General features: G+C 51.1%; 1 protein-coding gene across 2 annotated transcripts; it reads right to left on the bottom strand.

The window, feature by feature from the left end:
• Positions 1-29,076: 29,076 nt before the first annotated feature.
• On the bottom strand, positions 29,077-57,788 carry C15H10orf143 (chromosome 15 C10orf143 homolog). 2 transcript variants are annotated; one of them, XM_061162937.1, is made up of 4 exons: positions 57,629-57,788; positions 40,886-41,059; positions 40,726-40,788; positions 29,077-29,585 (listed from the first exon to the last, which is right to left on the bottom strand). In XM_061162937.1, exons 1-4 carry the CDS (start codon positions 57,695-57,697, stop codon positions 29,556-29,558), a joined length of 336 nt encoding a protein of 111 aa, XP_061018920.1. In that variant the 5' UTR covers positions 57,698-57,788; the 3' UTR covers positions 29,077-29,555. The 2 variants fall into 2 exon arrangements, with proteins under 2 accessions (XP_061018920.1, XP_061018919.1); XM_061162936.1 differs by lacking the exon at positions 57,629-57,788 and adding an exon at positions 57,031-57,233.
• Positions 57,789-72,089: the final 14,301 nt, after the last annotated feature.

The raw sequence follows: 72,089 nt of genomic DNA on the forward strand, positions 1-72,089 counted from the left end.
GCCTTCCCCAGGGCACTCTGGATGCCTTTAAGGAAGAGAGTGGGCTACCATCAGTTTGCCATCCCCAGAGCGCCAATGAGAATGATTCATTCAGAGATGGGGCAAGATGTACCAGCCTTGATGGTACAGAGCTTGGGATGAGACATTGGCTGGCCTGGGAAAGCAGTCCACGGTCAGCAGGAGACAGCCTGGGAGCTCCAGTCTCTCTACAACTTAGCCGGTCAGCGTGCCCAGGATGGCCTCCTGTCCTCTGCCTCTCTCCCTCTTCATGGGGTGAGGGTGAGAGTGGACACACGGATGAAGGCATGAGCAGTCTGAGCCTGGGTGCCTCCTTTTTTAGGGAATGCTGGGAAACTCAGCTGCCAGCAGCATAGAAGGCCCAGGTCCCTGCACCATCAGCCCCTAGTCCCTTTTGAGCTAAAGGCCCCCCTACCAGCCAGCCTGGGCCAGGCAGTCCACAAGGAGCTATCATGACTGTGTGCTAACATCTGCTGGTCTCTGCAGTGCAAGGCACATGTGAACCCTGGGGTTTCTCCAAGGTGAAGGTCGTGACAAGGCTGCTTTTGCAAAACATCTCAGGCAGTGGGTCATTTGGTTCATGTTCAAATTCTGTACCGGCATCAAATTCTCCTTACTAGAAATGACAGCAATGGAGTTCTGCGCTGATTCTTCCTTGGCCTGGCCCATGCTGCCTGCATCCCATGGTAATGGGCCTTCTTCAAAAGAACAGGAGAAAAGACCATGGGAATGAGCTAGAGGCCCACGGAGAGGATCCCTGAGGGCTGTGCGGGACTGGGGGTCACAGCATGGCCTCCTGGTCCAGAGCACCATTCCTGGGCACGCGCCGACATGCAAAGGGATACTTGGGTCTTGGTCAGACCTCCGTGAGGCCTCCTGGGGTGGGTGGGGGGGTGCTGTGCCCGCCTACGTGCTCTCATCCCTTCCTGCCACCAAAGGGCAGAGTTGGGGAAATCTCTTCCACTTGGAAGGAGACAGGCTTCCAGGCTGACGTCTTGCCAGGATGATGCTGTGTTTGAGACAGAGACAGGACATCTCAAGTGCAGGAGGCTTCACAAACTGAAACCTCCAGGGGCCTTGACAGGTGTCATTGTCCCCACATAGGATGTTTGACCCCAGAAAGGGAAGAAGATAGTGGTCCCTTCCAAAGGCTCAGAATGCAGCTTTGGGCGTAAACCTGTGCACAGAATCAATTTTTTAGAAGGGTGAAGAATTGAGTCAAGAGTAGGAGCATTTTACATATTAAAAGATTTTGCCAAATTGTCTTCCAAAATGACTGTAACACTTTTCTTTGCTATCAAAAGGATTGAATGCCTATTTTCCAACATCTTCACCAGCACTGAGTGTTTTGCTTTTTAAAACTTCTTCTAAGTTGATAGTAAAATATATAATAGATCTGACTTTTATTTTTAAACTTACAAGATATAGCTATAGCAAAAACCCAAGCGTTTATCAACAGGATGTCAGCAGCAAGAATTATTGCTCATATAATCGATGTAATAATATGTGGGTCTTAAAACAACGAGCCAGATCTGTGCTGATGCGCTAGGCCCACAGAAAGGACATCCAGGACACAGCATTAGTGCACTCACTCATGTGTGCACACATGCACACTCATACACACGCCCTAGGTGGAGGCATCCATGGGCATCAGGTAGGGGGGTAAACATGAGACAGAGCTGGCCCAGCATGAGGGAGGCCATCGCCTCAGAAGTCAAGGCTGGACCAGTGTAGGGGTTAAGTCAGAAAAAGTGCTGGGAGTCGCCAGGTAGATTGCAAAGGTCACCCTGCAAGTGTTAACCAGGTAGGGTGGTTTGGAAGGAAGCAAGGAAACTGTCTGAGGAAATGCACAAGAAAATGCAAAATCCACCAGTTGGATTGAACGTACATTCTTACAAGAGTCTGTAAATGGATAAGTATAAGTGCATTCCTCCTGTCAGTGGCCGAGGCTCAGCTGGACATGCCGTGTCCCAGCGCCCGCCCCACAGAGAGCTGGTCATGCCAGCTGGCCAGGCCCCCAAAGTAGCATCCTCTGCCCCCTCTTCTCCATGGGCTCCAGGGGTAATTAGGGCGTGGGCAGGGTAGGGGGCCTGCCCAGGTGAACAAAACCCACCCCCTGGAGAGAGTCTCGGACCCCGTTCGGAAGGTTTGGCTTTCCTGGAAGGCGGGGGCCAGCTCCATCAGCCCAGGCCTGTCCCCTGGGGGCTCTGATGGCCTTCCCTCCAGGGCAGGCCGTGAGGGAGGCACCTCGCCTTGAACTTGCACTAACGGCGTCCCCCTTCCTGCTTGCAAGGCTCACCCCGTGTTCCTCAGGAGAGGGCCTTCCCAAACCACGACAGCCGTGACTGCTTCCCGCGGGCCAGGCCGTGCCGCCAGCTCGTTTGAGAACAGAAGGGGGACTCTGTGTGTGTCGGTGTCCGGCAGTAGTCGGTAATTAAAACAGCACGGGCCCCACCCGAGTGCGCGGACCACAGGGGCAGCCACAGCCCTCCTGCGCTCCAACACTGGACTCGGCATTTCTGCAGCACCCCGCCCACTCTGAGCCGGAATCGTTTGTTTAGAACCCACGGCACAGAAATGATGGGAGCTGTGTGAAGACCTTTATTCCAGAAACGTTTTTCTTCTGGGGAATTTTCATTCGAAGCAGAGGCTTCAAAACAAATGAATGCAAACAAGGAAGTGTGATGAGGCAGCCCCAGCATGCCCAGTCACACCCACACGATGGAGGTGAAGTCACGACTCAGAAAGCTATGTCCAAGAGTGGCGGGGATCACGGATGCAAACGCTGGTGTGTCTTGTTTGCGAGGTGACCATCCCTAAACCTATCAGATGTGCTCCCGTATTCCCAGGCAGACTGATAAAGTAGTTTGATACAAATCAGTTGTAGATTAGATTCTGCAAAGCACATTTTCCTAGGAAATCCAATTGCACCTGCTTTGGTTTCTGGGGCGGCATCCGTTATTCGGTGATGGTACAGGAATTGTGCTGCGGCTCTTTGAGTGGGAAGGGCGCGATCCCTCATCCGACGGGGGTGGGATCCTCGAGCATCGAGACTGCTCGAGGGGGTTCAGCAGGGAAGGGGCTGCACTGGGCACCCTTGGGTCCTGGGCTGGCTGGGCAACCCTGCTGGGCCCCTTGGCTGGTGCCTCCCCCACCAAGACGCGCCCGAGGGGCCCAGCCTGCAGGCCATACATCCGAAGGCAGGCGTTCGGTGGAGCTCACCGCAATTTATTTTAATTACGTGTGACATAAAAAGACCACCTACAGATGAGACAATGCTGCCGTAAGAGTCTCAAGGTTACTGTAGGGAATACTTCATAACTGAAGTGTGTTTTCCCCAAGGACTTATACTACCATTTGATTTAATTTTTAATTTTTACATTTTAATCAAAAATAGATCAAATGGTGGTGGTCTCTCCGGGGAAACATACTTCAGATAGGAAGCCGGCCACGCTCCTTTTAAATATGTAAAGCTGCCATCCTCCTATAAGTCACGGACGGCGCCGTCTGCCAGCCACCCCTGCCACGCACTGGGCGTGTTTCCCAAGCATCGAGGCCGCTGGCAGCTCCACCTGCACCAACCCGGCGTGAGCGTTAGACAAAGACGAGAAGGTCGTGCAGTCAGTGCCCTCCGCACCGCCTGGGGCCTCGGGTCTCCTGGGAGAGGCCAGTTAGTCTCCCACGGGGAGTCCCCTTACCTTTCCAGGGCAGAGCAATGGACAGTGTGAATCACATCTCGGGGCGGTGTGTGTGTGCGTGCATGCACACTTGTGCACACTTGCCCTGTGTTCTAAATGACAGGCAGTAAAACTCTGCAACTGCAAGGAAAGGCACACACACTCTTATCCAGGGGGCTCTTCCACCCACGAGGGTCACCCTGCTCGTCACATCGCCACCTTGCGGGTGGCCCGCACACCTGCTGATACCCAGGTGGGCTCCAGGAGCAGCCACCCGACCCACTGCGTGACCTCAGATGACCCACAGGTGCACTCCGCTGCCTCTCTGGACTTGACGTTCTCACCTGTCAGGTGGGGACAAAGCTGGCACGTGCATTGTCGCGCAGCTCAAGTGTCCATCAGGGACCATGATCTTACCGCCACCCGGGGAATAAGGGTAGTCTGCTCTTTCTCTCTCCTCCTGAGTGTCCCCACAGGACCCTGGAGGCTCTTCTCAAGGCTGTGTGCCTGGTGGGGACACAGCCAGGAAAACGGGGGAGACCAGGGCCTCCAGCAGCCGTACGCTTCCCAGGGGCTGCCTCAAGCCTGGGCAGTGCCCACAGCTCTGTACCTGCCTGGACCTCCCGTTTATAAGTAACCCAGACACCAGCCCTCCTTCCAGGCTTCCAGGCTCTAGCTGCCATTACAAAGCAGACCCCAGAAAGCTGGGGGGATTTGGGGAGGGGAGCGGCCCCACCCACTTCCTCTAACCCCTGTCACTGGGACTGGCGACGCCCTGGCCACTCTTCCCTGTGTGTATATTTAACTCAGCCCTCTGGTGCCCCAGGTGATGCAATGGTAAAGAATCTGCCTGCCAATGCAGGAGACACAGGAGACGTGGGTTCAATCCCTGCATTGGGAAGACGCCCTGGAGGAGGGCATGGCAACGCCCTCCAGTATTCTTGCCTGGGAAATCCCATAGACAGAGAAGCCTGCTGGGCTACAGTCCACGGGGTCACAGAAGAGTCGGACACGACTGAATGCCTGAGCACACACGCGCTGGTGCCCCAGGTGGGGATGTTCCCCACCTCCTGCCCACGTCACTTACACAAGCACCCACTTGAAGCGTTTCTTCAGAATTAGCTCCAGGGGAAGGACGCAGTTCTTCTGAAGAACAGGTGTGCCTCCCCTCTTTGGACCCGTGGGGCACACAGCAGACCACCTCTGTGCCCTAGAAGCCCAGAGAAAAAGTTTCTGCTCACGTCAGGCGCCCGGGCGCCCCGGCCCATCTCCTCCACTCTGGTGCCCGGGTTGTTCTCTGCCTTCACCTCGGGGCTCATCACAGACGAGCTCTGTGGTGGGCTGCCGGCTCCCTGCGGTGGCTGCCGGGCAGGGAGGGGAGAGAAGGCTGGTCTGGCCGTGGCCCCTCTCTGGGCCCTGCCCACCAAGGCTGAGGGGGCAGCCTGCCTCTGTGGGCACCCCGCCCGCCGGCCAGGCGGGCAGGTTGATTGGGGGCAGGCAGCCTCTTCGCCCCCGCCCTGCCCTGCCCCGCCCGAGACCAGTACGCCTGCACGCCCACCCCGTTCCCGCCCTGGCTGGGTGGGCTGAGTCCCCGGTGCCGCTGCTGGGGCCACCACAGCCGCTTGCATCTGCTCGGGCTGCCACCCCGGGACAGCTCTGCGGGCCCCGAACAGGGGTGCAGGGTGGGAGGGTTTGGCTGTGGCTCCAGACGCGGGGGCCTGGGGAGGCTGAGGCTTGCAGGGAGCTCAGTCAGCTTCAGGCTCTGACGGCCACTGGGACCCGCCCAGTCACACAGGTCCCCGGAGTCCACGGGATTTTCTCACGGGCGTACACAGCCCGTGCATCGTGGAGAAAGCTCACGCGTGCCACAGGGAGCCGGGGACACGTGCTGTCACTGGACTGTGTCACCCATGCAGAGGCCCCCGGCTCTACGCCCTGGAACTGGGCCTCCACCCTCAGCGCGGTCCCAGCCGAGTCCCTGGGGGCAGCCGGGGTGGGGAGGAGGCCCAGCCTGGCCTCACGCTCTCCTAGCGTGTTCGATCCCAGCCCTCGGGGCAGTGATGAGCAGGAGTCCAGGCGCCTGGCGCGGCCTGGACTCCCGCCTCCAACCACCTGGCCCTGGTCCCCGTGTGTTGTTTCTGGCCTCCGCAGTGCGCACGTGCGGCTTTTCTCAGCAGGACAGGATCACCCTGGACAGAGGTGGGGAGGGTCTGGGGATGGGAAGCAGGTGGTGGGCTCGGCCAGGAGGTCGGAGCTGTGGTATCAGGACCAGGAGCTGGACCGGCCTTGGTGGGCCCCTCCCAGCAAGCCCCCAGCCCCGCTAGCCGAACACATGGCCGGCCTGGGCTCCTGACGTTCAGAAGCTCATTAGAAATCAGTTCCCCAGGCTCCGCTGCTGGCTCAGGGGTAAAGAACCACCTGCCAATGCAGGACAATCAGGGATCGACCCCTGATCCGTGAAGATCCCTCGGAGCAGCTCGGCCCATGAGCCACACTGCCGTCTGTGCTCTGGGGTCTGGGAGCCGCAAGCCTGCAGCCTGCGCGCCAAGCTCCGCAGTGAGAAGGCCGCACACCACGGGGATGAGGAGCCCCCGCTCGCTGCGACTAGAGACACGCCTGCCTGGCAACCAAGACCCAGCACAGCCAAGAATATATCAGTGATGTTTTTAAAGAAATTGGTTTCTGTTGACTTTGCGGATACTCACTGAAGCGGCCTGGGTGCCGGGAGCCCCGCCCAGCTCTGGGGCACCGATGAGCGAAGCCCCATCCTTGCCTCCACTCAGCCAGAGCGATCCCCACCCTCGCCCTCCAAGGCCAGCCTCCCCCAGGGCTCTGCGAGGGGACCGGTAGCCAGAGGTGGCCGGGCGCCCTGGGAATGGACGGGGCGGCGGGCAAAGGCTCCGTGGCCTCATCCATAACTTATAAACATCACCAAGCCACAAAGGCAGCAGGAGAAGGGGGCGGCAGGGGATGAGACGGTCAGATGGCATCACCCACTCAACGGGCACGACTTTGAGCAAACTCTGGGAGACAGTGGAGGACAGGGAAACCTGGCGTCCGTGGGGTCAACAACAAGAAACCACAGAATACAGGCAAGATGGAAGAGAAAATTAGGTGTCACCACAGTAAGACTTCAACATATAAGGTTTGTAAAAGGAATGAGAGAATCCACGTGGCGTTTTCTACCTCAAAGAAGACAGAGCCATTGAACTCACTTCACATAAACAGACCAAGAAACACCGAGTCTGAACAACACGTGGACGGCACCCTGGACCATGTTACACATTTATACGAATTGTGTCAGTACATCTTTTCTGTTAAGACCCACATTTCTTAAGAGAGGCAGAGCTTGAGAGGGTGTAAATGAGGCTCAGCGGCCTCAGGACCTCTGGAACCTGCTGGGCCCGTCGATGTTGTTCACATGGTCTTGGGGACACAGTCAGATCTTCCAGGGGGAGCCTCTGGCCTTTTCCAGAACAGGGCCCAGACCGTGATAGCCCTCACTAGGGTATGTGCATCTGTGTCAGGTTCTGCTGTTGGATGTGAGGATGGAGGCTCAGCTCGCTGGCCGTGGGATGCTCTGTGATCCCTCTGGTGTTTCCCAGAACAGGGCCCAGACTGTGATGGCCCTCACTGGGGTCTGTGCATCTGTGTTAGGTTCTGCTCTTGGACGTGAGGTCAGAGGCCCAGCTCGCTGGCCGTGGGATGCTCTGTGGTCCCTCCGGCCTTTCCCAGAACAGGGCCCAGACCGTGATGGCCCTCACTGGGGTCTGTGCATCTGCTGGGTTCTGCTGTTGGACATGAGGTCACAGGCCCAGCTCGCTGGCTGTGGGATGCTCTGTGAACCAGGCGGGCACAAGGGCCAGCCAGGCAGCTCCAGAGCCTGGGCTTATGGACCAGGGGTCGTGAGCGCCTCTGTCAATTACCTCGGATGCCAGGGAAACCACGGCCTAAGTGGAACCATCTAGGGGACAAAGAGGCTTTGTGGAAAGTCCCCTCCTGCTCCGGTCGAGGAGAAGCCACTGACCATGTGGAGAGGGTGGAGGGGGCCTTCAGCGGCCACCACGGAATGCGGGACGCAGTGGGGCGGGGCAGCACCGGCACTCAGAGCAAAGACCGCCGGCGAGGGCAGCCCTCCCCCCAGGGCCCTGAGCTCTTTCTAACTTTATTGTGGGGAGAACACGTAACACGGGATCCGGCCTCGCCAGGGCTTGTCTCGTGCAACACACAGCGTGGTGGACACAGGCACTCCGTCGTGCAGCAGAGCCCTGGGGCTCAGCAGCTCCGCGCATCCAAAAATCTACCCGCCCGGCAACCACCCCCCCACCGTGTCCCTCCCGCAGCCTGCAACCACCGTTCTGTTCCTGGCTTCTGTGAGCTTGACTCTTTAGTTTCCTCGTATTGGTTGAAATCAGGCAATATTTATTCTTCTGTGACTGGCATATTTCCCTTAGCATAATATCCTCCAGGGTCATCCGTGTGGTCACATAATGCAGGGTTTCCTTCTTTCTTAGGGCTGAGTAATAGTCCACTGTGTGCATGTACCACATTCTCTATCCATTCATCAGTTGATGGCCATTTAACTGGGCTTCCCCCGTGGCTCAAGTGGTAAAGAGGCTGCCTGCAATGCAGGAGCCACAGGAGACGTGGGTTTGACTCCTGGGTCTGGAACATCTCCTGGAGGAGGAAATGGCAAGCCACTCCAGTATTCTTGCCAGGAGAATCTCACGGACAGAGGAGCCTGGAGGGCTACGGTCCATGGGGCATCACAGAGTCAGACATGACTTGAGCGACCGAGCACCCACGCAAGGCCATTTAGCTGGCCTCCATGCCTTGCTGTTGTGAACAGTGCTGCAGTGATCACGGGGCTGCTATCATTTTGAGATCCTGACCTCCATTCCTTTGGCTGTATACCCAGGACTGGCATTGCTGGATCATCTGATGGTCCTATTTTTAATTATTTTAATTTTTTTGGTTCATCATGGATTTTTTTTTGCATCAATTACATTTATTTTTAAATTTATTTTTTGGCCACACTGTGTGGCATGCATGATCCTAGTTCCCCAGCCAGGAATCAAACTCTCACCCCCAACAGTGGAAGTGTAGAGTCCCAGTCACTGGACTGCCAGAGAAGTCCCTCTATTTTTAACTTTTGGATGAACCTCCATACTATTTTCCATAGTAGCTGCACCATTTTGCACTCTTATCAACAGTGTGCAAGTTTCAAATTTCTCCACATCTTTGTGAACCCTTAGTATCTATTGCTCCATCCCAGCAGGAGCTTAATGCTATCTCACTGAGGTTCTGCTTCACATCTCTGTGATGATCAGTGATGCTGAGCATCTCTTCATATGCTAGTTGAAGGCATCACACTTTCTGATTTCAAAATACATTACAAAGCTATGTAATAAAAAAAATTACATACTGGTATTAGGGCAGACATATGTAACAGAATAGAGCTCAGAAGTAAATCCATGCATGTAAGATCAAGTGATTTTTGACACAGGTGCCAAAAGTACACAATGGGGAAAGGACCGTCTCTTTAACAGATGATGCTGGAAAACTGGATATCCCCACACAAAATAATAAAGCTGGACTCTTATACCACACACACCAATCAACTCAAAATGGATTAAAGATCCAAAACTCTAAAACTTCTAGAAGCAAACATAGGGGAAAAGCTTCTTGATATTGATCTTGGCAATGACATGGCATGTCATGTAGCGAAGTGAAAGTTGCTCAGTCGTGTCCGACCCTTTGTGACCCCAAGGACTGTACAGTCCATGGAATTCTCCAGGCCAGAATACTGGAGTGGGTAGCCTTTCCCTTCTCCAGGGGATCTTCCCAACCCAGGGATCAAACCCAGGTCTCCCGCATTGCAAGTGGATTCTTTACCAGTTGAGCCACAAGGGAAGCCCAAGAATACTGGAGTGGTTAGCCGATCCCTTCTCCAGGGGATCTTCCCAACCCAGGAATCAAACTGGGGTCGTCTGCATTGCAGGCCGATTCTTTACCAACTGAGCTATCAGGGAAGCCCCATATGGCACATAATATGAAACCAAAAGCATAGGCAACAGAAGCAAAACTAGACAAGCTGGACTATGTCAGAGTCAATTTTAAAAAAAGAAAGAAATAATACCATTTACAGCAACACAGGTGGGCCTAGAGATGATCATACGAAGTGAAGTAAGTCAGACGCCATATGATGTCACCTATTGTGCGGGATCTAAAAAAGTGATAACAAATGAACTTATCTGGAAGAAAGACTTAACAGATACAGAAAACAAGTCTATGTCTACAACAAAACAAAGAGGAAAGGTGGTGGGGGGTAGGATAAATTAAGAGTTTGGGGTTAACGTATACACACTACTATACATAAAATAAACAGACAACAAGGACCTACTATACAGCACAGGAACTATACTCAATTCTATAACAACCTAAATGGGAAAGGAATCTAAAAGAGGATGGATACATATATACGTATAACAGAATCACTTTGTGTGCATCTGAAACTGATACAATGTTGTAAATTAACTATACTCCAATATAAAATAAAAATTTTAAAAAATAATAAGAGAAAACATTACTTTCAGCACCATTGTTTTGCTACATACATAAAGAAAATCCATTCTTGGTTTTTGCTACATATATAAAGAAAATTCATTTATATAGGTTATGCTTCAATTACACATTTCACAACCTCCCCTCCAAAAAAGAATAATTGGTTAATATTTGGAGAAAAACAAAGTTAGATGTATCGCCCTTTATGCCCTAAAACTCTGTAGCTAAAGCACAAAGTTTTATGTGTTAAAAGTGAAGTCAGGGGCTGCCCTGGGGGTCCAGTGGTTAAGAATCTGCCTTGCAACGCAGGGTACACCAGTTTGTCCCGGTCCAAAAGATCCTACATGCCAGGAGCAACGAAGCCCGAGTGCCACGACGACTGAGCCTGTGCCCGAGCCCGTGATCCACAGGAACCACCACAATGAGAAGGCCACACCCCGCAAGAGAAGCCCCCGATGCCACAACCAGGAAGAGCCTGCACAGGGCAGTGAAGACCCCATGCAGCCAAACATAAAATTAAAAAAGTGAATCAGAATCATGCAAAAATGTAGGCCATAATTTACATATCAGTTCATGTAACATACATGATCTGGGGGAAAGGAAGGTCTTTCTTGAATGGCTCCAAGGCTAGAAACACGCTAAAAGGAGGCCAAGAGTTACGACAGCTAAAATCATCCAGTAAATGATGCCGTAGACATCACGGAAAAGAATGTGAAAAATTACAAATGGGGAAAAAATATGGGCAACAAATAAGAGGAAAACAGACATAACAGCCTTAATATTTAAAGAACTCCTAAAAATAAATAACAAAGAGAAGCACCCCAACAGAAAAACATCCAAAGACGGATCATTCACGAAGGACAAACATGGCCGATAATACACATTAGAAACACAATATGGGACCCACACATTAAAACCACAAAGTCAGTGCAAAGGTCAGACTGGCAGGGATTAAGAAAGAACTTTTGCCAAAAAATTAAAATTGAATCTCATCAAGCTTCTGGATCAACAGCAATTATAGTAAATACCAAGATCTCAGTTCCCCGACCGGGACCTGAGGCAAGCTGCTGTTGCTGCTCAGTTGCTAAGTCGAGTTGACTCTTTGCCACCCCATGAACTGCAGCTCACCAGCACCCTTGTCCTTCACCATTGCCAGGCCCACTGAATCAGTGATGCCATCCAGCCATCTCATCCTCTGTCCCCCCTTCTCCTCCTGCCTTCAATCTTCCCCAGCATCAGGGTCTTTTCCAATGAGTCGGCTCCTCACATCAGGTGGCCAAAGGATTGGAGCTTCAGCTTCAGCATCAGACCTTCCAATGAATATTCAAGGTTGATTTCCTTTAGGACTGACTGGTTTGATCTCCTTGGTGTCCAAAGGAGTCTGAAGAGTCTTTTCCAGCACCACAGCTCGAAAGCATCCGTTCTTTGGTGCTCAGCTTTCTCATGGTCCAATTAGCACATCTACACATGACTTCTGGAAAAACCATAGCTTTGACTATACAGACCTTTGTTGGCAAAGTGATGTCTCTGCTTTTTAATACGCTGTCTAGCGGTGACAGGTTTTCTTTTGTGTCCAAAATCACTGTGGATGGCGACTGCAGCCATGAAATTAGAAGACGCTCTTTGGAAGGAAAGGAGCAAGGACAAACCTAGACAACCTAGACAGAGGTGAGAGCAGTAGGTAAAACTTGGGAGATGCAAAGAGGAACATTTTGACACAGACTGGATGAACAAACTAGCTTCTTGAAAATTCACTGCATAGGAGTAAAGGGGGAGGAAGGAGACCCCTAGATCAGAGACGCAGGACGGATCAGCCAGTCTGGCACATGGACCCTGCCTGCATCCAACTCAAACACGTCGTGAAAAACCAAACAAAATGAAAACAACCATCTATGAAATTGAAGAGACAGAGGGATCTGATCAAAGACTAGAGATTTCATAAATAAGGAATTATTGTAAATTTTGTTTGAGGGCTGACTATTGTATTGTGGTTATGCTTTTTATGCTGCTTCTTTGGGAGGACAGATGGAAATAATTATAGCGGAACTAGTATTATGGCTAGAATCTGCTCCCAGGGCACAGGTTGGTGGAGGAGGCGGGCAGGACTGGCCACGGTGACCTTTGTTGGAGAAGGTCAAAGGCTACAGGGTCTTTGTACTATTGGTTCTGCCTACTTTCCTGTGTGTTCAAGATGTTCCAAGTTAGTAATAATAATAAAAAGTGTGGGTTTTATTCAGTGTTGAATGGGAAGGGACATGGGACCACCTTTCCAGATGGCAGAAAATCTGAGTACACCTGCAGACCCAGCAGCACAACTTCTAGAATCTTCTCTTACAAATATAATTGAAAGACCTTATAAAACTGTATATGTAAGACTATTTATCCAGCAATTTTTGTAACAGGTAGATGAAAAAAAGAATGAATGAATGAAAAGAACATAAATTCACACTAGGGAGTGAGTGGGCAAACACACTGTGTTTCCAGTCAGTGGAGTTAATACCGCGCAGCATCCGAACCCAACCTTTTTTTTCCTTTTTTGCCTCGATGCATGGCCTACAGGATCTCAGTTCCCCGACCAGGGACAGGCCATGGCAGTCAGAGCACCAAATCCTAACTACGGAACTCCCTAGGCTGACCTTTAGAACGACAGCTTAAACACGCGCTGACGTGAGAAGACGTCCATGACGGTAACATCCAGAGGACAGGCTGGTAGATGTGTATGCTCACCCAGAAGAAGTTTTGTTAAGATACACATTGAAATGTGAGCATCAGTTATCTCTGTGTAATATTTTTATACTTTTATATTCATATTTCATTTCCACTTATCTATGGGAATTTGAGGTATCTTTGTGCCTTTTTTTTGTTTTTTTTGGCTGAGCTGCATGGCATGTGGGATCTTAGTTCCTTGACCAGGAATCAAACCCACACCCCCCGCACTGGAAGCGTGGAATGTTAACAACTGGGCTGCCAGGTAAGTCCCATGGTAACATTTGTGGAGTATGTATAAAAAACAAAATTGAAGATTAAACTACATTTTAAAAGGAGGCAAAACATTTCAAGTGATGCTAATATGTCTGTGATAACCATTTAACATGCATCTGAATTTTCTGAGAATTTTGTAAGTTGTTTCAAGGTTTAGAATCCATTATAAACTTATTTTGTGAAAAGATAAAAGGTATGTATTGATATTTTCGTCTTTACACAAAAAGCAATGACAGATCATGTTTAAAGAATGCATGGAAAATTTAATGGGTATCAACTTACGTGTAAGTGTATTTAATACACACACACACAAATGCCTGGTCTGTTTCCTCGGGGTGTTCCTCTTTTTTGGCAAGAACACAGAGATGGAGCACTTTAAAGGTATAATCACATTTCACACTTGTCCCGGGTGTGTCAAAACCCAGTTTCATGGAATCTGTGCAGGTTTTGCGTGTTGCCTGATCTGTTTCTGTACCTGTGGGGCTGACAGATTGAGGTGCCGAGAGAGGGGGTCCCTGTGTTAGGTCTCTGGGCCGTGGGTCCGCTCCTGCCTCTCGCAGCCCCTCACGTCCACGCAGGACAGAGTGGCTCTCTGATGCTTACCTACACCCTTAGAGCCAGCCCTTCCCGACCGACGGCAGTTAGAGCCATGAAGATAACGCACTTTTTTGAAATAACATGTTTTACAAGTTTTACTTATTTTTTGTTGGCTGCACCCTTCAGCACGTGGAAATCTTGTTCCCCGACCAGGGACCAAATCCACACCCACTGCACTGGAAGGGGGAGACTTAACCACTGGGCCACCAGGGAGGGCCCCCTGCCACCTTTGAAAATGACGGCTTCCCACAGTGACGCGGGAGCCTGTTCGCTCGGTAACACTGGCGGAAATAAAGAAGTCCGTATCCGGAGGAGGTGCCCCCAGCAAGCCCAGGGTGGACACGCGGGGTGGGATGGGCTGTTTCCCTCCCTTCTCTTCTACACGAACAAGTATAATTTTTATAATCATAAAAATGCCAATTAAGAAAGTTTTACCAAAACATCCTCTCCCCCCATCTGTTTCAGGCTGCAGGGCCCAGAAGGAAGTGGGCCGGCGGGAGAGATGGGGATGATTAGGGGGCGAATCTGGAGCCGGGCGAAGGCCAGGCCAGGAGGGCAGAATGCCCACAGGTCACCCCGCCGGGCTTTCTGTGCCCGGGATCTCTGTGGGCGGGAAGGCCAGATGGCAGGCTCCGAGGGGCACAGAGAAGGTTCCGGAAGCTTAGACCCTTGGCGCGCTCCACTGCGGGCCTGTTCTGAGTTGACAGAGAATGGAGGCCATGTCCCATAGGCCCCACCAGCTCTGCCATGCTCTCCTTCCCGTCTGAGAACTGCAGGAGTTCAGGATAAAGCTGCTGGCTCCCACATGCCGGCTGGCTTTAACGCACCCCTCTCGTCGGATTCACACTGTTAGGTCTCCTCGTGCGCGGCTTTTCCATAGAAGACCAACCACTCTGGCCTCAGAAGGGCTGTGGGGCAGGGGCCGGATTCCCAGCAGTGGCCAGGCCTCGTGTACTCAGGTCTCACACTAGTGACACACGGGCGGGTAGCAGACGCCCAGCAGTGACTAGGCCTCATGTACTCAGGTCTCACACTAGTGACACACGGGTGGGTAGCAGATGCCCAGCAGTGGCCAGGCCTCGTGAACTCAGGTCTCACTAGTGACACACGGGCAGGTAGAAGATGCCCAGCGGTGACCAGGCCTCATGTACTCAGGTCTCACACTAGTGACACATGGGAAGGGAGCAGACGCCCAGCGGTGACCAGGCCTCGTGTACTCAGGTCTCACACTAGTGACACACGGGCGGGTAGCAGATGCCCAGCAGTGGCCAGGCCTCGTGAACTCAGGTCTCACTAGTGACACACGGGCAGGTAGATGATGCCCAGCGGTGACCAGGCCTCATGTACTCAGGTCTCACACTAGTGACACATGGGAAGGGAGGAGATGCCCAGCGGTGACCAGGCCTCATGTACTCAGGTTACACACTAGTGACACATGGGAACGGAGCAGATGCCCAGCGGTGACCAGGCCTCGTGTACTCAGGTCTCACACTAGTGACACATGGGAAGGGAGCAGACGCCCAGCGGTGACCAGGCCTCATGTACTCAGGTCTCACACTAGTGACACATGGGAAGGGAGCAGATGCCCAGTGGTGACCAGGCCTCTTGTACTCAGGTCTCACTAGTGACACATGGGAAGGGAGCAGACGCCCAGAGGTGACCAGGCCTTGTGTACTCAGGTCTCACACTAGTGACACATGGGAAGGGAGCAGATGCCCAGCGGTGACCAGGCCTCGTGTACTCAGGTCTCACACTAGTGACACATGGGAAGGGAGCAGACGCCCAGCGGTGGCCAGGTCTCATGTACTCAGGTCTCACTAGTGACACATGGGAAGGGAGCAGACGCCCAGCGGTGACCAGGCCTCGTGTACTCAGGTCTCACTAGTGACACATGGGAAGGGACCAGACGCCCAGCGGTGACCAGGCCTCATGTACTCAGGTCTCACTAGTGACACATGGGAAGGGAGCAGATGCCCAGCGGTGACCAGGCCTCGTGTACTCAGGTCTCACTAGTGACACATGGGAAGGGAGCAGACGCCCAGCGGTGACCAGGCCTCGTGTACTCAGGTCTCACACTAGTGACACATGGGCGGGTAGCAGATGCCCAGCGGTGACCAGGCCTCATGTACTCAGGTCTCACATAGTGACACATGGGAAGGGAGCAGATGCCCATCGGTGACCAGGCCTCGTGTACTCAGGTCTCACTAGCGACACATGGGAAGGGAGCAGACGCCCAGCGGTGACCAGGCCTCATGTACTCAGGTCTCACTAGTGACACATGGGAAGGGAGCAGACGCCCAGTGGTGACCAGGCCTCGTGTACTCAGGTCTCACACTAGTGACACATGGGAAGGGAGCAGATGCCCAGTAGTGACCAGGCCTCGTGTACTCCGGTCTCACTAGTGACACATGGGAAGGGAGCAGATGCCCAGCGGTGACCAGGCCTCATGTACTCAGGTCTCACTAGTGACACATGGGAAGGGAGCAGACACCCAGTGGTGACCAGGCCTCGTGTACTCAGGTCTCACTAGTGACACATGGGAAGGGAGCAGATGCCCAGCGGTGACCAGGCCTCGTGTACTCAGGTCTCACACTAGTGACACATGGGAAGGGAGCAGACGCCCAGCGGTGACCAGGTCTCGTGTACTCAGGTTTCACTAGTGACACATGGGAAGGGAGCAGATGCCCAGTGGTGACCAGGCCTCGTGTACTCAGGTCTCACTAGTGACATGGGAAGGGAGCAGACGCCCAGCGGTGACCAGTCCTCGTGTACTCAGGTCTCACACTAGTGACACATGGGAAGGGAGCAGACGCCCAGCGGTGACCAGACCTCGTGTACTCAGGTCTCACTAGTGACACATGGGAAGGGAGCAGATGCCCAGTGGTGACCAGGCCTCGTGTACTCAGGTCTCACTAGTGACATGGGAAGGGAGCAGACGCCCAGCGGTGGCCAGGCCTCGTGTACTCAGGTCTCACTAGTGACACATGGGAAGGGAGCAGACGCCTAGCGGTGGCCAGGCCTCGCGTACTCAGGTCTCACACTAGTACACATTGAAAGGGAGCAGATGCCCAATGGTGACCAGGCCTCGTGTACTCAGGTCTCACTAGTGACACATGGGAAGGGAGAAGATGCCCAGCGGTGACCAGGCCTCAGGTACTCAGGTCTCACACTAGTGACACATGGGAAGGGAGCAGACGCCCAGCGTGACCAGGCCTCGTGTACTCAGGTCTCACACTAGTGACACATGGGAAGGGAGCAGACGCCCAGCGGTGACCAGGCCTGATGTACTCAGGTCTCACACTAGTGACACATGGGAAGGGAGCACATGCCCAGCGGTGACCAGGCCTGATGTACTCAGGTCTCACACTAGTGACACACGGGCGGGTAGCAGATGCCCAGCGGTGACCAGGCCTCGTGTACTCAGGTCTCACTAGTGACACATGGGAAGGGAGCAGACGCCCAGTGGTGACCAGGTCTCGTGTACTCAGGTCTCACACTAGTGACACATGGGAAGGGAGCAGACGCCCAGCGGTGGCCAGGCCTCGTGTACTCAGGTCTCACACTAGTGACACATGGGAAGGGAGCAGATGCCCAGCGGTGACCAGGCCTCGTGTACTCAGGTCTCACACTAGTGACACATGGGAAGGGAGCAGATGCCCAGCGGTGACCAGGCCTCGTGTACTCAGGTCTCACTAGTGACACATGGGAAGGGAGCAGGTGCCCAGCGGTGACCAGGCCTCGTGTACTCAGGTCTCACACTAGTGACACATGGGAAGGGAGCAGACGCCCAGCGGTGACCAGGCCTCATGTACTCAGGTCTCACTAGTGACACATGGGAAGGGAGCAGACGCCCAGCGGTGACCAGGCCCCGTGTACTCAGGTCTCACTAGTGACACATGGGAAGGGAGCAGATGCCCAGTGGTGACCAGGCCTCAAGTACTCAGGTCTCACTAGTGACACATGGGAAGGGAACACACGCCCAGCGGTGGCCAGGCCTCGTGTACTCAGGTCTCACTAGTGACACATGGGAAGGGAGCAGACGCCCAGCGGTGACCAGGCCTCATATACTCAGGTCTCACACTATTGACACATGGGAAGGGAGCAGACGCCCAGCGGTGACCAGGCCTCGTGTACTCAGGTCTCACTAGTGACACATGGGAAGGGAGCAGACGCCCAGCGGTGACCAGGCCTCGTGTACTCAGGTCTCACTAGTGACACATGGGAAGGGAGCAGACGCCCAGCGGTGACCAGGCCTCGTGTACTCAGGTCTCACACTACTGACACATGGGAAGGGAGCAGATGCCCAGCGGTGACCAGGCCTCATGTACTCAGGTCTCACACTAGATACACATGGGAAGGGAGCAGACGCCCAGCGGTGACCAGGCCTCGTGTACTCAGGTCTCACACTAGTGACACATGGGAAGGGAGCAGATGCCCAGCGGTGACCAGGCCTCGTGTACTCAGGTCTCACACTAGTGACACATGGGAAGGGAGCAGACGCCCAGTGGTGACCAGGCCTCGTGTACTCAGGTCTCACACTAGTGACACGTGGGAAGGGAGCAGATGCCCAGCGGTGACCAGGCCTCGGGTACTCAGGTATCACACTAGATACACATGGGAAGGGAGCAGACGCCCAGCGGTGACCAGGCCTCGTATACTCAGGTTTCACTAGTGACACATGGGAAGGGAGCAGACGCCCAGCGGTGGCCAGGCCTCGTGTACTCAGGTCTCACTAGTAACACATGGGAAGAGAACAGATGCCCAGCGGTGACCAGGACTCTTGTATTCAGGTCTCACACTAGTGACACATGGGAAGGGAACAGATGCCCAGAGGTGACCAGCCCTCGTGTACTCAGGTCTCATTAGTGACACATGGGAAGGGAGCAGACGCCCAGCGGTGACCAGGCCTCTTGTACTCAGGTCTCACACTAGTGACACATGGGAAGGGAGCAGATGCCCAGCGGTGACCAGGCCTCGTGTACTCAGGTCTCACACTAGTGACACATGGGAAGGGAGCAGACGCCCAGCGGTGACCAGGCCTCGTGTACTCAGGTCTCACACTAGTGACACATGGGAAGGGAGCAGATGCCCAGCGGTGACCAGGCCTCGTGTACTCAGGTCTCACACTAGTGACACATGGGAAGGGAGCAGACGCCCAGCGGTGACCAGGCCTCGTGTACTCAGGTCTCACTAGTGACACATGGGAAGGGAGCAGACGCCCAGCGGTGACCAGGCCTGATGTACTCAGGTCTCACTAGTGACACATGGGAAGGGAGCAGACGCCCAGCGGTGACCAGGCCTCGTGTACTCATGTCTCACACTAGTGACACATGGGAAGGGAGCAGACGCCCAGCGGTGACCAGGCCTCATGTACTCAGGTCTCACTAGTGACACATGGGAAGGGAGCAGACGCCCAGCGGTGACCAGGCCTCGTGTACTCAGGTCTCACACTAGTGACACATGGGAAGGGAGCAGATGCCCAGCGGTGACCAGGCCTCGTGTACTCAGGTCTCACATTAGTGACACATGGGAAGGGAGCAGACGCCCAGCGTGACCAGGCCTCGTGTACTCAGGTCTCACACTAGTGACACATGGGAAGGGAGCAGACGCCCAGCGGTGACCAGGCCTCGTGTACTCAGGTCTCACACTAGTGACACATGGGAAGGGAGCAGATGCCCAACGGTGACCAGGCCTCGTGTACTCATGTCTCACACTAGTGACACATGGGAAGGGAGCAGACGCCCAGCGGTGACCAGGCCTCGTGTACTCAGGTCTCACACTAGTGACACATGGGAAGGGAGCAAATGCCCAGCGGTGACCAGGCCTCGTGTACTCATGTCTCACACTAGTGACACATGGGAAGGGAGCAGATGCCAAGCGGTGACCAGGCCTCGTGTACTCAGGTCTCACACTAGTGACACATGGGAAGGGAGCAGGTGCCCAGCGGTGACCAGGCCTCATGTACTCAGGTCTCACACTAGTGACACATGGGAATGGAGCAGATGCCCAGCGGTGACCAGGCCTCGTGTACTCATGTCTCACACTAGTGACACATGGGAAGGGAGCAGACGCCCAGCGGTGACCAGGCCTCGTGTACTCAGGTCTCACACTAGTGACACATGGGAAGGGAGCAGACGCCCAGCGGTGACCAGGCCTCGTGTACTCAGGTCTCACTAGTGACACATGGGAAGGGAGCAGATGCCCAGCGGTGACCAGGCCTCTTGTACTCAGGTCTCACACTAGTGACACATGGGAAGGGAGCAGATGCCCAGTGGTGACCAGGCCTCGTGTACTCAGGTCTCACTAGTTACACATGGGAAGGGAGCAGACGCCCAGCGGTGACCAGGCCTCGTGTACTCAGGTCTCACTAGTGACACATGGGAAGGGAGCAGATGCCCAGCCGTAACCAGGCCTCGTGTACTCAGGTCTCACACTAGTGACACATGGGAAGGGAGCAGACGCCCAGCGGTGGCCAGGCCTGGTGTACTCAGGTCTCACACTAGTGACACATGGGAAGGGAGCAGACGCCCAGCGGTGACCAGGCCTCGTGTACTCAGGTCTCACTAGTGACACATGGGAAGGGAGCAGACGCCCAGCGGTGACCAGGCCTCGTGTACTCAGGTCTCACTAGTGACACATGGGAAGGGAGCAGACGCCCAGCGGTGACCAGGCCTCGTGTACTCAGGTCTCACTAGTGACACATGGGAAGGGAGCAGACGCCCAGCGGTGACCAGGCCTCGTGTACTCAGGTCTCACACTAGTGACACATGGGAAGGGAGCAGATGCCCAGCGTTGACCAGGCCTCGTGTACTCAGGTCTCACACTAGATACACATGGGAAGGGAGCAGATGCCCAGCGGTGACCAGGCCTCGTGTACTCAGGTCTCACACTAGTGACACATGGGAAGGGAGCAGATGCCCAGCGGTGACCAGGCCTCGTGTACTCAGGTCTCACACTAGTGACACATGGGAAGGGAGCAGATCCCCAGCGGTGACCAGGCCTCGTGTACTCAGGTCTCACACTAGTGACACATGGGAAGGGAGCAGACGCCCAGCGGTGACCAGGCCTCATGTACTCAGGTCTCGCACTAGTGACACATGGGAAGGGAGCAGACGCCCAGCGGTGACCAGGCCTCGTGTACTCAGGTCTCACTAGTGACACATGGGATGGGAGCAGACGCCCAGCGGTGACCAGGCCTCGTGTACTCAGGTCTCACTAGTGACACATGGGAAGGGAGCAGACGCCCAGCGGTGACCAGGCCTCGTGTACTCAGGTCTCACACTATTGACAAATGGGAAGGGAGCAGACGCCCAGCGGTGACCAGGCCTCGTGTACTCAGGTCTCACTAGTGACAAATGGGAAGGGAGCAGACGCCCAGCGGTGACCAGGCCTCGTGTACTCAGGTCTCACACTAGTGACACATGGGAAGGGAGCAGATGCCCAGCGTTGACCAGGCCTCGTGTACTCAGGTCTCACACTAGATACACATGGGAAGGGAGCAGACGCCCAGCGGTGACCAGGCCTCGTGTACTCAGGTCTCACACTAGTGACACATGGGAAGGGAGCAGATGCCCAGCGGTGACCAGGCCTCTTGTACTCAGGTCTCACACTAGTGACACGTGGGAAGGGAGCAGATGCCCAGCGGTGACCAGGCCTCTTGTACTCAGGTCTCACACTAGTGACACATGGGAAGGGAGCAGATGCCCAGCGGTGACCAGGCCTCGTGTACTCAGGTCGCACACTAGTGACACATGGGAAGGGAGCCGATGCCCAGTGGTGACCAGGCCTCATGTACTCAGGTCTCACACTACTGACACATGGGAAGGGAGCAGGTGCCCAGCGGTGACCAGGCCTCGTGTACTCAGGTCTCACACTAGTGACACATGGGAAGGGAGCAGATGCCCAGCGTTGACCAGGCCTCGTGTACTCAGGTCTCACTAGTGACACATGGGAAGGGAGCAGACGCCCAGCGGTGACCAGGCCTCGTGTACTCAGGTCTCACACTAGTGACACATGGGAAAGGAGCAGATGCCCAGCGTTGACCAGGCCTCGTGTACTCAGGTCTCACACTAGATACACATGGGAAGGGAGCAGATGCCCAGCGGTGACCAGGCCTCGTGTACTCAGGTCTCACACTAGTGACACATGGGAAGGGAGCAGACGCCCAGCGGTGACCAGGCCTCGTGTACTCAGGTCTCACTAGTGACAAATGGGAAGGGAGCAGACGCCCAGCGGTGGCCAGGCCTCGTGTACTCACGTCTCACTAGTGACACATGGGAAGGGAGCCGGTGCCCAGCGGTGACCAGGCCTCGTGTACTCAGGTCTCACACTAGTGATATATGGGAAGGGAGCAGATGCCCAGCGGTGACCAGGCCTCGTGTACTCAGGTCTCACACTAGTGACACATGGGAAGGGAGCAGGTGCCCAGTGGTGACCAGGCCTCGTGTACTCAGGTCTCACACTAGTGACACATGGGAAGGGAGCAGGTGCCCAGTGGTGACCAGGCCTCGTGTACTCAGGTCTCACACTAGTGACACATGGGAAGGGAGCAGATGCCCAGCGGTGACCAGGCCTCGTGTACTCAGGTCTCACACTAGTGACACATGGGAAGGGAGCAGACACCCAGTGGTGACCAGGCCTTGTGCACTCAGGTCTCACACTAGTGACACATGGGAAGGGAGCAGGTGCCCAGTGGTGACCAGGCCTCGTGTACTCAGGTCTCACACTAGTGACACATGGGAAGGGAGCAGACGCCCAGCGGTGACCAGGCCTCATGTACTCAGGTCTCACACTAGTGACACATGGGAAGGGAGCAGGTGCCCAGTGGTGACCAGGCCTCGTGTACTCAGGTCTCACACTAGTGACACATGGGAAGGGAGCAGATGCCCAGCGGTGACCAGGCCTCGTGTACTCAGGTCTCACACTAGTGACACATGGGAAGGGAGCAGGTGCCCAGTGGTGACCAGGCCTCGTGTACTCAGGTCTCACACTAGTGACACATGGGAAGGGAGCAGACGCCCAGCGGTGACCAGGCCTCATGTACTCAGGTCTCACACTAGTGACACATGGGAAGGGAGCAGGTGCCCAGTGGTGACCAGGCCTCGTGTACTCAGGTCTCACACTAGTGACACATGGGAAGGGAGCAGATGCCCAGCGGTGACCAGGCCTCGTGTACTCAGGTCTCACACTAGTGACACATGGGAAGGGAGCAGACGCCCAGCGGTGGCCAGACCTCGTGTACTCAGGTCTCACACTAGTGACACATGGGAAGGGAGCAGACGCCCAGCGGTGACCAGGCCTCATATACTCAGGTCTCACACAGTGATACATGGGAAGGGAGCAGACGCCCAGCGGTGACCAGGCCTCATGTACTCAGGTCTCATTAGTGACACATGGGAAGAGAACAGACGCCCAGCGGTAGCCAGGCCTCGTGTACTCAGGTCTCACATAGTGACACACGGGCGGGTAGCAGATGCCCAGTGGTGACCAGGCCTCATGTACTCAGGTCTCACTAGTGACACACGGGCGGGTAGCAGATGCCCAGCGGTGACCAGGCCTCGTGTACTCAGGTCTCACACAGTGATACATGGGAAGGGAGCAGACGCCCAGCGGTGACCAGGCCTCATGTACTCAGGTCTCATTAGTGACACATGGGAAGGGAGCAGACGCCCAGCGGTGGCCAGGCCTCATGTACTCAGGTCTCACTAGTGACACATGGGAAGGGAGCAGATGCCCATCGGTGACCAGGCCTCGTGTACTCAGGTCTCACTAGTGACACATGGGAAGGGAGCAGGTGCCCAGCGGTGACCAGGCCTCGTGTACTCAGGTCTCACTAGTGACACATGGGAAGGGAGCAGATGCCCAGCGCTGACCAGGCCTCATGTACTCAGGTCTCACACTAGTGACACATGGGAAAGGAGCAGGTGCCCAGCGGTGACCAGGCCTCGTGTACTCAGGTCTCACTAGTGACACATGGGAAGGGAGCAGGTGCCCAGCGGTGACCAGGCCTCGTGTACTCAGGTCTCACTAGTGACACATGGGAAGGTGCAGACGCCCAGTGGTGACCAGGCCTCATGTACTCAGGTCTCACTAGTGACACATGGGAAGGGAGCAGTTGCCCAGCGGTGACCAGGCCTCGTGTACTCAGGTCTCACACTAGTGACACATGGGAAGGGAGCAGACGCCCAGCGGTGACCAGGCCTGATGTACTCAGGTCTCACACTAGTGACACATGGGAAGGGAGCAGATGCCCAGCGGTGACCAGGCCTCGTGTACTCAGGTCTCACACTAGTGACACATGGGAAGGGAGCAGATGCCCAGCGGTGACCAGGCCTCGTGTACTCAGGTCTCACACTAGTGACACATGGGCAGGGAGCAGACGCCCAGCAGTGACCAGGTCTCGCGTACTCAGGTCTCACTAGTGACACACGGGCGGGTAGCTGATGCCCAGCGGTGACCAGGCCTCATGTACTGAGGTCTCACACTAGTGACACATGGGAAGGGAGCAGACGCCCAGCGGTGACCAGGCCTCATGTACTCAGGTCTCACACTAGTGACACATGGGAAGGGAGCAGACGCCCCTCAGTGACCAGGCCTCATGTACTCAGGTCTCACACTAGTGACACATGGGCAGGGAGCAGACGCCCAGCAGTGACCAGGTCTCGCGTACTCAGGTCTCACTAGTGACACACGGGCGGGTAGCTGATGCCCAGCGGTGACCAGGCCTCATGTACTCAGGTCTTACACTAGTGACACTTGGGAAGGGAGCAGACGCCCAGCGTTGACCAGGCCTCATGTACTCAGGTCTCACACTAGTGACACATGGGAAGGGAGCAGACGCCCAGCAGTGACCAGGCCTCGTGTACTCAGGTCTCACACTAGTGACACATGGGAAGGGAGCAGATGCCCAGCGGTGACCAGGCCTCATGTACTCAGGTCTCACACTAGTGACACATGAGAAGGGAGCAGACGCCCAGCGGTGACCAGGTCTCGTGTACTCAGGTCTCATTAGTGACACATGGGAAGGGAACAGACGCCCAGCGGTGGCCAGGCCTCGTGTACTCAGGTCTCACATAGTGACACACGGGCGGGTAGCAGATGCCCAGTGGTGACCAGGCCTCATGTACTCAGGTCTCCCTAGTGACACACGGGCGGGTAGCAGATGCCCAGCGGTGACCAGGCCTCGTGTACTCAGGTCTCACACTACTGACACATGGGAAGGGAGCAGACGCCCAGTGGTGACCAGGCCTCGTGTACTCAGGTCTCACACTAGTGACACATGGGAAGGGAGCAGATGCCCGGCGGTGACCAGGCCTCGTGTACTCAGGTCTCACACTAGTGACACATGGGAAGGGAGCAGACGCCCAGCGGTGACCAGGCCTCATGTACTCAGGTCTCACACTAGTGACACATGGGAAGGGAGCAGACGCCCAGCGGTGACCAGGCCTCATATACTCAGGTCTCACATAGTGATACATGGGAAGGGAGCAGACGCCCAGCGGTGACCAGGCCTCATGTACTCAGGTCTCACACTAGTGACACATGGGAAGGGAGCAGACGCCCAGCGTTGGCCAGGCCTCATGTACTCAGGTCTCACTAGTGACACATGGGAAGGGAGCAGATGCCCATCGGTGACCAGGCCTCTTGTACTCAGGTCTCACTAGTGACACATGGGAAGGGAGCAGGTGCCCAGCGGTGACCAGGCCTCGTGTACTCAGGTCTCACTAGTGACACATGGGAAGGGAGCAGATGCCCAGCGCTGACCAGGCCTCATGTACTCAGGTCTCACTAGTGACACATGGGAAGGGAGCAGGTGCCCAGCGGTGACCAGGCCTCGTGTACTCAGGTCTCACTAGTGACACATGGGAAGGGAGCAGACGCCCAGTGGTGACCAGGCCTCGTGTACTCAGGTCTCACTAGTGACACATGGGAAGGGAGCAGATGCCCATCGGTGACCAGGCCTCGTGTACTCAGGTCTCACTACTGACACATGGGAAGGGAGCAGATGCCCATCGGTGACCAGGCCTCGTGTACTCAGGTCTCACTACTGACACATGGGAAGGGAGCAGGTGCCCAGCGGTGACCAGGCCTCGTGTACTCAGGTCTCACTAGTGACACATGGGAAGGGAGCAGGTGCCCAGCGGTGACCAGGCCTCGTGTACTCAGGTCTCACACTAGTGACACATGGGAAGGGAGCAGACGCCCAGCGGTGACCAGGCCTGATGTACTCAGGTCTCACACTAGTGACACATGGGAAGGGAGCAGATGCCCAGCGATGACCAGGCCTCGTGTACTCAGGTCTCACACTAGTGACACATGGGAAGGGAGCAGATGCCCAGCGGTGACCAGGCCTCGTGTACTCAGGTCTCACACTAGTGACACATGGGAAGGGAGCAGACGCCCAGCGGTGACCAGGCCTGATGTACTCAGGTCTCACACTAGTGACACATGGGAAGGGAGCAGATGCCCAGCGGTGACCAGGCCTCATATACTCAGGTCTCACATAGTGACACATGGGAAGGGAGCAGACGCCCAGCGGTCACCAGGCCTCATATACTCAGGTCTCACATAGTGACACATGGGAAGGGAGCAGACGCCCAGCGGTGACCAGGCCTCGTGTACTCAGGTCTCACACTAGTGACACATGGGAAGGGAGCAGATGCCCAGCGGTGACCAGGCCTCGTGTACTCAGGTCTCACACTAGTGACACATGGGAAGGGAGCAGACGCCCAGTGGTGACCAGGCCTCGTGTACTCAGGTCTCACACTAGTGACACATGGGAAGGGAGCAGACGCCCAGTGGTGACCAGGCCTCATGTACTCAGGTCTCACTAGTGACACATGGGAAGGGAGCAGATGCCCAGCGGTGACCAGGCCTCATGTACTCAGGTCTCACACTAGTGACACATGGGAAGGGAGCAGACGCCCAGTGGTGACCAGGCCTCGTGTACTCAGGTCTCACTAGTGACACATGGGAAGGGAGCAGATGCCCAGCGGTGACCAGGCCTCGTGTACTCAGGTCTCACACTAGTGACACATGGGAAGGGAGCAGACACCCAGTGGTGACCAGGCCTCGTGTACTCAGGTCTCACTAGTGACACATGGGAAGGGAGCAGATGCCCAGCGGTGACCAGGCCTCATGTACTCAGGTCTCACACTAGTGACACATGGGAAGGGAGCAGATGCCCAGCGGTGACCAGGCCTGATGTACTCAGGTCTCACACTAGTGACACATGGGAAGGGAGCAGATGCCCAGCGGTGACCAGGCCTCGTGTACTCAGGTCTCACACTAGTGACACATGGGAAGGGAGCAGATGCCCAGCGGTGACCAGGCCTCGTGTACTCAGGTCTCACACTAGTGACACATGGGAAGGGAGCAGACGCCCAGTGGTGACCAGGCCTCGTGTACTCAGGTCTCACACTAGTGACACATGGGAAGGGAGCAGACGCCCAGCGGTGACCAGGCCTCGTGTACTCAGGTCTCACACTAGTGACAGATGGGAAGGGAGCAGACGCCCAGCGGTGACCAGGCCTCATGTACTCAGGTCTCACTAGTGACACACGGGCGGGAAGCAGATGCCCAGTGGTGACCAGGCCTCGTGTACTCAGGTCTCACTAGTGACACATGGGAAGGGAGCAGATGCCCAGTGGTGACCAGGCCTCATGTACTCAGGTCTCACACTAGTGACACATGGGAAGGGAGCAGACGCCCAGCGGTGACCAGGCCTCGTGTACTCAGGTCTCACATAGTGACACATGGGAAGGGAGCAGACGCCCAGCGGTGACCACGCCTCGTGTACTCAGGTCTCACTAGTGACACACGGGCGGGAAGCAGATGCCCAGTGGTGACCAGGCCTCGTGTACTCAGGTCTCACTAGTGACACATGGGAAGGGAGCAGATGCCCAGTGGTGACCAGGCCTCATGTACTCAGGTCTCACACTAGTGACACATGGGAAGGGAGCAGACGCCCAGCGGTGAACAGGCCTCGTGTACTCAGGTCTCACATAGTGACACATGGGAAGGGAGCAGACGCCCAGCGGTGACCAGGTCTCGTGTACTCAGGTCTCACACTGGTGACACACGGGCGGGTAGCAGATGCTCAGCGGTGACCAGGCCTCGTGTACTCAGGTCTCACATAGTGACACATGGGAAGGGGATGGATGCCCAGCAGTGACCAGGCCTCGTGTACTCAGGTCTCACTAGTGACACATGTTAGGGAGCAGATGCCCAGCGGTGACCAGGCCTCCTGTACTCAGGTCTAACATAGTGACACATGGGAAGGGGATGGATGCCCCGCAGTGGCCATGCCTCATGTACTCAGGTCTCACACTAGTGACAGCCCCTCAGTCCTCAGACCCTTGCATACTCGAGAGTGAGGCGGAGACGCTGGCGGCCGTGGGGAGGTGAGTCCTGACCCGTGTCTGCCTGGCCCCGCCACAGGGGTGGCTGTCCTGCACCAGGCCGGGTGCTGCGTGGGGGCTTCTTCTACCCCGAAAGCTTTCAGTCCACATAAACGGCTGGGGTGACCCGTGTGCCGCCTCAGTGACCAAACACTTGCTGTGCCTACGTGGACACCCCTTCTCCCCATGATCTGGGGGGAAAGGAAGAGCTTATACACAAAACACCAGGTTGGGATCTAAGCATCTTCATGTTTTCCAGACAAATGAAGGTGTCGATCTCATTTTGAGAAGAGAGAAGTAAATTAACACTCTTAAAAAAATGTCTTTTTATGGTCTCAAGCCTCAGCTCCTTCTCTCCTGCTGCCTGGACGTTTCTCCATCCGGTCACAGCTCTGCAAGCTTATTTGGGGTTCACTCTCCAGTGGCTCCAAAAACGCTGGGGGCAGAAAATGCTTTCCGTCCTGTGGCCCGGCAGTGCCGCGTGACTGCGGGTAATCCATCCACAGACGCTGTTGTGCTCATTTCCTTTCCGCACCCTGTCTTCCGGCCTCGTCCTTCCAGCCTGAACCTCTTGCCCAGGACTGCACACCACGATTGCCTACGGATCAGGCTCTTCTGAACGTGGATGCTGCGGGCCGGCTGGTGGCAGAGCACACGGCCACGTGGACGGCCCAGGGAAACATGGAGAGCTGGGCCTTTGTCCGCCGCAGCCCTGGGAGGGGAGAGGACCTGTGAACAAGCTGCCACCTGGAGTTTTGCTGGGACCTGTCTCGAGGTGACAAGGGCATCCTGGGAACACACCAGTCTCCACAGTCAGACCAGACACTGAAAACCCGAGAGAAGATGAGAAACTCCCATTTTAATATAAAAGTGGTTTTGCGCCTGGTAACTTCAGTTGGGGAAATCACACAGAACAGACTCGATGCTAACATTTAGTAAAATTCGGTGTAAGATTACAAAACATTTTAAATATAAAAATAAGCCTTTTAATTAAAAAAGAGCACATAAGCAGCTCTGGATACACCCTCGAAACAATAGCAAAGTATGGAGCAGGGCTTTACATCTGGATGCGGACTCTTAAACCTCACATGAAGCTTGATGCTGGATACTTTCAACTTTTAAATAAAGCCGTTGATCTTCCCCAGCAGGCTGCACTGGAAAGGCAGCTTCAGGAGGAGTGAGGTCTGGAGGCTCTTTGGCTCTGGAGTGAGGAGGTGGGACCTCGGAACAGGAGGTGCCAGGTCCACCTGGGGAGTACATCTCTGGTGCACGAGGGCTTGAAAGCATGACCAGGACCTTCCTTTCCCAGCGCGTTCTTCTACCGATCTTCCGTGTGGTTAAAATGTCCCTACAACGAGAAAACGGTGCGTCGTGGGAATGAACCTACCTTGGCTTCAGGTTCACAACACAGAGCTCTGCCTTTCAAACGGTGGAGCTAACACACATTCTGAGCTAAGCACGTATTTACAGAGCATATATAAAATACTATAATTAAGATATTTAAAGCACTTCCTACAGTGCTTGGCACATAGAATGTTCTCCATAAATGTTATTTCTCTTCTCTCCTACAGTTCTATGAGAGAGGAAAAAAGAGAATCAAAGTATCATTTATAAACTCATAGTTTAGTTTTTTTTTTAATGATGTCTGAATACTGAATATGGATTCAGCACAAGTGCGCTGCAGCAGGCTCCTCGCAGGGGGCCCAGGCCTGGAAGTAACCCAGCTTCACGAGGATCCCACTCGGGCCTGGCCTCCCTGCCCCTGGAGCAGACCTGTCTCCTCAGCTTCACGCAGAAGTGACTGAGATGTGTCACTGTGCCACTCCACTGTACCCCCGTCTGGATGGGGTTTATCTGGAGACACACTGGAGGCAGAACAAATAAGACAGGGGACAACTAGGCACACAGACACCTCCAAAAGAGGATCAAAACCTCAAATCTTCTACACAAAAGACCTGTAGGAATCACTCACTTAAACCTCTCACCAATCTCTGTTCCCTGACACGACTTCAAGTTTCCAAATCATCACATTTTTCTCCCCAGGGTCGTTTGTTGACATCCCTCTCAAAGCTCAGACGTCTGTCCCTGATGCAGAAGTGAGGTCTGATGTCCTCAGACTCTGAGGCAGCCACTGGCAGGGACCAGCCACTGGAGGCGCGTCTGATGGGGGGTCTGGGCACCGAGCCCCTGATTTAATAAAGTCATGAAGGAAGAGGACAGCTGTGCCTTTAACGTTAGTCTCACTGTTGACAATCAGAATGCCCACTGCCTGTCTAAGAAGGCTGGAAAAGTGATATCAAAAGCAATAGTGGGAAATACAACACTTTTGATAAAACACAATTTCACTATTTTTCCACCAACCAAGAGAAGAGTGTTTTTTTTTCAAGAGAGTTTTGTTTCTAATACTGGGATCAAAAGAGACTCAGGTCCAAAGAGACACCTAGTACATCAGAATAACACTGTCAAAAACCAAATAGTCTTGAAAGCAGAAAGAAAGAAATGCTACATCAAGTTAAAGAGATCCTCGATAAAATTAACAGCTGATTTCTCAGCCCAATTCAGAGTGCTGAAAGTCAACCAAGAATTTTGTATCCAACAGAACTATCCTTCAAAAATGAGAAATTAAGACACTCCCAGATGAACAAAAACAGAAAAAAATCTGTCGCTAGCAGACCTACCCTACAAGAAATACTGATGAGACTCTCAGGTTAAAATTAAAGGACCTCAGACCATAGCTTAAGTCCATAAGAATCCATGAAAATGGCATTTTTCCCCCTAATTATTACCTGTGAGTCCCTGCTCCACTCAAGCTGTCTTACTTCAACAGCACCCCTCTGCCTTGGGTCGCAGCTTCTGAAGGACGTCCTCTGGCCGCACCTCTCCGTGGACGCCCCCCGACCCCGCCAATAGGGCCTGTCCCCTGGCTGTGAGCGCCTCCCCGCCAGGTGCCCGCTCCCGAGATCAGAGCCCAGCGCTGGCACGCTTGCTGCAGGCTGAAAGGTGCACCGTGGGCAGGTGGGAGCCGGAACGTGGACAGGAAGGGATGCGTCTGTGTGCTTGAGCTTAAGGCCTCCTGGCAGCCAGGACAGGGCCTGGGCTGGGAACAGGGTGGGCCAGGGGCCAGCTTTCCCTCACTGCACCAGGTCCCAGTATGGAGCTCTGAGAAAGTCCACAACCCTCTACTTGAACCTGGCCTTCCACCTTGTTATGAAGGACTGTTTGTCAGTGCAAGTCTGCAGCAGTGGAGGGCGCAGAGCACACACCAGGGAAAAAGAAGACTGGATTCCTGAGGTCAGGTTCTGCCTCCGTCCCAGACGGTCCTGACGCTGCCTGGGGCTGGACCGTGTCCCAGCGCAGTCCACAGAGAGCCTTCCGGGGTGGAAGTGGAAGGTGGGGACAAAGCTTAGTACTCATCGGCGCCCAGCAGCAGCTTCTGGTGAGCAGCTCAGAACGGCAGCCAGCACGCTGTTTCCAGTCAGTCTCCTCCAGAGTACGTCCAAAGGGATCAAGCCCGGGAACCGATGCATCTCGACCAGGGGCAGGACACGTGGGCGGCACGGGAGCCAGGGGGAGGTGGGCGAAAGCAAGGTGACAGCCCGTGACCGTCTCTGCTCCTTGGAGGCTGAGTCAGGGGCTCACGCTGGGAGGGAAGACGCAGGCCTGGCCCAGGCCCAGGCTTCTGAGGGGCGGGTCCCCCGCCACAGTGCTGTGACGGACACCGCTCCTGCCCCAGACTCGCAAGGATCAAGAGCTTCACAGAGGAGCTGTGGACAAACGGCAACTCTAAAAATAGGGCGTAAGGATGCATGTATATTCCAGGAAAAGCCTTGAGTTTAAAACTAAAAAAAAATTGTACACACAGCTTTCCTGGACTTCCAAAGCAGGCATGGAGGACACTGTTCAAAATCCACTCAGGCTGTTCTCATACAGAAATTTGCATTATCTCAAACTCACTACTGTGGGCTACAAGAGAGGGACTGCCTAGCTCCTCAGCAGGGATGCTGACCCTTAAGAGGTCTGAGGAACCTGCTCTGCACAGTCTGAGGAGCTTAAAGGGCCCACCTACCCACTGCTGCTGCTACTGCTTTTAATACAGATTCTTGTTGCTGTTTTCATTTTTACCTTTTGACTCCCTTCACCAATTTCTCCCACCCCTCATGCACCATCTCTGGCAACCACCAATCTGTTCTATGAGCTTTTCTTGTTTTTTTAGGGTTCCATGTATAAGACAGAATCTGTCTTTTTCTGTCTGACCCATTTCATTTACCACAATGCCCCCAGATGCTATCCATGTTGCTGGAAATGGTGGCATCTCCCTCTTTTGTGGCTGAATAATATTTCACTGGGTAAAGAGCACAATTTCTTTATCTCCTCCTCCATCTTATTTTTGCTAGCTCATCTTATGGTCAACAATCTTGCTGAATATTAGTCTTAGTAGTTTATCTGCAGATTTGCTTGGATTTTCTATGTAGATGATATCAGGAAATAACAATTTAGTTTTCTTCCCCTTCTAATTCTTGCAGCCATTGTTTCTTCTTCCTTGTTTAACTGTCTGAGTTAGAAACCCTGCCAAGCAGAAGTGGTGATGGCAAACAAACTTGTTTCTCTCTTCATCCAAAGAAATGCTCCCCCTAAGTGTGGAGACCTTTCAACCTCACCAGGATAAACCCTCATTTCTGGTTTTATCTTGAGTGGGATTTGGAGTAACTGAGCAGTTTCTGCCTCTATTAAGATGACAGTTTGATTTCTTTTTTTCCTCCTTTGATCAAACAATGTAGTTCTTTTTCTAAAGAAAGTCATCTGTATGTTCCTTTATGTAGAATTTCTTTTAACCTATAAAACCATCTGGGATGGTAGCTTTTCAGAACGTTCCCAAATTATTCCATTGGGATTCTCTCTTCTGGAGTTAGTTCTGGCAACTGAATTACTATGAGGGTAAGGGAATTCCCAATGCACTGGTCTCCCCAGCTCTGAGCATGTCACAGATGCATGTTCACACAGGACAGTCCCCTTAGCGTTGCAGAGCGTTATTACACGGTCCTTGGTGTCTGTAACTAATGGGGGGTCTGCTGTTACTCAAAGCACTGTTCCTTCATGGCTATCAGTGGTTCCTCTCCGGCAGCTCTCCAGAATTCTCTTTCACACTGTTCAGTTTCACCATGGTACGTCAGATGTACAGATACATCAGGTCCAAGACTCACCAGGACTTTTCAGGAATACAAAAAAGTATAGACAGCAATGTAACAAATATCCACAAACCATCACATAGCTTATGAGCCAAAATGCCGCAGGTGAAACATCAGCCGTTCTCACTGTGTGTGCATTTACTGAGTAAATACGTGCTGACCCACGCATGGCGGCTCAGTGGGTAAAGAATCTGCCTGCAATGCAAGAGACCCAGAAGATCCCCTGGAGAAGGAAATGGTAACCTACCCCAGTATTCCTTCCTGGAGAATCCCATGGACAGAGGAGCCTGGCGGGCTACGGTCCACGGGGTCGCAGGCTCAGACAGGACTGAGCGACTGAGCCACTTGTGCATTCTCCTGCAGGTGGTCTCTGGCTTTCTGCTAAGCAAGCAGTGCTGCGGTGTTTTGTACACATCTCTGTGGGCCCACTCTAGGACCAAACCCAGCAGAAGCCAGGTCCTGACAACAGCCACAGCAGAGTATGTCTCTATCTACTGTTCTGCCTCTCTCTTCACTTGTAATATGATTAACAATGTATTTAATGTCTTTATCTGTACCATACATTAGTTTAGTCCAACATGCTTGTAGGAAATCTAAACTTCATTTAAAAAAAAAAAAAAAAAATTAGCTTTTCTGCGAAAATCCGTTTCACTGTCTCCTCATGGTGTAACATTTTATCCCCAAAGAAAGACGTTTTAGTTTTATTCTTTAGTCACCTGAAAGCTCTCTATTCCTTCAGAACCTGAAATTATCTCAACAACACAGTAAAAAAAAAATTTTTTTTAACTAATTCTCTGGCATCCATATTTGGAGGAAACGTGTACTGTCAGAGATTACACCAGAAGATTCTGTCAGGAAGTCTACGCAAATTTGTCTATTTGGCTACACCTACACAGCCAGACTCCTCCTTGGCCGGCTGCCTCTCCCAGCGTCTGGAGGACTCAGCGCTGTCTTGGACGCCCACGACGCCCTCACGGGTCGGGGAAGGACGCCCACGACGCCCTCACGGGTCGGGGAAGGACGCCCACGACGCCCTCTCGGGTCGGGGAAGGACGCCCACGACGCCCTCACGGGTCGGGGAAGGACGCCCACGACGCCCTCACGGGTCGGGGAAGGACGCCCACGACGCCCTCACGGGTCTGGGAAGGACGCCGACGACGCCCTCACGGGTCGGGGAAGGACGCCCACGACGCCCTCACGGATCGGGGAAGGACGCCCACGACGCCCTCTCGGGTCGGGGAAGGACGCCCACGACGCCCTCTCGGGTCGGGGAAGGACGCCCACGACGCCCTCACGGGTCTGGGAAGGACGCCCACGACGCCCTCTCGGGTCGGGGAAGGACGCCCACGACGCCCTCTCGGGTCGGGGAAGGACGCCCACGACGCCCTCACGGGTCTAGGAAGGACGCCCACGACGCCCTCACGGATCGGGGAAGGACGCCCACGACGCCCTCTCGGGTCGGGGAAGGACGCCCACGACGCCCTCTCGGGTCGGGGAAGGACGCCCACGACGCCCTCACGGGTCTGGGAAGGACGCCCACGACGCCCTCTCGGGTCGGGGAAGGACGCCCACGACGCCCTCACGGGTCGGGGAAGGACGCCCACGACGCCCTCACGGGTCTGGGAAGGACGCCCACGACGCCCTCTCGGGTCGGGGAAGGACGCCCACGACGCCCTCTCGGGTCGGGGAAGGACGCCCACGACGCCCTCACGGGTCGGGGAAGGACGCCCACGACGCCCTCACGGGTCGGGGAAGGACGCCCACGACGCCCTCTCGGGTCTGGGAAGGACGCCCACGACGCCCTCACGGGTCGGGGAAGGACGCCCACGACGCCCTCACGGGTCGGGGAAGGATGCCCACGAAGCCTCGCAGCCTCACGGCTGTGCTTCTGAGCATGTCAGAGTGGGCCGCCGCTGGGCCCGGTGCGGGAGTGACAGGGCCAAACCAGCCAGGACAGCGGGCACAGGAGAGGCGCCCCAACCAACCGCGGGGCGGGGCGGGCCGGTCACCTAGTCCCATGGACTGCGTTCCTCATCGGCAACCTGACCGGTGACCTCTGGGGTCCCTGCCGAACCTCCGAGAAGTGCACGGGGCACTCTGATTCCTGAGGAAGGAACAGTTACATTCCCGGTGACCCCTCTGTGACTGCTGTCTTCTCTCAGGACGTATGGATAAAGGACGAATAAGGTGCAGCTGCTGCTGAAACACAGAAAGTGACCCGCTGCGCACACGTCCATGTTAATCCACGTCAGAGCCTGCCACGCCCACCCCGGCCCTGGCTCCCGGCCTGACCCTGGGGCCAGGCAGCACTGCCCGCATCACCACGGGCAGGGGGACGCAGAGTCCTGTCTGCACCGGCTTCTCCCCCGCCCCTGGTCACGGCAGTATTTATAGATGCTGCGGGTGCAGGGAGCAGTTGCTAATAAGACAGATAGGTAAATAAAATAGAGCAAATACTTTAAAGGTCACCTGTTTGGAGATAAGTAGTAGTACACGGGAAACATGCATCCATTTAGAATCGGAATGACCATCCTGGGGCGCCTCTCTCTGCCCTGCAGGGAAAACCAAACCCAGACCAGACGGTAGGCTGGGGACCACCCCTCCCACCCCCCACCCTCCACTTCTGTCCCCACATCGCCCACCTCTCTTCTCCCAGCCCCCGATGCTGCTGTCAGGCAATGGGTTTTAATGTCAAAAAGGGAATAACGTAGCAGCTCGTTAAGATGCTCCCTTAGTTTTTGCTGTCAACACTAATGAACAGGCTGTTAGCCAAATCAATTTGTTGGGGATTGGGAACAGTGGGGTCCCCAACACCAAAACATTGTTTTGCATGTAGGCTCATATATAGTAACTCACTATCAGCTTGGGTAAAAACTCAATCACCTGAGATAGACACTAGCAGAGAGGACTGGCTCCCAAATGCTGAGCCTGTGGGGTACCAAGACCCCAGGTCTAGTTAAAGACCGCAGGCTTTCTGTTCTCAGGAGGATCCGTCCACCCCTTAGCCGGTTAGCCCAGGTGAGGTCCAGTCAGAACAGAGACTCAGGCGAGGCATCTCACGAGAGGAATGTGGGCTTCAAGGTCACAGATGACGGAAGAGAAGAGGATCCACAGGGGGAAGGGAGGCACGTGTTCCCCCAGGAGGGGCCCCCTTCCAGGGCAGGGGGCAGCTGGGGGATAAAGGGAAGAGATGGGGTGACAGCAGAGCCCGAGGGCTGCCACCCAGCAGGAGCTGGGACTCTGGAAGGAGGGGCGGGGAGGCTGCCTGGGGTGGGGGAGACGAGGGAAGGGAAGGCGCTGAGGGTGACTGCCACGCTGACCCGTGAAGTCTGGGAGCGGCCCCCTCCCTGATGAGCTGCAGCACATGAGGGGCAGGTGCCACTCAGAAAAGGGGCGCTGACAACACAGCACCCCCCTCAGCCAGCATCCTGAACCCGTTCTTCCTGTGGCTTCCGGCCTGATAACACCCCCTCATGCATCTCCATGTGGTTATCACGGAGGCCTCTCATAGCCTCGCTGGGACTCATTTCATTTAACGGGAAGAATTTCTAAGAAGGGCATGATTTTATGGCACACTTGGCTACCATGAGACCCTGGGCCAAGAATGCTGAGCTGAGTAAGGAAGGAAGCCAGCTGCACGGCAGGCCCAGCCTTGGGACCACTCAAGAAAGGAAAAGAGCCTCCTGCAGGCGGAGACCATCGCCCTGGCCCGGCAGCATGGATGCTGCACAGCAGAGAGGGCCGCCCACCCGGGGGGCATGAGAGACACCCTGAGTGACGTAATACCACGTCCCAAGAGTCAGGGATGGCTTCACCCCAGCTGGCTGTACCATAAGCGGGGTGATGAGGAGCTGTTTCTTAGTAATAACTTGTACTAGAAAAGCTATGATCAACCTAGATAGCTTATTAAAAAGCAGAGACATTACTTTGCCAACAAAGGTCTGTCTAGTCAAGGCTATGGTTTTTCCAGTAGTCATGTATGGATGTGAGAGTTGGACCATAAAGAAAGCTGAGTGCCGAAGAATTGATGCTTTTGAACTGTGGTGTTGGAGAAGACTCTTAAGAGTCCCTTGGACAGCAAGGAAATCCAACAAGTCCCTCCTAAAGAAAATCAGTCCTGAATATTCATTGGAAGGACTGATGCTGAAGCTGAAACTCCAATACTTTGGCCACTTGATGTGAAGACCTGACTCATTTGAAAAGACCCTGATGCTGGGAAAGACTGAAGGCGGGAGGAGAAGGGGACGACAGAGGATGAGATGGTTGGATGGCATCATCGACACAATGGACATGAGTTTGAGTAAACTGTGGGAGTTGGTGATAGACAGGGAGGCCTGGAGTCCTATAGTCCATGGGGTTGCAAAGAGTCGGACATGACTGAACAACTGAACTGAACTGAGGAGCTGAACCTGAACACTGATCACCCTAAGACACATCAGTGAGCTGCAACGGGCCAAAGAGGAGGCTCGTGTGTCAGCCTGGGGAGTGAGTTTAAGAAGGTCTACGGAAAAAGTCCTTGCATACATAAGCAAGGACTCACAACGACAATCAGGAAAAGCTTCGTGGGAGAAAGACAACAGATTCAGGCAGTGAGTTGAGACAGCCACATGAGAATTCCGAGCAGAACCAACCGGGTCAGATGATACCTGCTGAGGTCAGAAACACAGCAGAGAAGGGGGACCCGAGGAGGTTCTCAGGGAAAAGCGTCCAGCTAGCCGAGACACCAAGGTAAGCTTCCCATCGGCGACTCCCCGTGGGTTTCTCAAGGGGCATCGTGGTGAAGAACCTGCCTGCCAATGCAGGAAACGTGGGTGCAATCTCCGGGTCAGGAAGATCCCCTGGGGAAGGAAACGGCAACCCACTCCAGAATTTCTGCCTGGAGAATCCCATGGACAGAGGAGCCTGGCAGGCTACACTCCCTGGGATCACAGAGTTGGACACGACTGAGCACGCACACACACACAGGGCTCCCACATAGCCCCCAGCGTGACCCCTGCTGCTCTTTGAGCCAAGCCCGCCACCCGGGGTCAGCCCCAGGAACTATGGGCCTGGACAGGCACGCTCCGTGTGAACGGGGCGCACCCGTGAGTGGAGCCCCGCACTGAATGAAGTCTTCTGAAATTTGGAATTGCTGCCCATAGGTGATTTACTGTTAAGCACTTCTCCCTGGGATCTTGCATTTCTAAAAATACTATTTGCTTTTTATTTAACACTGAGCCTCTTAATGTTCTGGAATATAAAAATAGTGTCTTCTTATTTTAAAAGCTTAAGAGAGAAACTAGCCATATTATTAGAAAAAGAAGATATATGCAGCTATAGTCTGTTCAAATATCAAGAGGTGTGACTTTTCAAATTCACATTTCAATCTTTATTTACATAAGACTTTTAGAAATAGTGGGTGTAAATATTAAATCACCCAAGCCTGGGTGAAATTTTATTGAGAATAACTACAAATAAAGGGAAACTGATTTTTTAAAGTCACTTTCTGAAAATTTAGATGAAAAGAATATTGAGCATTAGTGAAAAAAATGATATATTTACATATCAATATAGGTTTTCCACGCACAGATTCATCTCCTAGGAAACATACAGAGGCAAGCTTGGGGAACCACAAGGGAAGGAAAACCCTAATCAAATAGGTGCTGTTGTTCAAACAGAACATTAGCTTAAATGATCCAATCAGCTGCTTGAGCCAAATTTTTTTTTCCTTTAAGCTGTTCATGCCAGAAGACAACCTCTTGGAGCATTAAGAATCCGTATTACGTTCCAACTGTTTGCCCAACAGATGGGGGATTTGAAAGACACATTCCATGGAAATGGGATGAGAACCAGGAAGGTTTCGAGTTAGTCACCAGCAATAATGCACTTTACCCATAGTGGGGTCATAATATTAATTATCAAAATCCAGGGCACGTTTGGCAGTTACATGAATCAACCGAAATACAGTAAGTTGCTGGATCTTTGGTTTCAACATTATTCAGGATTACTGGTGGCTCAGTAGTTGAAGAATCACCTGCAATGCAGGAGACCTGGGTTCGATCCTTGGGTGGGGAAGATTCCCCTGGAGGAGGGCATGGCAACCCACTCCAGTCTTCTTGCCTGGAGAATCCCCTGGTCAAAGAAGCCTGGTGGGCTACAGTCCACAGGGTCTCAAGAGTCAGACATGCCTTAGCAACTAAACCACCACCACCTCCACACCACAGAACACAACAGACCTGCGGAAATTTTCCTGAGGACGGAGGACCAAAGTAGGAAGGCGCGTCTCCACGGGCGGGTCCACCTGGCCTTGGTCTTCGTACTTGTCTAAGAACTTCAGGTAATCAGAGAGCCCCATGGTGACTGGCCTTTGTTTAAAACAAAATCACTGCCCCCCGCCACCCCCCTCCCCCCCCCCCCACCCCCCGCCAAAACAGTCACCTACAATGCACCAAGTGAAGATTCTGCAATTTACTGACTCAAACTTTTGCTTATCAAAAGTAGCCCTGTGTTTCCTCTGAAGATCTCTATGGGGAAATCCTGAAAATACTCACACACATACAAACAGACGCTCCTGGTTTCTATGTGGAAATTATACACAATTCTATTTTATTGCAGTATGAAGACTGCAAGCTTGAAATAAAAAAAAAAGTACAGAGGTTTTCAAAGCTTTTAACTTATTTTTAGAACAAGCCCAAATTTAGGAACAAAGGTATCTTGATGCTAATGTGAAGGACAGGGAAGCCTCCCGTGCTTGGGGTTCACGGGGTCGCAGACTCGGATACAACTTAGCGACTGAACAGCAACAACGACACTTCATGATTTTCTGCCCAGCACAGGGGACTGAGACTGTCACTCTGGCAACATTAAGATGTCCCATTCCTCGGAATTAATGGTGTGAATGCTGTGTTTCTCCTTCTGGAACTTGTGATTTATGTGAAGTGTATGCAAATAGGAAAGAAAAGCTTAAGGAGGGAAAAGAAAAAGCAACACAGATTCCTATTTGGCTAAGAAAATGAGCTAAGGTCATTTGTCTAAGATGTCCTCAGATTAGCTCTATTTTAACCACTTCCAGGACCTGTTGCCTTCTCTAAAGCCTGTTTTTAGAAAGAATTTAAAATGTATATTCAATTTGTAGTCTCAGTCTCAAGCTGGAAGCAAATCAGTTTGCAGCCAAGTAGAATGCTAAGAAAATCAACCTGCACCTTTTAGTTTACATCCCTAGTTCCTTAGGAACGAAATGGCCATTTCTACGACCCTTGTTCTACATATCCAGGATTTAAGGACAGGTCTTTCACATCACAGCAAGCAGGGGAACGCACTTACAGACTCTCCTGCGATGCACCTCGGGCAAGGCTGGGCCCGGCTCCTTCCGCCATCCGGAGAACCCTGTCCAACAAATCACAGCCGCGGATAAGCCAGGGCAGCAGTTATTCACACTTTCACTGAACAGGTAAAGGCTGGTCTGGTGGGAACAGGAACCTACCCCCATGCCTGGCTGGCCCTGGTCGCTGTTGGGCCGTGGTGAGGGCAGGCGGCCTCTGCGCTGGGCATCCGGGGACTCGGGCTCCTTGCTGCCCTCGGACGCTGCGATGCGCACCCTCACCTGGGGGCAGTCCCGCTCGGGCGCCGCGGCGTCCAGCCTCCTGCACGCCCGCTTCTGCAACGACACAGTTTCACTTTAGATGGCCTCAGAAAGCACACGGTGCTCTGACTGAATCTGCCTCTGAGCACCTCGCTGCAGAAACAGAGCCCCGAGGAGCTCGGAAAGTTTATAGGATGTTGGGAGAGGCAACTTCCAACTTTATCTTCCGGGAATAACCACCATCAGTTACACTTAACCTCATGACTTCCAGCACAGTCTGATATTTACTTAGCTTTACAAGTTTAAAATAGTCATTTCAAGCAATTTTGGCCAAAATTCTTATAATAAACTGTTGTGACTGGTTTATCGATATTGAGAATGTACAAAACCTATAAATTTTTGTTCAAGAAACTAGTTATGCGCTTCAATACTTTTGCCAAGTAGGTACTTTCTTAATATGATATGAATAATTCCACGTGGATAATTCTTTGTCTTCCTGACACTGAAGAGTGGACTGATTTTATTTATTTCACAAACTGCACACACAGCCCGTAAGAGATAACCTTCCGGAAAGGCAGCATTTGGCTTTGGCATTCCCATGAGCTATAGATGAATTACAAAAGCAGTCTTCCAAAGCTGAAGGAAATGGTTGACTCTCCAAGCTCCGAGTCTGTGCTCCGCGGGGTAAGGATGTATTCAGTGACAGAGCTGATGGGCAGGCGGCCTCTGCAGGGGACAGAAGGTCCACGCTGTCCTGGGTCCCCGCTGCTGGACGGTGCCGCCAGAGTCAGGAAACACCCCTGTTCACGGGTGGTCCCACACCCTCCCCAGTCACCGGCAAACAATCGTTATGATTTGTGCCAAATCTGTTCACGATCCATTCCATTATTCATTCATTATTTTCTAAATGGACTTTTTATGTATTTATCTAATAGGGAAACCCGGTAGCAAGTGCTAGTTTTACTCTTCCCTAACTAACACGTCTTAGAATAGACACCTGAGGAGGAAAACGGCAAATTCTACCTCTGAGCCCCTAAACCAGAGAATAATGCCCTGGGGTGAATACATTGCAGACTCCGGGAGGCTGAGACAAGGGCAGAGGTAGCCAGCCCCGCCCCCAACGCCATAGTCCTTCCGGAAGACAGGAAGTCCAGAAAGGTCACAGTCACCGTGCAGAACCACAGCCCGGGCGCAACCTGAATCGGAGAACGCAGACATCCGAGAGCACGGCCAGGGGGAGAGGAAGCCACCAAACGCCGGTGCGGGTCCCCTCCGCGCCAGCCCACACCCTGCAACACGGCCCTGCCCTGAAAAGGGCAGGAGGAGACACTGTGAGCGGGACAGGCCAGGGACGCCAGCGAGGGAAACGCGCCCGGGGCCCGCAGCGAGGAAGGGCCCGAGCCCCAGAGCCGAGACGCCAGCGGGGGCTCCAAGTCTGCACAGCGGAAACGGACAAAGTGCTTACAGAGGTGCTCCTCTGAACCCGGCTCCTGGGAGGGACACGGGCAAAGGGGCGGGCGGGTGACCCGGGGCCGGGTGGTGGCGAGAAGGAGAGAGAGGGCAAGCTTGGGGTCCAGCAAGTGAGGATGCCCATCATACCAGGGGGCTCACAGCCACCCCATCCACCACCAGACAGACACCTCCTCCACCTGCGCTCAGCCACACCAACAGCAGAGGTGCCTGATGGCAATCTTTAAAAAATACCCCAAAACATAAAAATTCCTCCCGAAAAAGACAAGAGTCAAAAGGCGATTGTAAGTCTAACACTCTTAAAAACATAATTAAACACTCACAAATATCTGAGGACACGAAAAACCACCCTGAATTAGCAATGTAAAAATAGAGAGGACAAAAATGGGGAGAAACCCAGAAGAGACTTGAACGAGTTCAGGGATGTAATGAGGGAAATGAGGAATAAATTATAAAATGCACTGAAGAGGATAAATTCACGTGAAAATTAATAGAGGACACCAAAGAAGGGCAGGAGCATAACCAAGGGAAGGAAAACGACAAAGAAAAAACGGGGGTTAAAAAGATTAAGCAGCAGGAAGGGAGGACAAAGAAGGAAGAAATGTTCTCTAAGTCAGAGCTCTGGAAAGAGTAAAACAAAGTAACACAGCAAAGCTGACTCAAAACCGTAACCCGAGAAAACCTCACGGAAGGGGAAAGCTGACTGAAGCTTCAACCGACAAGGCTCACAGGGCACCCGGGAAAATGAACCCAGAATGGTCACCACTGAGACGTCCTAATAAAACCAGGAGACTTCAGAGATGAAGACAAAATCCTCAAAGCCCCTGGGCGCGCAGATCAATGAGAGAGAGTGAAAAGGAACTGGACAGGCATCAGGCTTCTCAAAGCCAACACGTAAGTGAGACAATGGAGAAACATGCTTTTAAAACTCAGTGACAGAAAACACAAACCAAAAATTTTAAATCCACCAGGCTGTCCTTCAAATATCAAGATTACAGAAATAGAATTTCAACATACATGAACTTAGAGATGACTACACCCATGAGCCCTTCCAGAGGATTCTATGTGAAGGTAAGCTTCACCTAACTAACCAGTGATGACCGGGAAAATTGCAAGGATTTTTCGTAAGCATCTGAAGGTATTAAGATGTACATCTCAGACCAAATTTAAAATAAAGGTGGAATTAGGCTGACAGACAAGTGTGCAAATATTACATCCTCTGACATGGTGGAAATAATTCTACTAAAACACAAGAGATGAAGGGAGAGGGAAAGTGGAAAACTTCTTTAGCACAGGTCAATACTGTACATGTGACAGTGGTGTATCAAAGGGCACCAGGAAAAAGATTAGTAAGTGTTAGACGAGTGAGGGAGAGACAGATCAGCATGAGGTGAACACACAGTGAAAAATATTTTAGGCAGGATTTACTAATAGATGCTAACTCAGAAGGCAAAGGCTTAAGGAGAAATATGCTTTCTCCCCCAAGGTATTTATTAATTTATAAAGTTTCAGTTTTATACATAAAACTGTTTTACATATAGTTTCAACGTATATTTTCATGTTTCAACATATCTCCCCCAAGGTATTTATTAATTATAATAAATAATTATAATTTAATTTATAAATTAAATATAATTTAAGAGCAGTTTCAACATATCTCCCCCAAGGTATTTATTAATTATAAAGAAAAGACCAGTAACTTCACAGAGTATGAAACCATCTTCACCCAGAGACAAGGTCAGCATCACGGCAATGAGACATCTTGACATCACAGCCCCACAAGATGCACTAAGAAAGCAGAACATCACCTCGTGATGCTCGTGCTAGAAGGGGCGTGGTCTTAGCCTCAGCGCAGAGGATGCTGGGCAACAAACGGACCCACAGTCCTCTGCCAGAGAGCCGACCGCTGCTCGGTAGGAGTTCCAGGGTCAGGAAACCACGGACGCGTCAGTGACTAGAGGGGTGAGCGGGACTCAGCAGTGTGGGGTCCCGGAAGGACGCGTCGGTGACTAGAGGGGTGAGCGGGACTCAGCAGTGTGGGGTCCCGGAAGGACGCATCGGTGACTAGAGGGGTGAGCGGGACTCAGCAGTGTGGGGTCCCGGAAGGACGCGTCAGTGACTAGAGGGGTGAGCGGGACTCAGCAGTGTGGGGTCCCGGAAGGACGCGTCAGTGACTAGAGGGGTGAGCGGGACTCAGCAGTGTGGGGTCCCGGAAGGCCGCGTCAGTGACTAGAGGGGTGAGCGGGAAAAGGGTGCTGGTGGGAAAACAGAGGAGGCTGGAGTAAGGCTGGAGCTTGGGTGACGATCGTGCACGAGGTGAGCCTGGGAGTCTGCTGATCGTACTATGACCACATACGTTGTTCAGGTGAATTCTCTATATTACAGTTGCTTTTTCCCAACCTTTCTGTAAGTCTAAGACTACTTGGAAATGAAGTTTTAAAAATGAAGATAAAAAACCTCCTGCACTTGCTCTGGTGTATACCACACGTCTAGAAATACGGATGGAAGGCAAATCACCTTCCCACGATCCTAATTTTTCCCTCTTGAGCGACATAAAGAGTGACGTGTGTTAAGACAAAAGTCCTTTCCCATGCGTGAAGACAGCTCTCGGATACCTCTGAGGCTACTCTCCGACCAAGCATTCTTGCTCTCTCACTCTCCCATATCTGAGAGGCTTTCCAGAATCTTCCTCTTCTAGACACCATGTCCTAGAATTTCTAAATTGTCACTATTCCTCCTGAAATGAATCATGTAAAATACTCCCAACACGCTGTCACCACCACGGAAGAGAGCAGAGCCCCCCACCCCACCTCCACAACGTGGTCCCGAGTCTGCAGGGAAAACACCCTGGCTGAGAGGCCCCAGCAACCCGCCACCCGGGTCCACACGAGGCTGGCACACCCCCCCCAGCTTACGTCTCCCCCTCAGGAAGCACCACCTGGTCCTGGGGACTGCTGAGGGTCCTTCTGCTTTAACGCCAGGCTCTGCTACGTAAGCCTTAAGTTTAGTTTCCAAGACTAAACTGATTTCCTTGCTATTTTCCAGTGTATCAAAGTACTGCCAAATACTGCCATAATCATACGAATCACCTTCGTGATTGGAAATGGTGCTGCCTTCCGTGTTCCGCCAGAGTCGGATGGAAGGGTTGAGGAAGAAAAGACCAAGGACCGCAATCTCCGGTTACTCAGGATCTGCTCAGCCTTCACACTGCAGAAAGAGCCATGCTGTGTAAAGGGGTTTCCTGCCAACTCCCAACTAGCTGGGTGGGACGTGCCTGGTGGCCCAGCGCATAAGCCCCTGTGCAACCACCACAGGGGGCCTGAGTTTGATGGCGGGGTGGGGAGCAAAGATCCTGCATGCCATGAGGCGCGGCCATAGAAAATCCAGGCAAAGGGAAGTGGGGATACTGAACACGCCCCACGTCATCCACATGCAGGATGCGACTCTCCTCCCTCAGTCACATCCCAGCCCCACGCTCCTTTCTGAGGGACGTCGCTTGCCAGAAAGGAGAGCAGACAGGCGTGGACGGGTGACTGTGAGCAGGAAGCATGCTTCTCGATGAGGTCTACACACTCTTGTGTTTTTCAATGAGTTAGAAGGATTCTAACTCCTTCTCTGTGGGGTCAAACAAGGCCTGGCACAACGGGTCAGCAGACCTATGACCACCCACGGTGGACACTCCTCAAGAGGCTCTGGTGGCGGGGGCTGGGTCCCCACGTGGCAGGGGGAAGGGAAGCCACACTGACCCCAAGTCAGTCATCGAGGGCTGGGCTCCTCCAGGGAACATGGTGGCCCTCGGCCGGGCGACGGGATTAAATCATTCATGTTTTCTGCTTTTAACAGGGATTAGTGAAAGCTGGCTGTACGTGACCCTGACTCATGTATTCACTCGGCAAATACTCCAATGGCCACGGATCGGCCTGGATCAAGGGAAAAGGAGGGCTGAGAGGCACCAAAGTCCAGGACACGCGCGTTACATGCCTCGCTCTCTCCCACTCCCTTCTAGAGAGGCTTCAGCCAGTCTTCGTCAAGGCACGTGAAGGTTTACCACCCAACTGCAGAAAATGACTACAGCCATGAAATTAGAAGATGCTTGCTCCTTGGAAGAAAAGCTATGACCAACCTAGACAGCATATTAAAAAGCAGAGAGATTACTTTACCAGCAAAGGTTTATATAGTCAAAGCTATGATTTTTCCATTAGTCATGCAAGGATGCGAGAGTTGGACCATAGAGAAGGCTGAGCACCAAAAAATTGATCCCTTTGAATTGTGGTGCTGGAGATGACTCTTGAGAGTCCCTTGGACTACTAGGAGATGAAACCAGTCAATCCTAAAGGAAATCAACCCTGAATATTCATTGGAAGGACGGATGCTGAAGCTGAAGTTCCAATACTTTGGCCACCTGATGTGAAGAGGCAACTCAATGGAAAAGACCATGATGCTGGGAAAGCCTGAGGACAGGAAGAGAAGGGGACAACAGAGGATGAGATCATTAGATGGTATCATCAACTCTATGGACATGAGTTTGAGCAAGCTCTGGGAGATGGTGAAGGAGAGGGAAGCCTGGCGTGCAGTAGTCCATGGGGTCACAAAGAGTCAGACATGAATGAACAACAACAAATGACTCTGGCACTGTGTAAACAAAATTCAAATCCTGAATAAACACAAAGACCCCATTACTTAATAACTATAGAAGATCTATCAAGCAGCAATCCTGCCAGAGAAGAGTTGAAAAAGAAACACAGTTGAGTAATTAAGAGAAGACATTTGACAGGATGCCACCTCTAGAAACCCATTTCTCGACTTTGCACTCAACAGAATGTGGAGGATAAAGAAAGAAGATGTCAACTTCCTTGAATGCTTTGACAGAAACACCCTGTGAATTCTCTTCAATCAGCACAGCAAGAAAGTGGCAGGTTCTTGAAAAGCCTTAAGTCAAGCACATGTAATATATATGCTAATATATGTTAAGCACATATACTCTAAGTTAGAATACCAATGTAAATTGTCAGAAGTTGGTAATGCAATTAAAGGTAATTCTCCAACTATACACATACATGCACAATAATCTCATCTTTCATTTGAAGGTATTTTAAGGATTTTTATTGACCAGTGGAATTTATTCTAAAGATCACCTGTATCATAATTGTGTGATGCTGACTGAGTCCCAGTTATCAGAAAGTTGCTGAGTGAGGTATTCTAGTCTAGTTTAATATCTGTCACAGTAAAGAAAGTTCACTTTTGCTGGAGCAGCTGACGCGGCCATCCACCAGCTCTGAAACAGAACCGCGAGCGCCGAGGAGCAGGACTGATGAGGCCTGCAGACTGTCGCTGAGAGAGAAAGCGTGCAGAGATTCCCCCTCAGGGACAGTCACTTGGAAACAACCTTGAGCTCTTGGGGGTGTTGCTTTCTGCAGCACAGACTGAACGACAGAAACCAGCAGAAGCGAGGACGCCTACTCTCAACCCCGTGTGGTCAGGTGCCCTGGGGCTTCAGCCACGGTGACTGTAACATCAGAATGCGGGGCACCATCAGCTGCCCTTTCCAGAAGACTCCTCCCCGTCCTGGGCATGGACTTGCATCCACACCCTGGACCAAGTCCCACTCAGGAAAGAGAAAGCAACCGATGAGGAGACAAGCAGGGTAAGCCGTGGGCACCACCATGATTCCATGAAAGCTGGCTCCCCAGAGGAAGGTGGTGGAGGAAAGAGAAGAAAAACCACTCTTTAACTTCCAATGAAAATGAAAAGACACTCTAGACACACTCTAGACTGAGCATTAATTTTGCTTGCATAATTTAACCAAGGACAGTATAAACCTAAATTATAAAAAATCTACTTACCACAGGCAGAACCTAGAAACTATCCTTGCAATGATAAAAAAAAAAACCTACAGCATGGAGTGTTTCTATATTTGTTATTTCAGTAACAAACCAAAATCCTGTGCTGTCAGAAAGGTAGGACATTTTATTTCTATTTTGCATGTGAAGAAAATGAAGTCCACAAACCCCAGCTAACTTGCCTGAAGTCCAATAACTGGAAATGCCAGAGCTGGGGCTCAGCGTGTGTTCAGTCGAACTGGGCAGACAAGACTGAAACATATATTAAAGAAGTACTAAAAACTTAATAATGTATGAAAAATATATCAAAGCTTAACATAAAGCTACAGTAATCAAGATAGTGTAGTAATGGCACAGGAAACACACGGAAATCAATGGAACAGAACCGAGAGTCCAGGATAAATCCTTCCGCTTATGGTGAACTAACTTTTGACACAGGTGCTAAGACAGCTCAATGGAGAAAGAAGAGTCTTCATAAGAAGTGGTGCTGGCCTAACTCTCTGTCCACATGCAGAAAGAGGAATTCAGGGCCCTAACATATACCACACACAGAGATGAACTTGGGATGGATCAGAGAGCTAAATGTAAGAGCAAAGAGCATTAAATTTTTAGAGGAGAACATAAGAGAAAATCTCTGTGATCTTGGGCTTGGCAAAGATTTTTTAGATCCATCACAAAAAGCATGACTCATAAAAGAAACAAATTCGTAAACTGGATTTCATCAATATCCAAAACTGCTTACCATATGCACGCTAACAGACTTGTCTCCAGAATAAAGAAAGAAGTCTTTCAACTCAACAAGATGGCAAACAGCACAATTTTTTAAACAGGCAAAGGATATGAATAGGAATTCTGCTGACAAAGATTTACATATGGTCAATAAGTACATGAAAAGATGTTCGACATCATTAGAAAAATGCAAATCAAAACCACAATGGGATACCATGTCCCACCCACTGGAATGGTTATAATCCAAACAAGTGTTGGCAAGGATGTGGAGAAAATAGAACCCCCATTTGTTGCTGGTGGGAATTTAAACAGTGCAGCTGTTTTGCAGAACAGTTTGGTGATTCCTCAAAATGTTAAGCAGAGTTACCTAATAACTCAGCAATTCCACAGTGAGGCACCTACCCAAGGGAGATAAAAACATACGTCCACACAAAAAACCTGTACCTGAGTGTTCACAGCAGCATTCCTCAGAAAATCCCCGAAAAGCACACAACCTGAATGCCCATCAACTGAGAAACGCTTAAATAAAATGCGGTATTATTCATACGATGTAATATTTAGTGACAAGAAGAAATAAAATACTGATATATATTTCAGTACAGATGAACCACTTATGTTAAGTGAAAGAAGCCGGTCACAAGAGACCAAATATTGTGTGATTCCATTTATATGAAATGGCCAGAACAGGCAAGTCAGCAGAGACAGAAAGTAAACTGGTGGTTGCTTAGAGCTGGGGGAGCAGGACAGGGGACCAGGTTTCTTTCAGGGGTGATGAAAATGTCCTGAAATCAGGTTGTGATGATATTTACCCAACTCCGTACTACGCTAAAACCACTCATCTGTGCACTCTCAGAGTGAACTGCACTAGGATACAAATCTGCAAGACTGTCATTTATCATATATATTATTTATATATGCATATAATAAACACATATTTATTATACACATACACACACATACACACACACACACACACACACACACGTATATAGTCATTCAGGTGACCAAAAGGTATTTTTAAGATAAATTTGGTTCCTGGACTGCAGCTCCCAAAACCCTTGAAATTTCTAAGCGACCAGGGCAATGTGGGTATTTTCTATCATAACATGTGGTCTCTAGTCCTCGGTTCCTGAGGTCACTTCAGATCCATAAAGGTGAAATGGGTGTCCTGTTACTCACGAAGTGACTTTTGGAAAGCACCTGGTGGGGGGGTGGGGGGACTGGCTGCCTGGGGAACCACCCAAGAAGAGATGCTTGGGACTTTCAGTCCCACCCTCTGATTTCTGGGCAGTGGGGAGGGGACAGAAGCTGAGTCACAGAGGCCACTATCACTCACGCCCACAAAACGAAGCCGCCGGACAATCCAAGAGGAGGGGTTCCGAGCGCTTTCAGGACGGGGAACCCTGAGCTGGTGTGGTGTGCAGGCCGGGGCTGCAGGAGGACAGACCTTCTTTGTGCTGGGTCTTGTCTTATGTATGTCTCCTATGGCTGTGGATTCACATCTTTTGATACCCTTTTACAGACAATTAATAATCTGGTGAGTCAGCGGGCGGCCGGAGTTCTGCTCCAGAGGTAACTGGATCTAAGGGGCGGGTGGAGGGAACCTCTGGCCTACAGCCAGTGGTGACAACCTAAGCTTTGGCGTCTGGAGTGGAGGGTGGGCTTGGGGGCCTGGGCCCTCTACCCGTGGGCTCGGAGGCCATCTCTGGTCAGTCAGTGTCAGGACTGACTTGAACTCCAAGACATCCTGCTGGTGTCCAAGAGCTGCTGGGGGAAGCCTCCACCACACACACTGGTACTGAGTTCAGAAACCCATTTAAAACTACACATAAATAAAGCCATTTTTTTATCTGGGAAAGATTGAAGGCAGGAGGAGAAGGGGACGACAGAGGATGAGATGGTTCGATGGTATAACAGACTTGATGGACAAGAGTTTGAGCAAGCTCCATTACTGGGAGTTGGTAATGGACAGGGAAGGCTGGCGTGCTCTAGTCCATGGGGTCACAGAGACTGACATGACTGAGCGAATGAACTGAAAGCTGCTTTTCAATGGGCAAAAAATTTGAATAGACAGTCCACCAAAAAGATATGAATGATTAATAAGCAAAAAAAAGATGTTCAACATCACATATTCATTATTAGGGAAATAAAAATTTAGATTGCTGAGAACACTTAACTTCACATCTACTAGAATGACTATAATCAAAATGACAGATGTGAGGAAGATGTGGACAAACCAGAACCATCTCAGGATGCCAGCAGGGGCGCAAAGTTGGACCATAAAGAAGGCTGAGCACTGAAGAACGGATGCTGTTGAACTGTGGTGCTGGAGAAGACTCTTTGACATCAAGGAGATCAAACCAGCCCATCCTAAGGGAAGTCAACCCTGAACATTCATTGGAAAGACTGATGCTGAAGCTGAAGCTTCAGGTCCAATACCCTGGCCACCTGATGTGAAAAGAGTGGAAAAGATCCTGATGTTGGGAATGACAGAAGGCGGGAGGGGAAGGTGACAACAGAGGATGAGATGGTTGGATGGCATCACCAGTTCAATGGACATGAGTTTGAGCAAACTCTGGGAGATGGTGATGGACAGGGAAGCCTGGCGTGCTGCAGGCCATGGGGTCAGAGAGCTGGACACGACTGAGTGACTGAACAGCAACAAAGGGGTGTAAAATGCTGCCACCACTTTAAACAGCAGTTTGGCAGTTTTCAGTAAGTTAGACATAAATTTAACATTGGAACCAGTCATTCCAGTAAGGGTGTCTATCCAGCGGTAATGAAAACTTATGTCCACACAATGACCTCTATGTGATCCTTCAGAGTTTTCAGCACTATTTATAACAGCCAAAAAGGAAAAACAGCCCCAATGTTCATCCACTGATGAATGAATAAACAAAACGTGGTATATCTATACAATAGAATATTATTTAACAATAAAAAAACTAATATATGCTTCATTGTGGATGAACCTCAAAAACATTATAAAAGTGAGAGAAGTCAGAGGCAAAATCACACATTATATACTTCTGTTTACACAAAATGTCCGGAAAAGGCAAATCTAGAGAAACAGAAGTAGAGATGGTGATTGACTGGACCTGGGGGTGCGAATGGGCACAAGCGATCTTTTTGAAGAAAGTAGTCTTCACTATGGTGATGGCTGCACAGCTAAATTCATGAAAAATCACTTCATTGTACACTTAAAATTTTAAAACTTTAATCCACGTGGTCTTGATGGTAAGTGTAAAAGGGAAATCTGAGAAGTCATAGCCATGGGGACTGACCCGAAGGGGCACACTATACCAGGTAATCTATAACTTTCCCTAGATAAATGATATATACTTAAAAGATACCAACGATTTTATGCATCAGCGGAAGTCTTCCACCATTTCTTTTCAGTTAAACACACATACACACACTCTTCACGGTAAGCGATCACAGTGGGTGGTGAACACCTCTGGTGTGCCTTGCCTGGTCTGGGCACCTGGTCACAGTCCTCCATGGGTCACTGCTGAGCACAACAGACACCTAAAAGGGCCCACACCATGGAGGACTGCCTCCTAACTGACCTAACCTCATTTTGACTCTTCTGTGTCATGGACAGAGAAATCTGCTGAAAACTAAATGATCAAGGCTGTAGCTGGCAGCATGAATATCTGACTAGAGTCACAACTGAAGATGAAGTGATTGACAAATTTCCTTTTTTCTAGATGGGAGGACTGTTGTTCAGTTGCTCAGTCATGTCGGACTCTTTGTGACCCCCTGGACTGCATGCAGCATGCCAGGCTTCGCTGTCCATCACCATCTCCCAGAGCTTGCTCAAACTCATGTCCATCGAGTCGGTGATGCCATCCAACCATCTCATCCTCTGTCGTCCTCTTCTCCTCCAGCCTTCAATCTTTCCCAGCATCAGAGTCTTTTCCAATGAGTCTACTCTTCTCATCAGGTAGCCAAAGTATTGGAGCTTCAGCTTCAGCCTCAGTCCTTCCAATGAATATTCAGGATTGATTTCCTTTAAGATTGACTGGTTGGATCTCCATGCAGTCCAAGGGATTCTCAAGAGTCTTCTCCTGCACCACAGTTTAAAAGCATCAATTCTTTGGCACTCAGCCTTCTTTATGGTACAACTCTCATATCCATACATGACTACTGGAAAAACTATAGCTTTGACCATACGGACCTTTGTTGGCAAATAATGACTCTGCTTTTGATAGCTGAGTACAATTAAACTGAGTAGACCAGACAATACAAAGTAGCTCAATGGATAATTTCTAAACTAAAACAACAGGTGAGAGAAATATATAGTTTCTTGAGGAGTGGGTTGCAATTATTTAGAATTAAAAGAGTGGTCACCAAAAGACAGAGCCAAATGGTTTCGTCAGGGATCCACACCATCAGCTACTATTCACTAGGTTTTTCACAGTGGGGATCTCACCGAGCAGATGAGCAAGAAAACCTATGTCCTATGGGGCAGAACAAGCAAATTTAACTCTGAATTTCTCACTTTGTAAGTTAGACCCCATAAGGTTACTTGGATGGAGTTAGAGACATCAATACATCTGAGTGGTTTTGCTGACAAGAACACCTAGCTTTACTGGACAACCTTTCAAGTGTTAGCAAAAGTGGATCTATAAGTTATCCAGAGAAAGTGGATATAAAATATCATCAGCCCTCTAATTTAAGGGCAGCTATTCATAACATCAAGGACTGGTGAAAATGGTAGGAATTTTACAATTTACTCACACCTAAATTTCAACAGCTGAATCAAAAACATTCCAGATTGCAACTCAATTACCTGCCCTCCCGCAAAGCTCAAGTGTGCTCACCCTGGGACTGAAGGCGTGACCTGTGTATCGGTGTACCCGTAAGGAAAAACATGTCTGCCGATAGAATGTGCACCTAACCTCTTCCAGACCTGCAGAAGAACCTACACAGCACAGCTAAACAAAACCACATAAGGGCTGATGAGCTAAATTCCGTGTTGAAAATACTGACCTGTTAGTGGCTTTACTCAGCAGTGACATTGCTGCTGCAGTGCACAACCTAGACGAACTCTGAACATGTTAGTCGCTCACTCATGTCCGACTCTGCAATCCCATTAACTGTAGCCTGCCAGGCTCCTACATCCAGGAAATTCTCCAGGCAAGAATACTGGAGTAGGTTACCATTCTCTTCTCCAGGGGAACTTCCCAACACAGGGATCAAACTCATGTCTCCTGCATTGCAGGCAGATCTGAGCCACCAGGAAATGTGTGTTAAAGGTATTCCTTCAGGAAGAAAACCAAAAAATAAAACCAGATGGAAATAAGAATATACAAAAGACTGAAGTGCACTGGCAATGGTAACTCTGTGGGCAAACAGTAAGCTTTTGTTCCTGTTACTGAAACCTCTGTACTCTGGCCAGAGGGCCTGCTCTTTACAGAGCTTTTTTGGAAAAAGAGTCTTCAGGGAGATGAAAGGCTGAGGCGTAGACATGAATTTTCGGGTGTTCTGGGTTGACACTTCCATTCTGAAAGGTGTGGTGAGTGCAGTGGCTGGGGACTGCAAGAAGCCAGGCACTGGATGCCCAGTCACGGGGTCAATCTAAGCAAGGCCTCACTTCTCGTCCAGAGGCTAGAACAGTGCTGGTACACAATAGGTGCTCAGAAGAAATAATTTTTAAAAAGTCTATGCAACAGAAACGATAAGCACTACTGCTATTCAACTGCTACATGTTAGCTATTTAACTGCTACCACACTCAGTAACCTGACCATGATCAGGACACTCACAAGCGGACAGGAGAGACTCCTGACCCTGACTCATGAGCATCCTCATTCCAGAGATGGTCCTGGTGGCGCCAGCTCCTAGTCTCTTCTGCTGGTTTAACACACAGGTTAAACCTGTGTTAACCTCTGGGCTGTCACCGAGGTACGAAGGGACTCCCGCTTCCCGAGTAACCGAATTCTGAATGGGTGTGTGAGAGACAGACAGAGAATGAGAGAGTCGAAAACAGCAGGAAGAACTTGGCTCCTTTATGAAGCTCAATCCAGATTATCAGATCAAAAACTAGGACACAATATGACATAAACAAGAACTTTATCAGATCAGGAGACAGGACACCCCCCAGAACTACACACCCTCACCCTTGTCTGTAACAGTTTGGAAGTGCTGGAGCCTCAACCTGGGCACTTCATCCCACGAACTCCAATCTGAAAGACACTCAAGGTTTCTTCTACTAAGTCTTTGCCGTTCTCTCTGATCAACAGTGGCCTATGGCTCCCCATCCCTGACAGTGCAGCGCATCACACCTTCCATCAGTTTATGGCCAACTAAGGACTTTGTTTTGAAGTCTCATGTTTTAGTTCCACAAGCTCCCTTAGGAAGCTGTAGAGCCCAGTGGTTAAGAACACAAATTCTGGAGGGCGTTGGAAGGGTTTAGGACCTACTGCCACCACTTGCTAGTTGGTTAATCTCTCTGTACTTCGGTTTCCTCATTGGTAATATGGGCATCATAGCAGGTTGTTGTGAAATTGGTAATCCACATGGTGGCCACTTGAGGACTGGCAGAACCTGCCACACCTCAGCGAAATGTCTCCAAGACGTCCTCTCCGGCAGTGACATCACCACTGCACACCCAGCTGCTCCAGTCACAAGCCTGGGGTCATCTGGACTCCTCCCTCTACATTCCCTTCCACACCCGCTCCACCAGCAACATCAGTCAGTTCTTCCTCCAGAACACACAGTCTGTGTACTGTCACCGTCCCCTCCCCTCAGTCTGAGCCTCCATCACCTCTCACGATCTATATATTGTGCCTGCCCTCTGACCACCATCCCTTTCATTTCCCACAAAGCTGCTGTGTGGAAAAGGATAGCCCTTTAAATGTCAGGATGATCGTGTCACTTTCCTATTTACTTCCCACTGTCTAGAGGATGGGGCTTCCCAGGTGGCTCAGTGGTAAAGAATCCACCAGCCAACGCAGGAGACATGGGAGATGTGGGTTCGATCCCTGGGTCAGGAAGATCCTCTGAAGCAGACAACCTACTCCAGTGTTCTTGCCTGGGAAATCCCATGGACAGAGGAGCCTGGTGGGCCACAATGCACAGGTTTGCAAAGAAGCAGACACAGCTGAGGAGTTGAACACACACACGTGTCTGGAGGACAAGGGGGTGCTGAAGCCACGGACAGAACGAGACTGGGTGCGTGGATGTCTCTGATCTGGGTACCACTAGCTGCGGTATGACTAGAAGGCACGAGGAGAAGGGGACGACAGAGGATGAGATGGCTGGATGGCATCACCAACTCGATGGATATGAGTTTGAGTAAACTCCAGGAGCTGGTGATGGACAGGGAGACCTGGCGTGCTGCAGTTCATGGGGTCGCAGAGTTGGATATGACTGAGCGACTGAACTGAACTGTTCCACTGCCCTGGGCTCACCTTTGTACTACTATGCACAGAACCAAACTTCTATCAGGTTTGAGCCAGGGTGGTCTGAAGTCTCCCTGTTACAGAAGCTAAGCCTATGCCCTGTGAAGTGGTACCAGGGAGATGGGCGCTGCATCAAGAACCTAAGTGACACTAGCTCATGGTGAGGCAGTGGGTGGCGAGGAAAGAGGCTTCAGGGGAGAAGCTCCTCACTCCTCATAGGCTGTGCAAAACACTGGAGAAAAACGTTGCCTGCACTAACTAGGAAGGAACACGCCATGCTTACGGAGCCGGGAGGTGTAGAAGAAGCATATAAATAATTCTGTTGCTCGGTACAGCGGCAGATGGCTGCTGCTCTTAGAAGGGACCATGAAGTAAACAACATGAAGTGAGAACCAGAGATTCGCAGGCAGAGGTGTTGGACAAGAGCGCAGCTCAGAGGCTCTGCCCTCCCGTTCCCAATTGCACAGGGCTTCTGTCGGTTCCCTGAAAACCTACGCACTTCCTGCCCACACTAATTTTCCCTTCAAGCCTCGCATAGGCTCGACGACGCACCCACCTCGAGCTTGATTAGGGGCCCTCCCATTACCCATCACCTCTTACCCTGCGCTCTCGCAGCAAACGACTGGAGTGTCTGCTGGCCTGGCACCCATACCACATCCAGCCCAGTGCCTGCACGTGGCTGTCTGACTCAGGAACAGCTGCGCGCAGAAGGTGGGACAGCCCTTGACTTTGGACACAGAACCTCCGAGGCCTCCGCAACAGCCCTAAGCACATGGGACCATCACTGGGTTTCCAGGACCCCGCATCTCTGCGCAGGCGCAGCCTGAGGGGGCGGCCGCCCCATCCAGGCCCCGCCCACTGTGCTCCGCCCAAGCGAGCGCACACCGCCCACCCAGGCTCGCATCTGTGCGCAGGCGCGGTCTGAGGGGCGGTCCGCCTCACCGAGGCCCCGTCCACTGTGCTCCGCCCAAGCGGGCGTGCTCGGCCCGCCCGGGCCCGCATCTCTGCGCCGGCGCGGCCTGAGGGGCGGTCTGCTCCACCCAGGCCCCGCCCACTACGCTCGGCCCAAACGGGCGCGCGCCGCCAGCCCCGGCCCGGCCTCCTCCCTCTTCAGGCTCCAAGAGTCGCCAGAGCCGGTGGGCGTGCACCCAGCGCTGCCGCCTTCCGCTTCGCGAGGCCCGGGCTCCGTGGGACTCACCGCGTCCCCTGGGACCTGCAGATCCTCGGGCCTCCGCCGTCGCCATCGGCCCAGCGCCAGGGTGTCCATGCGGCCCCAGGCCCCAGGCGGCCGGGCCTCTCAGCCCCCTCTCGCGGCCAGGTGCCGCCCTCCCGCCCCAGCCCGCGCCGCCGAGGCCACGCCCTCTTATCGCACGTGCCCCAAGGGAGCCAATAAGGGACTGGGGGCGGGGCGCCGCCGGGAACCCGTGAGCTCTGGCTGGCGCGACCACAGGCTGGAGTAGCGGAGGCCAGATTCTTGAAGACATGAGGGGATTTCCCCCCGAGGTCGTTCTGTCACTTCTCTAGTCACTGTCACTCCCTTAGGTCGTTGATTCTGTCACTTCTTCGGTCACTGTGTCGGCCTTGGGGCTCCAGAGAATCTCCTGTTAAGTGTTTTCGCCACGATTCGACTTGGGACCGGCGGTCGGCTGGAGGAGCGCCCGCCTCCCCTCTTGTGATTGGTCGCTGAGCCCGTCTGCCGTCGCTGGTTGGCTGATAGGTGGCGCAGCGGGCCTATCAGAGGGGAGGAGCGCTGGCGTCTCTGGGAGTTGTAGTCCTTGGGAGTCCGCCTCGCTTCCGGGAGGGAGCCACGCCCCGGCGCGTGGGTGTCCCTCAGCCTGGTATTGCCGGGGCACGGTGTCTTCTCGTCCAGAGGCGCTGGGAACACCCCAGGTTCTCTGAAGCCGCAGCTCTGAGCTGCCCGGACCTTCGGGCCGTGCGGAAGGGGCAAGCGAGGTCGCGCTGTCCGCGGCCGTCGTGCGGTATGGGATTCGCGTCGTGTGCCGTCCCACCCCCGGAACCCTGGCGTCGCTCCCTGGCCCAGCCCTGTGTCGAGCTTCGCCGCCCTCTTCTCAGGGGGCCGAGCCTCAAGAGTCCACCAAGTCCAGGCTGGACCGTGCACCCCACCGCGGAGCCCCCGCTCCTTTCTGCACCAAAGTGCTGAGCCCGAGATCCTTTCTGCTTAATTAAAGTTGGTATAAGCTAATCCTTTGACAGTGATGGGCTGATGGGTCTGTTGGGGCACGGCTGTCTCTGGGGCAAATGTTCCTTACAGTTTAAAGAGGGATATACGCCAAGGTCCCCCACAGTCGTGTGTACTGAGCTCTAACTGACTTTTACTGTTCTGTTAGTTTACGGTGTACAATGCAATGATCTGATATATGTATATAATGCAAAATGATCACTAGAATGAGGTACAGTTAACATATCCAACACCTCACATAGTTACATTGTGTGTGTGTGTGTGTGTGTGTGTGTGTGTGTGTGTGTGTGGTGTGAAACGGTTTAGTACCTACTTTTAAGCATCTTTCAAATACACAATACGGCAATGTTAACTATAATCACCATGCTGTATATTAAAAACCCAGACCTTAATCACCTTGTAAGGACGGAGAGCTGAGTGTGGCAGAGATCATGAACTCTTTATTGCCAAATTCAGACTTAAAGTGAAGAAAGTAGGGAAAACCACTAGACCATTCAGGTATGACCTAAATCAAATCCCTTATGATTATACAGTGGAAGTGAGAAATAGATTCAAGGGATTAGATCTGATAGTGCCTGAAGAACTATGGACAGAGGTTTGTGACATTGTACAGGAGGCAGGGATCAAGACCACCCCCAAGAAAAAGAAATGCAAAAAGGCAAAATGGTTGTCTGAGGAGGCCTTACAAATAGCTGTGAAAAGAAGAGCAGCAAAAGGCAAAGGAGAAAAGAAAAGATATACCCATTTGAGTTCAGAGTTCCAAAGAATAGCAAGGAGAGATAAGAAAGCCTTCCTCAGTGATCAATGCAAAGAAATAGAGGACAACATAGAATGGGAAAGACTAGAGATCTCTTCAAGAAAATTAGAGATACCAAGGGAACATTTCATGCAAAGATGGGCACAATAAAGGACAGAAATGGTATGGACCTAACAGAAGTAGAAGATATTAAGAAGGGGTGGCAAGAATACACAGAACTATACAAAAAAGATCTTCACAACCCAGATAATCACAATGGTGTGGTCACTCACCTAGAGCCAGACATCCTGGAGTGTGAGGTCAAGTGGGTCTTAGGAAGCATCACTATGAACAAAGCTAGTGGATGTGATGGAATTCCAGTTGAGCCATTTCAAATCCTAAAAGATGATGTGAAAGTGCTACACTCAGTATGTCGGCAAATTTGGAGAACTCAGCAGTAGCCACAGGACTGGAAAAGGTCAGTTTTCATTCCAATCCCAAAGAAAGGCAATGTCAAAGAATGCTCAAACTACCACACAATTTTACTCATCTCAAATGCTACCAAAGTAATGTTCAAAATTCTCCAAGCCAGGCTTCAAGAGTACATGAACCGTGAATTTTCAGATGTTCAAGCTGGATTTAGAAAAGGAAGAGAAATCACAGAGCATATTGCCAGCATCCATTGGATCATCAAAAAAGCAAGAGAGTTCCAGAAAAACATCTACTTTTGCTTTATTGGCTATGCCAAAGCCTTTGATTGTGTGGGTCACAATGAACTGTGGAAAATTCTGAAAGAGATGGGAATACCAGGCCACCTGACCTGCCTCTTAAATCTGTATGCAGGACAGGAAGCAACAGTTAGAACTGGACATAGAACAACAGACTGGTTCCAAATCAGGAAAGGAGTACATCAAGGCTGTATATTGTCACCGTGTTTATTTAACTTTTATGCAGAGTATATCATGAGAAACGCTGGGCTGGATGAAGCACAAGCTGGAATCAAGATTGCTGGGAGAAATATCGATAACCTCAGATAGACAGAAAGTGAAGAAGAGCTAAATTTAGAGACTCTTGATGAAAGTGAAAGAGGAGAGTGAAAAAGCTGTCTTAAAACTCATGGGTTTGGGTGGGCTCTGGGAGTTGGTGATGGACAGGGAGGCCTGGCATGCTGCAGTTCATGGGGTCGCAAAGAGTCAGACACGACTGAGCAACTGAACTGAACTGAACTGATGAAGGTGAAAGAGGAGAGTGAAAAAGCTAGCTTAGAACTCAACATTCAGAAAACTAAGATCATGGCATCTGGTCCCATCAGTTCAGTTCAGTCACTCAGTCGTGTCTGACTCTTTGCGACCCCATGAACCGCAGCATGCCAGGCCTCCGTGTCCATCACCAACTCCCAGAATTTACTCAAACTCTTTTTCCATTGAGTTGGTGATGCCATCCAAACACCTCATCCTCTGTAGTCCCCTTCTCCTGCCTTCAGTCTTTCCCAGCATCAGGGTCTTTTCCAATGAGTCAGTTCTTCACATCAAGTGGCCAAAGTATTGGCGTTTCAGCTTCAACATCAGTCCTTCCAATGAATATTCAGGACTGATTTCCTTTAGGATGGACTGGTTGGATCTCCTTGCAGTCTGAGGGACTCTCAAGAGTCTTCTACAACACCACAGTTCAAAAGCATCAACTCTTCAGCGCTCAGCTTTCTTAATAGTTCAAAAGCAGCTTCTGAACCAACCAAAACCTGCAGCCCACCAATCTTCAGGCTTCTTGCCTCATCTCTGATATTTGAGTCAGTGTAAGTGTACTATTCTGCAGTTGGAAGCTGTTTTGTTACAAAGACCTATCCTTATCCATTGTGGTGAAATGCATGAAGCCCTACTCAGCTGGGCTACTTGCTACATGATATTCAGCAGGTTAAATAGCTAATTACCTCAATTTTCTCATTTATAAAAGAGGATGGGCTTCTCTGGTAGCTGAGTCGGTAAAGAATCTGCCTGCAGTTCAGGAGACCCAGGTTTGATCCCTGGGTTGGGAAGATCCCCTGAAGAAGGAAGTGGCAAACCACCCCAGTATCCTTGCCTGGAAAATCCCATGGACAGAGAAGCCTGGTGGGTTGCAGTCCATGAAATCAAAAAGAGCTGGGCACGACTGAGCCACTAACACTTTCGCTTTCACATGGTGTTGGGAGGATTAAATGAGGTACTTACATAAAGTACTTAGAACAATGACTGATAGGAACTAAATACTCAATACTACTGGTAATATTTCTAGGACTTCTAGTGAATCCTGTATCAAAAACCGTTGGGACCATCCAGTGACAAGGTAATTAAGTTCTGGGCTTGTAATATACAGCATGGTGATTATATAGTTAGTAGTGCTGTGTTATATATTTGAAAGATGCTTAAGAGTAGGTTTTAAAACATCTCACACCACACACACACAAAATGTAACTATGTGAGGTACTGGATGTGTTAACATACCTTACTCTAGTAATCATTTTGCAGTATGCAAAATCGTTGCATTGTACACAGTAAACTAAGAGAACAATAAATGTGAGTTAGAGCTCAGTAAATATGAGTGTGCGGGACCTTGGGGCCAGATGTGGTTTTGGAATTCAGAATTTTTGGATTCTGTTTGAAAGGGCAGTATATATACTACAAGAAATCTTCAGTGGGGTCTGGAACGACATATAATCAAAGACACTATTTCTGTAGCAATAATGTGTGAATAGTGACAAATATTACCCAGAAGTGGGATATATAAAGGCTATAGATAGTCTCAGTCTCAGGGCATGTTAGATCAAATGAGTTTGCTCCAAACTTAGTGCTTTCCTGGTGGCTCAGCTGGTAAAGAATCTGCCTGCAATGCAGGAGACCTGGGTTCGATCCCGGGGTTGGGAAGATCTCCTGGAGAAGGGAAAAGCAACCCACTCCAGTATTCTGGCCTGGAGAATTCCATGGACTGTATAGTTCATGGGGTCGGAAGGAGTCGGACATGTCTTTCACTTCACTTTCACTTGACTTTCACTTCACTTTCACTTAGGGGAAAACTCCTAAGTCTTAGAAGGCTTTGCGTTTCAGAATTGAAAATAAAGTACTATTGCAGACCTGTATTACTACCTGTACTTTAAAAGCTTTGTATGTGTGTCTTGCCATTGAGATTAAATGACCTGCTTTGTCGTCCATTTCAATTTCACTGCTCTTTGCACCTAGGGCTGTTTTCTCAGATGCTTGATCAAACATTGGCTAATAGGGGCACAAAAACTTAGTCCCTGAGGAAGGAACAGGTGGTCTCCTTGACCAAATTCTAGCCAGGCTTCTCTGAATTCTCTTATCAACTTGGCTGTGACCTTCAGGCTCCCAGGCTCATCCCTGCGTTTTCCAGTTTCGGCACAAATTCTGCTGAGTCCACTTAGCCAGAAGCCCTCGCCCTTGGTATCTGATGGGGCTCCTCATCCTCCACCATCCCCCAGGGGATGTCTGATCATGGTGGTCTGCTTTCAGCAAGAATCCTGCTAGGTTAATTTAGCCAGAATCTCCCCTTATACATGATGTTTCCTCTTAGAAATTTTCCATCCACCAACCCCACTCTCCCTACCGTGCTCCTTGGCTATAAATTCCCACTTTCCCTTGTATTTAGAGTTGAACCCACTCTTTCTGCTCTCACAAAATTCCATTTCCGCAGTCCCTATACCTGTCCCAGTGGTTCCCCTGCATTAAGGCTGCCTTATTCTCTAACAAGTGTCATGAATCTTTTTTCCTTTAATACAATTGGTATATTTAGAATGATACAGTTCCGTGTAGCACACTACCAAACATTGGCCACTTGGGTACCAACCACAAGATGTATATTAAACCTCTCCTGTTATTTACCTAGTATATTTAAATTCTTAGTATCTTAAAATTTAAGACTTTAAAATAATATAAAGTGATAGTTTGAGTATTCATTATCCTAATGTATTATATACAATAACAGAGCTAAAAAGGAGAAAGCTTCATGACACTGGATTCTTGCATATGATGCCAGAAATGCAGTCAATAAAAGAAAGGTAAATTGAACTCTATAAAAATGTAAAACTTTTGTGAAAAAATGCTATTAGCACAGTGAAAGGCAACCCACAAAATGGAGTAAATATTTGCAAACTATATATTTGATAAGGAGTTAATATCCAGAACACATAAAGAACTCCTACAACTCAGACATCTTGATTAAAAAAAGCACAAAGGACAGGAATAGACATTTCTCTGAAGATAATATACAAACGGTCATGAGAAGATACTCAACACCACTAATTACTATGGAAAACGCACATCAAAGCCACAATGAGATACCTCTCCATACCCGTTAGGAGGGCTAGTATAAACTAACAGGTGTTGGCTAGAATGTGGAGAAATTGGGGCTGTTGTGCATTACAGATGAGAATGTAAAATGGTGTGGACACTATTAAAAATAGTATGGTATTTCCTCAAAAAGTTAAAGATAAAATTATCATATCCTGCAATTCCATTTCTGAGTATCTACACTGAATAATAAAAAGCAGGGAGCAGCACTATTCACAATGGCCAAGGGGTGGAAGCAACCCAGGTGTCCACAGGTGGGTGAAGGCATGAGCAAAATGTGATCCATCCATACAATGGAATATTATTCAGTCTTCAAAAAAAGGAAATTCCAGCACTGGTTACAGCATGAATGAACCCTAAGGACATCATGCAAAATGAAATAAGCGGGTCACAAAAGATCAAGTGCAAAAGAATTCTACTTCTGTGAAGTAGTAGAGTAGTCAGACTCCCAGAGACAGCAGCATGGTGGCTTCTTCGGGCCAGGGGAGGAGATGAAGAGTTTAACGGGCAGAGTGTCAGTTCAGTTCAGTCGCTCAGTTGTGTTGACTCTTGGTGACCCCATGGACTGCACTCGCCAGGCTTCACTGTCCTCCACTATGACCCGGAGTTTGCTCAAACTCATGTCCATGAAGTCGGTGATGCCATCCAACCATCTCATCCTCTGTCATCCCTTTCTTCTCCTGCCTTCAGTCTTTCCCAGTATCAGGATCTTTTCCAACGAATCAACTCTTCAGTTTATGCATGTGTGTGTGTGTGTCCGGAAAAGGCAATGGCACCCCACTCCAGTACTCTTGCCTGGAAAATTCCAAGGACAGAGGAGCCTGGTAGGCTGTAGTCCATGGGGTCGCTAAGAGTCGGACACAGCTGAACGACTTCCCTTTCACTGTTCACTTTCATGCATTGGAGAAGGAAATGGCAACCCACTCCATGTTCTTGCCTGGAGAATCCCAGGGACAGCAGAGCCTGGTGGGCTGCCGTCTATGGGGTCGCATGGAGTCAGACACGACTGAAGCGACTTAGCAGCAGCAGCAGCAGCAGTGTGTGTGTGTCTGTGAGTGTCTGTGTTTGCCAGTGCATGGCAAATAGAAGGGGAAAAAGTGGAAGCAGTGACAGGTATTCTTTTCTTGGGCTGCAAAATCACTGTGGATGTTGATTGCAGCCATGAAATTAAAAGATGCTTGCTCCTTGGAAGGAAAGCTATGACAAATCTAGACAGTGGGTTAAAAAGCAGAGACATCACTTTGCTGAAAAATGTCCATATAGTCAAAGCTATGGTTTTTCCAGTAGTCATATGTGGATGTGAGAGTTGGACCATAAAGAAGGCTGAAGCCAAGTGGAAGTCGCTCAGTTATGTCCAACTCTTTGCAACCTCATGAACTATATAGTACATGGAATTCTCCAGGCCAAAATACTGGAGTGGGTAGCTTTTCTCTTCTCCAGGGGATCTTCCCAACCCAGGGATGCAACCCAGGTCTCCTGCATTGCAGGCTGATTCTTTACCAGCTGAGCCACAAGGGAAGCAAAGAAGGCTGAGTGCCAATGAATTGATGCTTTTGAATTGTGCTGGAAAAGACTCTTCAGAGTCTCTTGAACACCAAGGAGATCAAACCAGTCAATCCTAAAGGAAATCAACCCTGAATATTTGTTGGAGGGACTGATGCGCAAGCAGAAGCGCTAATACTTTGGCCACATGATGTGAAGAACCGACTTGTTGGAAAAAGACCCTGATGCTGGGAAAGATTGAAGGCAGGAGGAGAAGGGGCGACAGAGGATAAGATGGTTGGATGGCATCACTGACTCAATGGACATGAATCTGAGCAAATTCTGGGAGACAGTGGAGGACAGAGAAGCCTGGCGTGCTGCAGTCTATGAGGTCACAAAGAGTCAGACATGACTTAATGACCGAACAATAACAACCGTGTGTGTGTGTGTGTGTGTGTGTACTGTCCCTTCTATAGTGGGGCGCTCTGAGTTTACTGTGAGACCCTGTATAGTGCCCAGCATGATGTGTGGTACTTGGCACGTTTGCACTTCACCGTAGTCTTTCCTAGCCAAGCACTCGATCATTTGGAGTCCAGGAAGATTCTGGAAAGGTGCTGTCTGCTTAACTAGTGAGGTGTGCTGAGAGGAGTGTTTGCAGCCTCAGTCTCCTCGTCTGTAAAATGGGAGTAAAGCCTCTCAGGGATGTCAGGGCTTCATGGAGTAGCTGTGGGTTGCCTTTGACAGCATGCCGTTTACAGCCTCTCTAATGGGTGGGAGGTTGTGTGCATGCATACATGTCTTGTGTGTCTGTGTATGTCTCGTGAGGAGGGGGTGAGAAGGTTTTGATTCACCTGTTGCAAAGTCATTATGAAGAAGGAATTCATAGGGCCTGGACTCCATCTCAGGCCTGTCCATGCTGATCGTGCTCGGCCACCTCTCCAGTGGACTCTGAACTCTCTGCTTAGTGCCTGTGGGAACGACAATGGAAGGATAAGACCCCCTCCGGACAGGGGAACCTTGAAGATCATATCCAGGTTACTCATCACCTAAGAGAAAACAGACACTAATCACCCCTGCCTCCGGACACTATCTATCAGAATGTAAGCACAGGCTTCTCGGTTATTAACTATTTGGAATGTAACTGCGGGCTTATTGATTATTGACTGTTTGAACACATAACACGTGAATGATGGGGTTATTGTAGTTGTGTTTACCCTTCCTTTGTTTATGTAAGTCTCAAGGGAATTGGGGTGGTGGGTTTGGACACGTACACGTCGTACACATGGGGTATAAAAGATTTTCACAAATGCTGGTCGGGGTCCTTGGCTGAGAGGAGACTCTGCCTTGGGCCCGCCGGTGTAATAAACTGCACTCCACTATCTGCATTGTCCTTCTGAGTGAGTCTGTTTCCCGGAAAGCGTGGCTATAACAATTACTTCTACTTTTCCACTGACTTAGCCATCCTCCTTTAAGTCATTAATGACGTCTGTAAAAAATAATACTGCAGTGGGTTGCCATTTCCTTCTGCAGGGTATCTTCTCAACCCAGGGATCAAACCCATGTCTCCTGCACTGGCGGGTGGATTCTTTACCACTCAGCCACCAGGGCAGCCCCTGTTTTACATATTGAGATATATGTATGTATGTATATATGTATGTATGTATGTATGTGTGTGTGTGTGTATATATATATATATCCAGAAGCACAGAGCCTGGCACATAGTATTTAATAAATGCTCTTTCCTTTCTTCTTGCCCTCTTATTTAAAAAAAAAGTTCCCAGAACTTCCTTGGGCACTAGCATAGATTATTGACTGTTTCATTCCTTTGAAATTCACAATTTCTTTAGATGTTCTGTGACAATGCTGTTTATCATCTTTGCCTGGAACCCGTCTCCCTAAACGGCAATAGCTCTCCTTCTTATTTTCCAGAGCTTAAGGAAACCATCCCCTGCAGAGAGAAGCGACGCCCCCACCCCCACGCCATCTGCCTGGTTCCAGTCCGCCAGGGCACTCGTCCCTGGGGAGCGGGCGGTCTATCTTTTCCGGGATGTTCCCTGTGCCCTCCCGGAGGGCTGGTCTCCCCGGGGGGCAGAGCCTGGCCTGCAGTCGGCGCTCGTTCGGGAAGTCCCCGCCCACGGGTCGTTAACCATCTTCAGTGGTCACTCCTGCACCCTTGATTTGCCGTCATCCTCGCAGCAACGCTGCGGATTTCCCTGGTGGCTCAGACGGTAAAGCGTCTGCTTACAAATGCGGGAGACCCAGGCTCGATCCCTGAGTCGGGAAAATCCTCTGGAGAAGGAAATGGCAACCCACTCCAGTACTCTTGCCTGGAAAATCCCATGGATGGAGGAGCGTTGTAGGCTACAGCCCATGGGGTCGCAAAGAGTCCGACACGACTGAGCAACTTCACTTTCACAGCAACGCTGCAGGTCTGCCTTCAGGCTCGGATAAAGAATCAGAGACGTCAGCCTCAGAGACACAGCTGCACAGGTTGAAGGGCGGACCTGAATTCAGACAGACACGCCTCTGTCTGGATGTCTTCTGCCCTCGCCTTTCGTTCTGTGGAAAACCTCATTACGTCGGAGGTCTTCCTGAAACCCAGTGAGTTTGACCAAACGACAGCAACAGTTCAACAAACAAAAGAGCTCTGCTAGTAGCCCCAGGGGCCTTGATGTCCCCGCAGGAGTTTCCAGACACGGCTGGTGGGTACTGAGCCCCCACGGGCTTCCTCAAGGGGCGCCTCTGCTGTGCACAGACGTGAATAATCTTTATTGTGAACACCCATCTTTGTGCTCAAGGTGGTTCATGCCTGGGAGTGTGCGGCCAAGGGCTTCTCTTCCTAAAAACCTGTGTCCCCCGTGCCGAGCACAGAGGGGACCCAGCCAGGGTGCGCAGGGCTGAGCCGATGAATGGACGCCTTCAGCAGAGGTGGTTTGTGGGGTCACCTGCCCGCCCTGGGCTATTTTCCGCTAAAGACAGCAGACGTTTCTGGGATGTTAAGTGGGACAACGAAACAACAAGAACGCACAAGCCATCCACTGGTCCACCTCTTGTCTTTGTGATCATGTCTTATGCTTCCATGCCCCAGTCCAAGTGTTACTAAAGAGTGGCCGGCCAGGACCGCCTGCAGGGCCCCACGTCAGCCCGCCGCTCCTGCCTTGCTCGTCAGGCGGGCAGCACGCGGGTACCGCGAGGGGCCCACTCACATGGACAGCTGCTCCACCCCAAGGCAGTTAGAGTCCGAAGGCTGCCCATCTCTCTAGAAAGTCAGCACGTGTTCATCTTCCTAAGGGTCATGGTTTTGTCTCCACGTTATTTTCGCTCAGGTTATTATTATTTTTTATGGCAAGACTCAGTATAAGATTTTTCTAATTGCAATTCTTATAATGATCCAGGTTTATTTCATTAAGGCAAATCATAATGATAATAACAATAATAATAAACCACCATTTTCAACTTTCAATCTAATATCCCTACACAGAGACCTTTGGGATCTAAGCCATTTCCCTACATTATTCCCTGACATTGTACATATGTTCTTCAGGGATGATCAAAAATAGAAAATTATTTGAAAGGCTTTACCACCAGAGCAAATTAGAGGTTTGTACGATACTGTAAAATGTGTGTGCCTCCATCCATCCATCCCATAATGGGACTGTAAACACTCGCTACATACAGTGGGCAGGGATTTTATAGTCTGTCATTTTGTGTTTTCTACATAGGTGCTGTAGAAAAATTAAAATATTAATAAACCGCATATGTGCTTGCAAAAGCATTAGCTTTGGATTTGAACATTTTATCTCGCTTTAACTCACCTCTGCGTCTCAGCCTGCATAATGACTGTTAAACGCCAGACACGAGTATACTTCCTGTGCTGTGCTGTTTCGGCAGTAGGTGGAAATTTTAGCACGATGTTTTATATTTCATCCTAAAATTTTTTTATTTGCAAGTGTATGAAGTCACATTGGCTATGTTTGACAATCCATTTTTGGCACATATTTTCATATAAATTATAGGGTGTTTTTGCCTCTCGGCTCTCACAACATAGTAAGGAGAAACCCCCAGGCTGTGGAAATATGACTGAGGCCGCGTTAGCGTGTGGGTTGGAAATAATAAGGATTATAAATGACTCGGTAGGTAGAGAAAACAAGGGGAGAAGACTTATTGGGGAGAAGTAAAACAGCTTGCTCTGTTTATGCGCAGCTGAAAGAAGGCTCCCTGAAAGATATATCACTAGTCACCTTCTTTTTATTTCTGAGGGGCTTTTATTAACCCCTTTTTATCAATCAAAATAAATTGATTGCCAGTGGATGCCATCTTTTCTGACTGTTTGAAATTATAAAACAAAAGCAAAGGCACACAAACTCACATACTGCATCTTTTGGTAAAGAAGAGACAAATCCCTCCAAAGGGATTGCTAAATAGTGTTAAAGATTTTTAGCGCTGTCCTTAAAACAGAACATCTCATTTAGGGATCAGAGTAGGCCTTGGGATGCTTCTAAACTCGGCTTCCCTATCTGTGTCAGTGGACAGGAATTCCAGAACACTGTTATTTAATATTTATGTCCCCTCATAAAAGGACATGTTTCTGTAGGGTAAGTACAGTTATGCCCACTAATAACTCGGTGCTGGATAAGACCTGATTCAAGGGAAGAAAAAAAGCAGGGCGGCCACAAATCCCTGTGACGCGCATCTGGTCATTTCTAGCCGTGAAGCCGCCACAGAGGATGTGCGGAAACTGGAAAACCAGCCTCTCACCCAGGTGGGCAGGAGCCCCCTCCGGTCCTCACCCGTTGGAGAGAAAAGCCTGAGAGTTTGGGGCAGTGGGCATAAGACACAGCAGTGCAGGAGGAGGGGTTTCAGGGGTGCAGGGGCTGGGGGCGTGGGGCAGCAGGCCGCGGCCGCAGACCTCCCTGAGGCCCCGGGAGCTTTGCCTCAGCCTTCTCAGCCTCGGGGCCGCTGCTGCCTGACCTCTGAGGGGCTTGGCGCCTGGCAGAGCCAGGGCTGGCGGTTGTGTTTGCTTCCTCCCTCAGGCCCACACCGTAAAGGGCTGCCTGCTGGGAGGCCCCGACTTCTTTTATCTTAGGAAGGAGACCGTCCCCATCAGGTATCTCCTGTTAATCATCTCATAGCTCAACAGACCATGGACTGAAAAAAGAACGTATGTCATAGCTGGAAAGTCTGAAGGTCATGTGGGCATCGGCAGGTTTACATGAGATATTTATTTTGATTAAAATAGTGAAGCATATTTCATACAGAGGAGCGAAGAATAGATCCTAACTTAAGCTTAAGCTAATAACGGAGTCACCGCTAAGTTTTTTGCTTTATTCTGATGGAGGTTTGGCTGCTTTATCATGAGAGCCTGAAATCCTGACCCAGATTTATTTGCTCTTTTCAGACTTTTGTGTTTTATTTCAAAAGGTGAAATAAGACAAAATAAAGGTCTACCAAGTCATAGGGAAGGGACATGAGGATACCAAGGGTCAGAAAAAGGAGAATGGGTGGCAATGGTACAGACATGGCAAGAGCATAGAACCCAAATCCTCTGGATAAAGAAAAAAATGTGCAAAATGTGTTTTGAATATAAGTTAAACTTATTTGCTGTTCAAGGTGAGAAATGCATGCAAGGGAACACTTACCACCCCCCAAAGTGTGTGTGTTTGGGACGATGGACGCTAGTAACAGGGCAGGAACAGACCCAGTTATTTTATATACACACTACAGGGGACTTCCGTGGTGGCTCAGCTGGTAAAGAATCCGCCTGCAATGCGGGAGACCTCTGTTCGATCGCTAGGTCGGGAAGATCCCCTGGAGCAGGGAATGGCTACCCACTCCAGTATTCTGGCCTGGAGAATTCCAGGACAGAGGAGCCTGGTGGGCTACAGTCCATGGGGTTGCAAAGAGTCGGACACAACTGAGCAACGGTCACTTTCACTGGGCAATAGAGCTTAAGTATCATTTGAAAATCAGTGGTTTGCTTTTTCCTTTCTTGTTTGTTTGGTACTAGAGGAAGGAATTTAAAGTCAGCAATTTTTTTCTTTTCTTTCTTTTCTTTTTTTAACAGAAAAATCATCCCAGCCATTGTAATCTGAGGTGGGTGAGCCAGATGAGAGAGCATGGGAACTGGGAAGGCTTTCAGACTGTGACACAAATCCAGGTCTGTTCCCATCATCCGGGGTTATTGTACTATTTCACCACCTCCCTGAGCTGCAGCAGGCGCGGCGGCTGCCACACCGTGGGGCCGGGGGCTCCCGCAGCTGCTCAGCGGGAGAGCACCAGCGTCCCTGCCATCCCGCCGCTGGACTCCAGGGGGCTGTGGCCAGCCAAGGCTCACACAGCCTGCCCCACAGCCCTGGAGAGCTTCAAGAGTACAGACTTCCGAGTCATACTGATGCATGGCAAAACCCAGCACAATATTGCAAAGTAATTATCCTCGTAAAATAAATAAACTTAAAAGAATACAGATAACAGGTGATTAAAAAAAGATACCTGGTGTTCCTTTGCCCCATACCTGGGGGAAATACCACCGTTATCTTTTAGATAACAGAGAGGCTGGGGAGAAGGCCTTTGTAGGTGTACCAGATTTTTGAGGCATTTTGTCAAACATAGGATTGTTGTGGTCATTGGTTAAACCAGCTAGCTCTCCTGGTTGGTATGGCTCCTGCCTCGTATGGGAGAATCACCGACTGGCCATGGCTTGGCCCCCAGCACTGTACAGTAGGGTGTATTCTTTAAGGGGTGTGTGTTCTCAGCGTACCCTGACTTGCTTGCACAAGTAAGAAGGGCCAGTTCTGCTCACAGCACTCGCCAGACACTCCAGACATCCGCCCTGTGAGGAGAGATCTAAAGGCAGAAGCGACCCACGAGAGTGCCAAGGTCAGTGGGACGGAGGGCCTGTGAACTC

The sequence above is a fragment of the Dama dama genome, chromosome 15 (assembly GCF_033118175.1).
Source record: "Dama dama isolate Ldn47 chromosome 15, ASM3311817v1, whole genome shotgun sequence".
Lineage (NCBI taxonomy): Eukaryota > Metazoa > Chordata > Mammalia > Artiodactyla > Cervidae > Dama > Dama dama.

Bases quoted from the DNA above. Each gene is read 5' to 3' on its own strand.
- C15H10orf143 (XM_061162936.1), bottom strand. From the start codon at position 57,204: ATGTGCTTAGGGCTGTTGCGGAGGCCTCGGAGGTTCTGTGTCCAAAGT. The intron at 41,060-57,030 runs GTAAGAGGTGAT...GTGTCGTTGCAG, and splicing joins GTTTGCTGCGAGAGCGCAGG to AAGCGGGCGTGCAGGAGGCT. The intron at 29,586-40,725 runs GTAAGTGCGTTC...TTCTCGTTGTAG, and splicing joins GGTGCATCGCAGGAGAGTCT to GGACATTTTAACCACACGGA.